This window comes from Papaver somniferum, chromosome 10 (assembly GCF_003573695.1).
Source record: "Papaver somniferum cultivar HN1 chromosome 10, ASM357369v1, whole genome shotgun sequence".
In the NCBI taxonomy this organism is placed as follows: domain Eukaryota; kingdom Viridiplantae; phylum Streptophyta; class Magnoliopsida; order Ranunculales; family Papaveraceae; genus Papaver; species Papaver somniferum.
Window position 1 is genome coordinate 152,510,748 of NC_039367.1, and position 72,089 is coordinate 152,582,836.

The window sequence follows — 72,089 nt, forward strand, 5'->3', positions numbered from 1 at the left end:
AATATCCTCATTTTTGGTAGGAATGTATACCTATGTAATAGTAACATATCCTCGAAGTATTAGCTTTAAATCCGTTACGGTTTGGTTTTAATTGGAAAAAATAACATCCAACGTGTGAGATACTGTGATAATAAAAGTGTGTGGGGACCCCTCCTCCCACTTAAAGAGTCTAAATCTGTTGGCACTTATTTATTTAAGGAGTGTGCAGTAACAAAACAACTCCATCTGCTGTTCTGAACAAAACGTTATCTAATATAAATAAAACTAGTTTCGGTTTTTGTTTTAGTTTGATTTAAATCAAATGGTAAGAGCATTTCTGATAAAATATGTAAGTATTTTTGTTTGTTTTTTATGGTCCATGGTTTTTTTGTTTTTTCTTTTTTGAAGGAACAAGGAGCAGATGCTCCCAATTTCATATATTGTTAAGAATTCTTATAACAATCAAGTGTATTTTAATTAAAATACATGAATAAATACAAATTCTTTGAATTTTAAAATACAACAGAAGTAATAAATTCATGTAGTTCGTAGAGGAAATCGCTGCTATTTGAGGGATGGTGTGAAGTTCCTGATTCCACCATTTGAATTGTTGTTCTTCATGGTGAACAAATTTATCTTCTTCTTTAAGATTTGATCCCCCTATAACAGAGGAGTAATATGCACTGTGTATCGAAAACACGATCACATCTGGTAGCCATGGATCTTCATGGTAATGTAGATCTACGTCAAGCCAATGTAATTCGTCCACGAAGATGTATTTAAAACGATTACAATAATTGTTAGAACCGCCTTGAAGGATATATGAAATTGTTATACAAACATATAAAGAGAAATCAAGATAGCTAGCATACATAAGCCATCTGATTGATCAGAAATATAAAAAAACCCTAAAAACTGTTGGAACAACAATTTGTTTTATTAAAAACTACAAAAACTAGGAAGACTAACCTTGATCTTCCAGGAAGATCCTAAAAATTATATCAAATCTGGGAAATCAAGAAGATCCAGTAATTCTTACTATCTGCGCAATTAGGGATAGTAAGAATTACCTTGTAGACCGAGTATAGAGTATACACGGAGGTAAATAAACTAAAATCGAAAAAATGAATCAAATACAGACTGAAACCCTAAAATCGATTTTTGAAGACCTAAAAATCCTAATAAAAATGATGAACAAACTGAATTGAAACTGATTTATCAATCACGCATTTATAAATCGAAACTGATTTATCAATCGATTCCATTTCTCTTTCTGCATCGGCTGAGCGGAAGAGAAGAGAGGCTGAGAGCAGAAGTGAGAAAAAAAGAGAACTGAAAAATTCGATTTGGTTTCATTAGGGTATACCAAAATCACGCATGGGAGGAAATATCCTCTAGTGTTACTCACTTTGGGTGGAAACATAAAAGTACGCGCGTGAGTGGCACGCACACAAACTCCAGATGTTACCACCCAAGTGTGACGAAGCGTGTGGTTGGCATGCCTATAAAAAATTTCGTAATGGCTGGTCTCTGTTACGAATTATTGAAAAATTCGTAACGGCTTCCGCATGTTACAACTTTTTCGTAACGACCATTTGTAACAGCCACAAAGCCGTTACGAATTTTTGTTACTGATCCGGGAATTTGGTTTAGTGTTTAGATTAATCAAAGCCATCTGGAACGGGAAATCGGTTTTCAAAATTTGATTATAAGTTGTCCTAGTTACATTCTTATCCTTACTGGTTTTGTACGCACAATGTCATTCTTATCCTTTTCCTCATTTTATTTTAATTATGTCGTGTCAGTACGATTTGTGTTGCCATACAGGGAATAAAACATGCACATAAGCGATTGATCTTGTCGTTGAAGAGCCTTACGAAGTTTTCCTTGATATTGATGGATGTCAAGATGGACCACGGAATGGTAGACTTCGAGCCTGTAAAGGGGTAACTAATTTATTACTCAGGGCATATGAGATTTCTGTCAAAAAAAAATAATCATAGCATATGAAACATAACGAAAACTGACACTTTGATTGATGAATTGTAGTTTAGTTCCATGCTATAAGGCCAGTATTCCTATATGTGATGTTTGGTTTTTGCATATCATTTTGTTTCTACTCTTATTGACTGCAATTGTTGTTATTGCTTCAATTTGATTTTGACTTGATTTGGTATTGTACAACTTCTCAATTCTGGCAAGAATTTGTTTCTAAATCGATTTTGGTAGTTGATTAACTTCCTCCAAAACTACACTCAGCTTGCTCGATTATATAATCAGAATTTGAAGGACCAAGCAATTGCAGGTCATGTTTTTGTCTTTATCGAACATTAACACATTGAATTTGAAGGACCAAGCAATTTTGTCTTATCGACCATTAACACATTGAACTTTACATTGAATTCTCAGGCCTCCATCAACTTGAACTTTACCACCAGGCGAACAATGTTTACTAAGTAAGTTTTTTGTTCAGATTTCTTTTGAGTTGATATGTTATCTGCAAAAACTAATTCTTGTTTTATTATAATAAATTGAATTGAGGTGCCAACATTTTTGTTTTGTCAATAAAATATGAGGCTTCCGTATCAAAAAGAACTAATCATGTCTTGTACTTTGCAAGATTGATTTTAATTTTCTTCCGCCATTGGTAGAGTGCTGGAATCAAAAAGGACTTCCCATTTACAATATGTAAACAACTGAAGGTTGGTATTCTTATGAACTACCTTTCCTACAATCTTTGAATCAACCAAACTATTGTACGGGTTTATGATAGTCATCTGTTAAATGCTTATGAGGAATTCATATATTGCAAGTTGATACGAATATATATGTATAGCTCTATATTGTGATAATCAACCTTATGTTTGTGATGATGGTAATGTGTTTATGAGATTCCTTCCGCATGAAGAATTGTGTCTTGTAATTGACCTAGAATGGTTTATTCAAGTGCAGAAATCTGCCGGAACAATCGCCGGTTTTTTTCCATCTGTAAATATTGTGCAACAGATATAAACGTTAGAAATCAATACGTTGCTTTGACTTGCTTCCATGAGAAATGGTACTAAAAACAAGATAACGTTGCAGAATTTTTAGTGGAACTATTTAACCGTTTGTCTAATCCGAAGAAACGTTGCTCAAATTAAAGATTTACGTTGTTTAATTTAATCCAATACATTGCTCAAATTTAGGAATACGTTGCTCAAATTATAAAGGGTTATTTAATTTTTGGTACTTAGGTTTTGTCCAGAGTTAGTGTTTGGTCTAACATTTGTCCATCTTTGCGTTTGGTACTTGGAATTGACGTTGATCCGCGTTGACTATCAACTTCTGTTTAGAGATTTTTTTTTTAAAAAAAAGTGGAATTGTTGGATGAGTTTACCGTCATACCCTTTACTTTTCCTAATATTTACATTACATTCGACGGATATATTAGATCCATTTAACCTAAGGTCTTGGTCAAATAATCCCAACTCTTTCTCTTCTTCTTCCGCCTCTACTGTCTCCACCGTAACCTCCCCCATCGGGTGATAATCTTTTTGCTAAAAACATTTCTTCCATTGATTAAAAAAAAAAAAAAATCTTCTCCATCACCGTCACCAGAAACATATCTTCTTCTCCATTTCAGTCAATTTTGCATCTCTTCTTTACCTAACCCTAAACTCACTCAACAATTATAGTTAGCAGAAGAAAGAAATTCCAATTATTTTTTTCTTTGTATATGAAAACGAAATTTTGTTTATGGTTGAGAGATTGGGAAGAAAACGGATGGGATTATTCAAAAAACGAAGGGATAGATTCGTTAGGTACTATGAAGTCTCCATTGATAAAACCAAGTTCTGATTGAAGATGATGTTGTATACGAAGAAACTTTTTAATCATCAATTGTGATTTTCATGCTGTTGACATGGATGATGATTTATGAATTTGGTTTCTTTCATAGGATCTGAACATAACTAGTAGGTAACGTTTTTGGACCTGATTGAAAATGATTTTTGGTTCTTGGGGTTTTAGATTAACGTTTTTATTTATATGATGCGTGTTTGGGGAACCGGATTTACAAGTGCTTCTGTGATTTTGAGAAGTAAAAGGAAACGTTGTCTGCTCCACTCATAAATACAAGTGCTTCGGATTAAAAGATGCAAGTGATTGATGGGGTTTTGTGACAAATTCGAGATGAAAATGATAAAGAGAAAGTGATAATGATGGTGGTCGCTGGTAGACGGTAGTGATGAAAAGACAAAAAAAAGTGGTGGTAGTAGTCAGAGGTGGAGCACGTCTCGTGAAGAACAAAGAAAATGTTTTTTACTTTTAGTCTAAAGTGAAGGGTACAATAGTAAATCGTTTAATAATTAGATTTTCTATATATTTTTAATAAATATGCTAAACAGAAGTTAGTCAACTTGGTCAACGTTAATTCCAAGTACCAAACGCAAAGCTCGACAAATGATAGACCAAACACTAATTTTGGACAAAATGCAAGTACCAAAAACCAAATAACCCAATTATAAAATAAAGCGCTGGTAAAAAAGTTGAGCAACGGTGCAAAACGTTGCTTTATTTAATTTGAGCAATGTATTCTGACGTTGCACAATAATATGTTGTGCCGTATTAGCAACGTACTATGGCGTTGCTTAAATTCAACGCGTCTATCCGTTCCAAAATAGTTATTTTGGTGTAGTGTGGTATTTGATTTCTTTTTCTCCTGATATCTAAAACGACGTCTCTTTCTTTTGACATTTGTATTGTGAAATTTCAAGAAATAGAATAAGAATTAAAAAAAATTTTAGTGGAAAAATTGTAGACAAGATTAAATTTGGTGTGAGTTGAGTGTTTGAAGGAATGTGTTATCTACAACGTTGAACAAACTAGCCATTTTCGGGATGTTGGGAGATAACCGTTGTAATTGGAAATTGGAAGACCGTCCAACCTGGAACTGTAGGTTCAATCTTCTCCGATAAACTCGTTTCCCCGCTTCAAGAAATAGAGATTTCCTATCCACTTGGATCATCAATTGTTCTCATTTGACAAGCCCCACCTCACTTGACTTGCTCTAAGGTTTAAAGATGCCATTCAAACGCCACTCAATGCCAGTGTAAAAAAATACTCTTACCATTTACAGAACACTTCCATTTTAACAACACAAAACTTTCCTCTCTCACAGGCGATTTCAGGCAACCTAACTCTCTTTTCCAGCGAGCTCTAACTGCTCAGATATGCTTTCTTGGAGCAAATCTGAGCAGTACCCCATTTTCCTTTCATTTTTTAGTTAATTAGTTTTTAGTTTTAGTTAGGGTTTAATGGTTTTTAGATTTAGTTTTAGGATTTATCCTCCCTTCCCGGCGGCAAGTTGTCTACCTTTTCATGACGCTTGTTTCTATTTTCTTAAAGGTTCTTTTGTCGACTTCAATGGTTGTTCTCTGTTGGATATTTTAGTTTTTAGGTACCTCAAAGATTACCGTCGGCCATCGAAAGTTACGTCGGAACCTTCATCATTCTGGTCAAGACTTAAATCAAATCACTCCTACTTTGAAGAATCTCTTTCTATAGAAGAAGATAATCAACAAAAATGATGGAGTATTGATCCGAAAACCGTTTCTCCATCGATTCAATCGGTTCTCTACTCATACATGTTTCTAGCCTTATTTAGATTTTCTTTAGAATTCTTGTTAGAATACTTGAAGTTGTATTGGTATTTCAATTTGGTTCTTAAAATTTGATGTACTTGAACTCTTTGTAACCTTAACTATGAATCATCAATAATGTAGTTAATCTCAGCCGAGATCTCGATGATTTTTTTTGTTCTCGCCTTTTGAAGAGACGAATCAAAGAATATCAGCGAGATGCCAATCGACTGTGAATTGGATGATCAGACTCACAGTCCTATATGGGCTATCAACAACAAAAAAAAATGTTTTTGGTACTCAGGTTTTGTCCAGTTTTTGAGTTTGATCTAACATTTGTCCAGCTTTGCGTTTGGTACTTGGATAAAATGTCGACTTTGGTTGATTGTGTCAAGTGATTACGTGTACCGAATTCCGTCCACTAAATGTTAATTACTAAAATATTTTGAACTTTATTAACAATGACCGGTCAAGTCCTTTAACCTATTTTACCCATCTAAAATTTTCACATCTAGGATTACAACTCATTTCTTATTACACCAGCAGATTTCTATCCAACAAGCTTTCCGTGTTTCAAATTTAGATTTTATATCTTTACTTCTTCCCAAATCAACACAACAGCGAAATTAAAAAACAGATTTTATAATATCTCTTGGATCTTTATAATAAACCTTAAACTATTTCTTCTTCTCCTTCATCTCCACTCCCCACCACCGGAAGAAAAAGATATTGAAACACTAGAATTAAAAGGAAGTTTAGAGTACTCATGTGATGAGGAAAGTTGGTATGAGACGAGTTTATACTTGACAAAAAAATGGATGGAGTTTGTAAAGATTTGGGTTTTGCTGTGGTGAAAAATCAGGAAAAAAGAATTGAAATCGTTGTGGAAGAACTTTGAGAAAATGATGCTGTTAATGTGTATTTGGTACTAAGTGGTTCACTGCTTTCGACCGGAAACAGGGAAGAAGAGAAATCTTGTTGTCGTTATTTCTGATGACGGACATGATTTCAAAGAATTTGGGATGTGAAGAAAGTAAACAAGGACATATCTGCCGATAATTTCGAGTGTTGTTAGCTAGACATAGTCATGTGAGTTTAGAATGTGATTTTGATTTGATTTAATAAATAAGGGTTTTGTTTGGTTTACGAAAATTGGAAATTCAATTGTTTGGTTTCTAAATTTCAATATACTCGATTCGATTGTTTTAATTGTTTTGTTAACTAATTGGTAATTGTTGGAATTAGGGTTCTTCAATTTGGGTTCGAGGAAGAACATAATCGTTTATACTGTAAATTGGACTACTACCGGTGCCTGTAAATTGCACTGCTAACGGAGACGTTGACGACGTTAGCTAATTTGGCCTATTTTATTTTGTCGAAAATTATTCCCTACGTCCCTATTATATAGGCGGAGTTTGTAAATTTTGTAGTTCCATTAGATAGGCGGAGTTCTAGTTTCAAGGTTGTTTTTTTCTCATATACCCCTATTTATGATGCTTGGTTATCATATAATTTACCGAGTAAAAAAAAAGGTTATCATACAATTTACTTTAACGTGAGGTGGGGAGATTTATAGATTTATTAATATATAATATTTGGGTTTTGTTAACTTGTATACCCGTATACATGTTAAGGTTCACTAAAACAACTATTTTTTGCATTGAAAACAAGATTTGTTTGTTTTATTGCATTGAAAACAATGGTTATTTACATTGGGAAAAAGATTTGTTATTTTTCATGCAAGAAAAACCAATTTCTAGCAGAATAAGACAAAAAAAACACAAGTTCTAATGAAATAAAATAACTCTTTATTAAACCTTAACATGTATATAGGTATACAAGTTAACAAAAGCCATAATGGTTTTATTCCTATATAGGCAGAATAATAAGACGAGGGTAAAAAGTAAGAGAAAATTTGTGAAAACCAAAAACTTCCTTATTCTATTAGATTTCTGCTTTTCTACCTATATAATACAAAAAATTGGTTAAAAATACCAAAATCAACAATTCTTGGGTGAAAAGGACATCTAGATTTTGATAATGTTTAAATTCACAAAAATGTAAAAATAGCCGGGATGTAAACAGTTTCATCTTAGCCATTTTCGAATACTTTTTCTTATTTTTAATTTACATCAGGATGCATCCAGTTTCATCCTTGCTATTTTTTAAGTTTAAGTCAGGATGAATCCAGTTTCATCCTTGCTATTTTTTTGGTGTCCATTTCACCCATACTAATTTTACTCGTCCATTTGAACCATGTTTTAAAAATATTTGGACAAATGACCCATTTTCCGTATATAATAGGGACGGAGGGAGTATTTAAACAAAAATCAAATTTTAACGTAGTCAACGTGGGTCAACATTTAAATCCAAGTACCAAACACCAACCTGGACAAATATTAGACCAAATTCAAAAATTATACAAAAAAAAACCCGAGTAACAAAAACAAAATAACCCAATATCGGCGAGACGAGATATGGGGGACAAAATCGTTTGACTCGGCCGAGGAGATTGCCTCAAACACCAGTCGATGCCAAATAAAAAAAAAGTACTAACATTTAAAGAACACTTCCATTTTAACTCTTTATTCCATTTATATAGCTGCCCTCGCAGATCAAGGCTTCAGCTCCTCCTCCTTCCTCCGTCGCCTCTCAATTCTAATTGGGGTTTTCACTAAGTTTATATTCTTCTCCACAGAGTTTCTTTCTTATTAAAGCCACAAACCCATAACTTTACTCTATCTCAGCAACCAAAATTCCCAATTTTTCAAACCCTAACATTTTCTTCTCTGTGTAAATCCATCTTCATTAATGAAGAATCTCAACAATTTCCCAGCAGAAATTCTACTTGAAATCATCACTCGTCTACCGACAGAATCAATTATAGATTCCAACATAGTTTGTAGATCATGGAGGGATCTTGTCTCTCATCATCCATCCTTCTATCAAATGTATTTATCTCATCTTAATCAATCAGCTGAATCTGGTAAGACCTCTTTTCTTGTCAAATCTAAGCATCAAGAACATCAGTATTTTGAGTATAATGATGAAACACTTGCTCATAGTCTCAGAAGGTTCAATTTCACACTTCCATTTACATCTGAGTATATCCTTATTGGATCGATTAATGGGTTAGTCTGTCTTTATAAAGCTGATCATACTTCCATAATTTGTAATCCCCTGACAAGAAAATATGTTATTCTTCCAAAATTTGAGAGGGGATGTGGTGAATCTGGTGATAAGTATATTCATTGTTCAACTGGATTTGGTTACCTTCCTTTAACAAATCAGTATAAGGTTGTTTTGTTGTACCAATCGAAGAGAGAACCTAGTTTTATAGAGGCTGCGGTATACACTCTTGGCAGTGGCAAAGGGTGGAGAACTATTGGGGAAGGGTGGAGAACTGTTGGGAAATTGGAATTGGCGTTTTCCATATGTTATGCTGAACCTGGTGTTTATGCAAACGTAGCTCTTCATTGGAAGGAAAATGATGGAAAAGGAAGGGTTTTAGTTTATGATTTGACCGAGGAAAGGTTTCGTGAACATCTTTCACCACCTTCTGTGCCACCAGATGGTAGGCGTGTTACTTATTTTATAGGGGAGTTAGGCGGGGTTTTATATTATTCCATCTATTACTTCAACGGAGACATACTACTTTGTGACATATGGCTACTGAGAGAGAAGAATGATATTCATGATTTGAAAGAGAAGGTGGAACATGAGCCATTGGGTTGGAGTGGAGCATTTACTCTTCCTGGAAAAGAACCATTAGCCGTTACCAAGAGTTGTGGTGTTTTATGTTACGATTACAGCTCTCTCAACATTTATGATGCAGCAGCTTCAACCTCGAAAAAGCTTGTGGACTTTGGTGCAGCAATTAGTCAAATATTCTCTCACAAGAACACCTTAGTTTCTTTGAAAGAATTAGGAGAAGGAGATATAAGAACAATGGAGTCAGCTGAAATTGAGGAGACAGACCCGTGATTTGTCGAGAAAGAAGCTAACTAGATGAGATCACTGGATACACTTATTAACTGGTAATCTTCTCTGAGCTTCTGAAGTAATATTCTTAGTCTGTTTTCATATAGATTTATGTGGGTTTCAACTTGAGATTGCATAAACCTTTTTACAATATCTTAATGAGTATTATACAAAGCTTACTCTTGGTCTATTTTTATGCGACCAACTGTATGATGTTTTTTGTTTTTTTTTTGTTTTCTTTAGCTATGCTGTATTGCTTTGTGAACGTGTAATTAGAGGATGTGATGCATACTTTGGTATTCTGTTCTGTTCCCATACATTGGAGTTGAATAAGTATATGGAAGCAAGACCATGGAAATTGAAGGTTTCGGATTTCCTCAGTAGTATGAGGAAGTTGAGCCTGATCTTACTTCTTAGCTCAATGAGTAATCTGGGACCCAAATTTGAACCCCCACATGTCCTGTTAATGTACAATCACCTTCATATCATAGATTTGGTAGTTTCGAATAGCGAGTTGAGTCTGTTAAAGTTTGTCATTATTCATCAACAAGTTTCGCAGGAACAATAGAGTCATGTAGGCAGAGTTCTGTGTTATGGTGGTCATGATTTATGTTTCAAAGTACGGTAAATACCTTAACACAACTACCACCAGGATGCAGGACAATGATTCTGTTGCCCACAAGGATTTTGCCATTTTCTTATAGTTGTAATTTTCCACACATCTCATGCCTAAATCCTCGATTGTATCAATTTATGTACTTTTTAATAACTCTAGGTCAGGTAAACTCCGATTAGCATCATTTCAATAGGATGTGTTTGTTTGCCATTTGATAAAATGAATTTTTCATTACGAACTTGTAGCTTAAGTTTTTACATCCAGTGATTTTATTTGCATCATCTTACAATTAGTGAGCAATGTAATTCTGATAAAAAACATACACCGGGAGAGTCGCGTTATACTCATATTTTACAATTATCACCGAGCACCATGTATGTTTCTTTACTTGATAAACTGAGAGAGCCATTGCAGTCGTTCCCCACAAGGAACCCGATCTTGTTACTTTACTGCACATGAAGGCCTCGACTCAAAAGGTCATATACTTGATTTTGCAAGATTCATGTCTCTTTTGCCTGTTGAGAAATTGCTGGAATGAGCATCTGCAGACTGCGGCCGTTAATTGGATAACTCACTGCAATGCAGTATCTAGGCGCTGTACCTCTAGATTAGGATTTTGGTTTTAGTTGATGAGGGTACTGATTATTGATAATACATTATCTTTCTTCATGATCAAATTAGAATTTCTTGCTCTATTTGTTGTAATAACTGAGTTCCATACTAACAGGTAATGCTAAATTGTTTTCCATAACATTCCTGGTCATAGCGTCTCATTCTGGAAAGAACTTGATTCATCAAAGTAGCTGTGGAAGAAGAGGCAGGAGCTGTAGGGTGAGGAAGCCAGTATTGCTGCTTTCTGGAATATACCTGCTGTTTGTATTGCGAGATTGCAGAAAGAGGATTTACTTTAACTGGTTATCATGTAACACACCTTACCACACAGTACATCTAAAGAATTTGCCGATCCTCAGTTGTATCAATTTTCTGTACTGTTAACTCTGGGTCAGTCGGATTCCAATTTGTATCATTTTGAAAGGATGTTTAGGTTACCATGTCGTAGCGTGAGTTATTAGTCGTCGCTAGTAGTGTTTGTCCTATTAATGGTAATTTGTGTTCCACTTTCTATTGTGCCTGCCGTTCATGTTTGCAAAATATCAAGAAAAGGTCCAATTCTCTTTTCTTTTTTTGTTTCTTGTTTTTAGTCGTAAAGCATGCTGAAACACAAGATTTGGATAATTCCTAGAACTTCGCCACAATTCCATTCTAGTTGTTCCAATTTGGATTCTTTATCGGCCTCCCTCCCTGAAATCTGTCATCCAGTAAAGCGGTCATGCTGTCATCTAGAAGTCGTTTTGAAGTAGCATAACCAAACCGATTTTTTGTTTTTTGACTTATTATATCCAAACACCCGACCACAAGTTGTCTTTTTAACTTTCGGAAGCGAAAGAAAATATCAAAAGTACATAATTTCATAATGATTTCCAGAAGCAAAAAAATAATTCTTTTGTTTAGCGCGCTTGGATACCAGAAGCAGAATTATTTTTGCTTCTCCAAAAACAAAAGTCAAAAGCAAAAATATTTTGGATACAAATATGTTTCTGACTTCTGCTTCTCCAGAAATCGAAGTCAGAAACGAAATTTAACTTTTCAACTCCTAAAAGCCGTTTTAAAATTTGACAGCCAAACTAGCTTATGACTTTTCGACTTTTAGAAGTCAAAAAAGCTACTTCCCAATGTTCCCATGTTCTATCCAAATGAGCTAAAAGGTCAACTTTTTTTCTTTTAAACAGTCGTTCTGAAATTTTATGCCCAAACTAATTTCTTACGTTTTGACTTCTAGAAGGGTATCCAAAAGCGCTATTAAAATGTTTTTGCTTATAACTTCTGTGCTTACTTGATTATGGAGAAGTGCTTCTGTTATCCAAACGTGACGATTTCTGCTAGAGTCCTAGTTCCTACTAGTCGGTTCTATATTGTCCTTAAAATGAAAAAAGTAAAGGGTCCCCAGGATTCCATTTCCGTTGGGAAGAGGGAACTGCTTTCATTCTTATCTTTACAGCTTTACTCAGTCCAGTCTAACGGGGTAAGTTGAATTGTTTCCTACAGCATTCCTGGTCATACCGACACATTCTGGAAAGAACTTGATATTTTTGGAGTAGCTGTGGAAGAAGAGGCAGGAGCTGAAGGTCAAGGATGCCGTCTTTCTGTAAAAATGTTTACACTTACTGCACTTAGTGCCGTGAATCTGTGATATGACATATCTCTATATAAAACGGTTCCATATCTCTATATAAAACGGAAGCAGGTGCTTGGTAATAGGTCTGTCAATATCCGTCCGATATCCGGAATCCGTTTTCGATTATTCGAGATTCTATAGAATTTTATCCGTTTTATCGGATATCGGATATTTCTTTCTTACCATATCGGAATCGGATTAGCCTATATCCATTTGTTTAGATATCCGATATGCTAAGGAGTAAGGACGTACTTGTAATTTTCTCCTACCCTAGTTATTTCACTCCACTAGACACTCGAAGTCATTTTTTTTTTCATTTTTTCTTCTCTTCTTAGTTTCTCAGTCGACAGTCAGCTCTCCTGCTCTCCACTCTCGTCGCTCTCGAGTCTCCACTCTGTTTCTGCCTCTCTAGATCAATCAATCACTCAGTTGTTTATCAATCACTCACCCGCTCAATCAGGTACTGATTCTCTTCTATTTTCTATGTTCGATTTTTGTGTTCGATTCATCGATTCATATGAAAATAGGGTTTCTGTCTTGCAATCAAAAATTAAGGTTTGATATGACTTACATGTATGGATGAAATTAAAGAAAGATTTGAGATGGGTTTAACTTAAATATTGATATAGTTTTAGGGTTTGATTGGATTGATCTATTTTTGAGATGGTTTTGTATTCAATGATTTTTCGACCAACGGGTTTTGTATTTGGTAATTCAACTGCCTCTATGACTATAACTACCTATTCTCGTCAATTTATGCTTGGACTACATAGGGTTTTTCTGTTCTGAAGCTATTTTTTTTTACAATTTCTTTGCTAGGGTTTGAATTTGGCATGTTGTGTTACTTCATGATACAGTAAATTTGGGTTTGATATGAAAATTGGTTGAACTGGAATACACAGGCTACACAACAAGCACTTGCGAAAATGTTAAAAAAACCAGCCAAGGGCAAGACAGTTGCAACCTCAAAGTCAACCCCTTTGCCTCAATCTCAATCAAATGCTGTCGTTTCTAGGTGTGGTTCACAATCAAAAAGTGTTCAAGCTTCAGAAATTGGTTCAACACCGGGTACTAGTGACACTAGGAGATTACCAGAACCAGAAGAGAACCTAGCTGATGATAACATGCCATGCTCTCATACAGATGATGAAGATGGATAAGGTGGTGAGGATCCACTGATAACTGCTCTGAAGAAAAAGCTTAGAGCAATAAGGTCACCAGTGTGGGATGAATTTGAAAGGGATTGTAAAGTAAGACACAACAAGAAAACACACGTGAGGGAAGCTGTTGTACTAGGTACATGCCATCATTGCAAGAAGGTAGTTGATGCTGATAGTGTCAGTGGTACTACAAGATTGCGTAATCATCTAAAGATTTTCCAAAAGAGACCACATAACAAGGATGGACAACAACAGATTTCTACTTCACTGAAAACAGCAGGTAACAAAGCTTTAAAATTAGCTAGTTGGCAGTATGATCCTGCAGTTTCTAGGGAATACATGGTTAAAATGATTGCTAAGAATGATTACCCTCTCAACATGGCTCAACATTTTTACTTTAGAATGTTTTGAAAGTCTTTGAACCCTGCTATTAAGATCATGAGTATAAACACAACCAGAAGTGACGTGTGATGAAGTTTTTTCATGAACAGAAACTAGAATTGCAAGTAGAATTGGATAATCTGACCTCTAGATATTGTCTTACAACTGATATGTGGACTGCTAAGCATACTAAAGATGGGTATTGTTGTGTAACATGCCACTACATATATGATGAATGGAATTTGGTTAAGAAAAATTTAACTTATATTTTAGTGCCAGCACCACACACAGGAGATGTTCTCACAGAATGTATCAAAACTTGCACTATTGAATGGAACATAGATAGGAAATTCCTTTCTTTAACTGCTGATAATGCTGCTGCTAATGGTGTGATGATGAGAAATTTTATTAAGTGGCTAAATAATAAGGATTGTCTAGTTCTTGATGGGGAATTGTTTCACATGAGGTGTGCCAACCACATTCTTCATTTGGTTGTCCTAGATGGTATGAAAGTTGCTGCTAAGTTTGTGCAATCAATTAGAGATTGTGTTAAGTATGTTAAAGCTTCACAAGCTAGGAAAGAGAGGTTTGAAACGGCACTGTCACAATGTAGGTTGTCTGGAAAGGCAGTTAGTCTTGACGTGGACACTCGATGGAACTCAGTTTTTCTTATGCTTAAAAATACAATTGAGTTGAAAAAAGGGTTTCAAAGATTTGTTGTCCTTGATCCTGAATTCGATTGTATACCAAGTGGAGACGAGTGGCAACAAGGGGTAGTTATTTTCAAGTGTTTAGAGGTGTTTAATGATGTTTCAACCAGGTTTGCAGTGATGAAGTATCCAACTGCAAATCTGTACTACAATGGGGTCTATGAAGTTAACAAGTGCATCAAACAATGGGAAGGCAGTGAGTATGCGTATATCAGAGAAATGGGGTTGAAGATGAGGGAGAAGTTCGATGTGTATTGGCTTGAAAGTAATTTGGTTATGGGCATCGGAGTTGTGTTAGATCCTAGATACAAAGCCAGATGGGTAGAGTTTCGTTATAAGAAGTTGTATGGAACTGGCTATGCAGTGGAGTATAACAAATTCAAAACAAAATTGACAGCTCTTTTTTATGAGTATGATTCACAAAACTCAAATGCCTATGAACACTATTTTGGCGCCCGCGGCTCTGTCTCTAGCTCAAGTATGATGGATTCAGACAATCCAGATGAAGCACATGATCCTGAATATGCTGAGTTTATGATCGAGAACATTGAATTTGAGGTGCAGAAGTCTGAGTTGGACAAGTATTTAGAAGAACCAATGCTTAGCAAAGGCTCACCAAAAGATGAGTATTTGTTTGAAATCTTAAGTTGGTGGAAGCTAAATGCACCTAAGTACCCAACTCTTGCAAAGCTGGCAAGAGATGTCTTGGCTATCCCAGTCACTAGTGTGGCATCCAAATCAATGTTCAGTGCAGGTGGTAGAGTGCTTACAACAAACAGAGCTTCATTAGATCCAGAGCTTGTTGAAGCATTGTTGTGCTTAAGTGATTGGTTGCCAGATTTCATCTGTGAAGGTAACATATTTTTTTTTTTTTTTTGCTTAAACTCAGTGCATAGATCCATCTGTAATCTGTTATTCTTCTTAGTTCCTATTGAAATGTGTTATGACTACATAAGAGAAAAGCATACCGGATGCTGGTTTTGACCCGTATATTTTGATTTAGAGAGCAATGAGCAGTACAAAACAAACTACCTACTTAGATGTTTTCTCTGAAATACTACTAATCTCTATTTATTGTTACTTGTTAGCACTTCAATTTGGATATAATCTATGTGTGTTTGTCTGGATGCAGATATGGAAAATTTGGAATTCAACGACGAATGAAGTCAAGACTCAAGAGGGTCAGAGGCTGGAGCCTGGAGAGGAGAGTGACAGATACTTATCTTACTTTCTATAGCATTTGCTTGTGTTTCTTTTCATGTATGCGTGTGTAAGAGACTTACTTAGAGACATAACTACTTAAGAGTAATGTTTTAAGACTTTTTGAAGACAATTTGGATGGTATGTATGAGAAATTTAACTTAAATATCACCTTTGCTGCTCTACATATGTTTTACAGACAATAGTTGTTTTTCTTGTCAGAATCGGATATTATCGGATAAATATCCGATATCCGATAGCTTAACCTATCGGAATCGATATCTGATTTTGATATCGTATAGGATATTATCGGATATCGAATATCCGATAGTGCTTAACCTGTCGGATATCAGAATTCTAAATATCCGACGGATATTCTTCCATTGACAGGCCTACCTGGTAATTTTCTGTGCTTTCTTCAAGAAATGTCTGCAATAATGTAATTATATTCTTTTTCACCTCCATCCAAATTTATGGATATTGTTTTAAAATACTCCAACCAAAAGTTCTCATTCTAAGAAGACTGGACGCTTGAATACAGAACCAGGCCTATTTTAGCCGAGTGCCAAGTGCTTGTCAAAAAGCCAAGTGCTTTACTGAAGGGAATAACTTGATATTTCAGCCCCAAGGCCACCAACCCCTACTATTAGGACTGTCAATAGATAAAAATCCGTCGGATATTGGCAATACCGATAAGGTTAAGGTTAAGGGTTGTCGGATATCCGGTATCCGATAATATCCGTCGGAATTCAAAAATTCAATATCGATAAGGTTAAGGATAAGCTATCGGATATCGGATATTATTCCGTTAATTTCCGTTATCTACTCATGATACAAAAAACTTTCAATAATTTCCGATAATTTCCGTTAATATTCAATAATTTCCGATAATTTCCGTTAATATTCGATAATTTCCGATATTTACTAAGGAGAGACGTAATCAAATGGCTAAATAGTAAACCTAAAGGGTATTAGGTATCGAAAATTTCCGAAAATTTTATGATATAGTTATACACTAACGGTATCGGATATTAACCTAACGGAAACTCCCTTAACCGATACCGTTATGTTAATAAACGGATATCCGTTATGTTAAGGTTATCGGATATCGGATAGCCATTATGTCGGATATTAACCTAACGGAATCCGGATGTTCGGAAACGGATACCGGATATCGAATATCCATTGACAGCCCTACCTACTATCCGTTTGACTACTACAGTGTGTCTAGTACTACTAACCATCATTCAGAAAATGATATTTCAGCCCCAATTATCTGGCACGGGTGCGTTTTTCCTAAATTCTTCTCTTTTTTTTTTGTGCAAAAGATCACATTTTATTTCTTAAGTTGTCTTACATAACTTCAACTGACAAATATATTTTTTTTTTTGAAAAGGAAGGATATATTAAAAAGGAAAAAGTTATTTATGGAGATATATACAGTGGCCAAAAGACCTTCCAACAAGATATGGAAACACAGAAATTACATATCCATTATATCCTCCCAATGACGAGGAATCTGGTTCATCGATTTTTTTTTTAAGATGTCCGAAGTAGAGCACCAGATACAGATCCAAAGCTTTACTGCATACACCAATTCCTCCTTGTTCTTTGCTCTTCCTCCATGAACTCGTCTATTCCTTTAGATCCATAATTCCCAGCAGATGGCGAATGGCATTAGTTGTCAGACTATCTTTTTCCTCTGTGAAACCCTCTCCATCCTCCAAGACTGCATTAATACCTTAAAGTCATACGGCATTACCTAATTTATATTAAGCGCAGAGATGAAGACCTCCCATAAATGTGTAGCCCAGTTGCAATGAATGAAAAGATGCTTTATGTTCTCTATTGAAGAATTACAAAACAAGCACTGATTCAAAAGGATATCAACTCCTCTGCTCTGCAACATGCGAACATGGTGCAATGAATCCCCCCAAAAAAAAAAGAATTGGTGGCACAAACTTCTTGTTCAAGATATAACAACCATCCCAATCTGGATCAACTTCAGTTAAAGTTTTATGAATACCTTTTTCCGTGCAATCACCCTCTAAACCATCCTCCTCTCCATGAACCAGATTCACATTATGAATATCAAATTTAATCTCTAGATTTATTCTCTCCGCAGGATTTAAATCTTGAAAATTGAAAATTACATCCACCATACTTCATTGCTGCCACAATCTCAAACTTCTGCCTGCTCAACTTATAAAGTCTTGGATATATATCTTTAAGAGCCTTCTTCTTAGCCAAACAGTCATGCCAAAAACGAATAGAGTTTCCATCTTTAACCTGAACAGAAACAACACTAAAGAAAACATCATTAACTTTTTGAATGTCGAACCTTAGGCTTCTACCAACAGAGTCTTTAACCTGCAATGGAACTAAATAGTTCACATCTGCTTTACTTTTTTTGCAAAAAATACGCCTCCACAACACAATCTTCTCTTTGCAGTACCTCCCGTTCCATTTAGCCAATAAATCCTTATTTAAAAACCTTAAACTTCTTATACCCAAGCCTCCTTTTTTCTTAGGTCTACAAATCATCTTCCATGAAATCCAGCTCATCTTTTTCTTCTCATTATCTTCTCCCCAAAGAAATTTCCTCATAATGGTGTTAAATATCTTCTCCACTGAATCTGGGAGATAATTAATGCAGGGACATGAAGTAAACTGCTAGATTTTCAAGTGTGCTTCTGATCAAAACTATTCTACCGGCTTTATTCAGGTATTTTCTTTTCCAAGGTGCCAACTTCTTTTGCATTCTTTGAATTACAATTTCCTAAATCACAGTACTTCTCCTTCCTGCTCCAATAGGCATTCATAAATAATTTACCGGGAGTGATTCAATTTTGCAACCCAATTCAAACACCATCTCACTAACCAAATCATCCGCTCATATACTACTCATACAGATTTTCTCTAAATTTAGCTTTAACCCTGTTAGAACTTCAAACATCATCAAAATAACGAGAAGTCTTTTTACCTCCTCCACCGAGGCATTCAAAAGAATTATAGTGTCATCAGCGAATTGTAAGTTCGAAATCTCAGTTCCACCCTCCACAACTTGAAAACCACTGATTCTGTCTTGTGCCACGGCTACATTAATTCACATAGAGAGAACCTCTACAACCAGGAGAAACAGAAATGGTGACAATGGGTCACCTTGCCTAATGCCCTTAGAAGGAGTAATCCTGTTTGTTGCTTCCCCATTCACTAGAATCGAAAATTTTGCGCCTGTAACACACCACCTCATCCACTAGATCCACTTCTCTCCAAAGCCATTCTTGTTCAAGATAGAAAAAAGGGCCAACTGACGTTGTCAAAAGCCTTGTGCATATCTATTTTACACATAATGCCTGGTTTCTTTTGTCTCAATCTACTGTCAATACATTCATTGGAAATTAAAATACCATTCAAAATATGCTTATCTTTAACAAAATCCCCCTGCGAGTTTGAGATCAAACCTGGCATCGCCACTTTAAGCCTTTCATCTACAAGCTTGGAAAATATCTTGTAGAAACTGCTTATTAGACTTAACGGATGAAAGTCTTTGACAGTTGATGAATCCTCCTTATTTGGAATGATCTTCAAGAAGGACATATTGAATCTCCAATCCAGCTTCCCTTTGCAGTAGAATTCATTAATAACAACCATGACATCCTTCTCAAAATACTCCAACAAGCTTTATAAAACTCCAAGTTGTACCCATCAGGTCCTGGATCTTTGTTTGCACCACAAATCTTGATTGCATTCACTACTTCATCCTCCTCAAAAGGTCTTTCTACCCAACATTGTTGAGTAGTATCAACTGTTCTGAAATTCATATAATCAAAAGAGGGAGAAATATCAGAATTACCAGTAAACAGGCTAGAGTAGTATTGATGAATCTCCATTTTTATTATCTTCTGGTTAAATAAATCCAAACCATCCACTTCCATCTTGGTGATGCAGTTCTTTTGCCTCTTTCCGTTGGCAATTTTGTGAAAATATTGAGTGTTTTTATCACCATCTTTAAAGCCCTTGACTTTAGCTCTTTGAAACGCCATCCTGGCCCTAGTAATCTTTACATTATTTAGCGAAGTTAATAATGTTGTTCTTTCTTCAAGTTGAGTTTGTGTTAATGCAACATTCTCTTCAGCCAAATTCAAAGATTTAATCTTCTCAGTCAACTCATCCTCCTTCCTTCTTACTCTCCCAAAAGTAATTCTACTCCAAGGCTTTATAAAGTACTACAAGTTTTGTAACTTTCTAAAGAGTACATATTCCGGGGTACCAACAAAATCCATAGCATTCCACCAGGTTTCCACCAATTTAATAAAATCAGGATGCTTAAGCCAGTGATTCTCAATTTTGAATCTTGAGTTACTCCTAACACTAGAAGTTAACTCCAGAAGTAAAGCGTTATGATCAGAAATCGTTCTTACCAGAGCAGTTTGAGTAGCATTGCTGAAATTTGCGTCAAAAGAAATACAAGCATGACATCTGTCTAATCTGCATAATAACAGATCTTCATGTTTGTTACTCCATGTATAGGATCCTCCATTTAGAGGCAAGTCTATTAATTCCTGCTCAACAATAAATTTATTCAGAAAATTCATATTCCTTATATCACCACCAGGTTTGTTTCTCTATGAGTCATTTCTAACTGAGTTTACATCTCCAACAAAAAACCAGGCTTCCGCAAACCAAGTTCTCACCTCCACCAAATCATTCCAGAAAATTTCTCTCATGTTAAAATCACAAGGAGATTATGCGTTAGTCAATATGAATTTAAAACCATCACTTCTAACCTTAAAGAGACATGAAATGAAGTTAACACCCATTCTCTTATCCAGCAGCTCTAGTTTAGAATTGTCCCAAATTGTAAGCAAACATCCACTGTTACCTGCAGCTCCCTGAGAAGGTATATACTCCATCCCAAAATCAGCATCAAACCACAATTGTCTTATAAACCAAGAAAACATAACAGTCATCTTAGTTTCCCGGAGAGAACAAATTAAACACTTATATACTGTAATTAAGTCTTGGACAACCACCTATTTATCATAAGCATTCAAACCCCTTATATTCGACTGACCAATTGATTGATCATCGCTGAAACTTTGTTAAACATTTATAGGATGTTATAGCCATAGTCAAAAGATGATCTGTCAGTTCTAGATGTATTAGCAATTACATGCGGAATATTATTTGCAGATATTTTTAACATAGTTCATACTAAAACAAGAAACAAAAGAAAGCATATGCCTTATTTCTTCTACAATCCCTTGATTCGTCCATTGAACTGAAGGGGTGGCATGCTTGATAGAGTTAATTACATTTAAGCAGTCACTTTCAAAAGTTACTTTCTGCAAGCTTTTATCTTTGGCCCATAATATAACATCTTTCATGGCCAAACATTAAGCTTGTTCAGGATCTATTCCTCCATTGAAGTATCTGCTTCTGATGCCCCAGCATTGACCTAAAGGATCACGGATAATCAAACCAATTCCAAAGTTAGATGTATTCCTAAAGAATCACGGATAATGAAGCATCTAAGTTTATTTTTAGTTCATCTGCAAGTGGAGGAGACCAAAATTGATGAAGTTTCTCTTGTGACAAAGAGCTTTCTTCAGAGCATTGGTTCAGCATGCTCTTAATTGAATGAATTGTAAATGAAACACTTTGGTTTTTATTTTCAAAGACTTTTAGACATCTATTTTTCAGAGAATGTAGGCAATTATCATGACAGTTAAAACCCAATGACTGCAGTTGTGAATATTTGAAGTACCAGGCATGGTAAACCAGCTTGCAATCCAATCTGTAACTTCTGTATGTTGATCTTGTATGGTAGCCACATTCACATTCATAGCTAACCAAACTGAGCTGGAATGATCACAACCAATAAGCAGGTGTTGCAGTGTTTCTTTAACTTGAAGGCATCTACGGAAACTGGTTTCAATCTCACTTTTATATTTATTTAGCTTAACCCTAGTAGGCACAATTCTCTTGAGGAATTTCCAAATAAACAATTTTACTTTGTGAGGTACTTTCGTTTTCCATAGTTGCTTCCAAATGGAATTTTGATTTGCATCATTCCTTTGATGAGTGAAACTAGATTGTGTTATTAAAACATTATAAGTTGACTTGACTGAGAATTCACCTAACCTACTTGGTTTGCAAATCAGTTTGTCAGTTCCACACTGAACTAGAGATGCATTTTAGAATTAGGTCTGTTGTTTCTGCTGGAAATAAGTCCTGCACAATTTGGGTATTCCATCTTCTTAGATGTTGTAGCATGAGATCATAAAGATGAACTATTCTAGCTGGCTCGCGAAAAGTATCATTTGGAATTGGTGGAGAATCTAATCCTCGCAACCATTTATCATACCATACCAAAACTTTTGTTCCACATCTTACATCCCATCTATGGAATTTCCTCACATATTGGAGACCTATTTCTTGCCCCTTCCAGATCCAAGAGGAGTTGTTATGAGATTCTTGAAGATGAAGGAAGTGACAATATGGAGAATACTTAGCTTTCATCATTTGAGTCCAAGGTTTGTCTTCCTCTATGCATAATCTCTAAGCTAATTTTGTAATTAAAGCATTATCATATTGTTCTAAATTCCCAAAAGCTAACCCTCCCTGAGCTTTAGAAGAGCAAAAATAGTTCCAGGATATCAGATTTGAGCCCTTGTTGTTCTTGTGACTCCACCAAAATCTTCTTTGAATTAAATCAAGTTTGTTTATGATGTTTTTTGGGAGCCTGAAATTACTCATATAATGAGCAGAGATTGAATTAAGGACTGATTTGACTAATATTATTATAACAACTTGATTAAGAATTTTAGAGCACCAACCTTGAAGCTTGTTTTCACAGGAGTCTTGGATAGAGCTGAAGGAGACGGATTTAGCTTTACCTAGAAGAATGGGAAGGCCCAAGTACTTATCTAGAAGTACAAAGTTGTTTGACTCCCAACATCTCTCTAATGAAAAGATCATGAAAGATGAGGATTTCGAAAATTTTATCAGTTGACCAGAGAGTTAGATGAAGTCTTGAAGAGAGGGATAAATATCTCATCCATGTTATTTTAGTATCTAAGTTAAAATCATCTAGAAAGGGGTAGATATTTCATCCCCAACCCGTTGACTACCGTTTAGAGAAAAATTACTTCTTTTCTTCTTCGCAACCATCAGATCCTTCCAACATCTATTTGATATCTTTTGCCTATTTGAATCAAAAAATCAAGATTTAAAGGGAGCAGATCACTTGGTTTGTTGCAAGAATATTTATTAATGTTCAAACAGATCTTAGGGAAGTTCCTATGGAATGAACAAATCAAAGATTTGTTCATTTTGATCCCATTATGGACTCAACAAACTTGAAAAACGGATGGACAAACCAATAAATTTGATGGTTTGTTGAGTGCGGTTGTAGATTACATGCGCGCTTGATGAACAAACTGGTGGTTTTCCTACAAACACCAGTGGCTCTAATGAACACACCAGCATGTGACCCAAAACCTGGCGGTTTTTCAACAAACGCCAGCGTCTCTAGTAGATCGTCCAGCGTGTGACTCAAAACCGCCAACGGATAAATCTGGATGACTGAATAATCTTATCATCCAACAGCTAGAATTTTGAGTTCTATAAATACTCCTCATTTAAACTCCAAATTCACACATTTATACCTCTAGTCTTGTTAGAGCATAGCTCGGTTGAACCCACCAAGCGTTGGTATGTCAAGTTTGGTTGTCATATTTTAGTGAACCAAAACTCATTTAAGAGTCGCTTGATTAAATGTACTAGAGTCAACTTCATATAGGTTAGCTTGAAAGTATTAGGATTTGAGACATTACAAGTATTGCGAAGACTTGAAGAAGTGAAGAAGTAAGGAGCTACAACCACAACATCATCCTTCCACTTGAGGTTAGTGATATTTGACTTGAACTGTTTCATTCCCTAAGTATCTTTCAAGTCGTGCATATTAAAAACAAAACTGCGAAGAATGAATACTCTAGATAGACATAGTATTAATGAATACAATACGAGTTTTATTGCTTAACCATTAAACTTTGTATGTAAGACATCGACATAATCGTTTGAATGATATTGTGATTATGTATGGGTGTGAGATGAGGATTTCATCCTAGGAAACAATGTTTTTACATGTGTTTTAAGGAAGTAAGTTCATGAACTTTGTTTGTGAATCGAAAAGGAAATTGCCAGGCGTTATTGGGATTGTTCTTCATTGCATATCTTATGAACGACCAATATGTGTGATTAGTATGATGTAAAAAATACTGTCACTTTGTTTTCATGTTGTGAATCTCAACTTTATGGCAAGTTTGTTTTCCTTAGTTGAGCTGTATTGCTTTGTCAATGTCCAATTTGTTGATTGCTTGATCTAATTACAAGTGGATAATGTGATGCATACTTTAGTAACTTGATTCTTTTTTTTTTGTACGTTGGAGTTGAATAATTGTGTGGTAGAAAAAAAGTGGAAACTGAATATGAGGTAGTATATTTTGTTCTTACTTCTTAGCATAATATCTAGATCATTGGGGATTCAAGTTTGCACCTCCTCATGGTATGTAAAGGTACAATCACTGTAATGTTATAGAATTGGAAGTCCGAATAGAATACATCTCTAATGTTTGCCATCATTCATCAGTAAATTTCATAAGAACAACGTAGTCAAGTAGGCAGCGTTACGTGTGATACGGATAATGATCTATGTCTCAACTCTGTTATTAACTACAATCAAGCTAATTATTTGTCTTCAGATAATGCTACTTTTCCATATGTATTGGAAAGGTAAATACTGCCTAGTTACCTTACACGGTAATGCTACCAGGATGCAGAACAATGATTCTGTTGGCAGCGAAGATTTTTCCACCTTCTTCCGGATGAGTGAATTTTCTTGTAATAGTAGTTATTCACACATTTCATGGCTACATCATCAGTTGTATCAATTTCCTGTATTTTGGTAACTCTGGGTCAGTTAGATACCAATTCACATCATCTCGATTGGTGTTTTTGTTTTCCATATCTTAGCGTCTATTCTTTCTGTTTACCATATCTAAGCTTCTGAAGTATATCGATTTATGTGGGTTTCAACTTGTGATTGCATAAACCTTTTCACAATATCTTAATGAGTAAATTGTTGCTTGCTTTGCTTTTGTTAAGCTGCATTGCTTTGTGAATGTGTTAATGTTTGCTTGATTTGTAAATATGTAAGTTGTCGTTACTTGATCTAATTGCAATTGCAGGATTTGATGCATACTTTGGTAATTTGTTCTGTTCGTATACATTGGAGTTGAATAATTTGGGATCCTATATTTGAACCTCCACATATCATGTTAGGGTACAATCATTTTCAAATCATAGAATTGGCAGTTTGAATAGGGAACGGCACTAAAGTTTTTCATTATTCGTCAATAAGTTTCTTAGGAACAATAGATTCAAGTAGGCAAAGTTCTGTGTGATAGTGATCATGATTTATGTTTCAAGCTACCTTATCACAACTACAACCAGGATGCAGGGCAATGATTCTGTTGGAAAGAAGGATTTTTCCATCTGCTTACGGATGGAAGAGTTTTGCGACATTCTCAATTACATACTTTATCAATTTCTATAATTCTTAGTAGCTCTTGGTCAGCTAGATTCCAATTCACATCATTTCGATAGGATGTGTTTGTTTACCATTTGATAAAAAGAAATTTTCAGTACGAATACATCCAGTGATTTTATTTGCATCATCATACAACTAGTAAGCAGTGTAACTCTGATAAAAAATATACAATGGGAGAGTCGTTTTACTCCTATTTTACAATTATGACCGGACACCGTGTTTCTTTACTTGATGAATTGGGAGAGCCATTGCAATCTTTCCCCAAGAGGCGCCAAGATTCATGTCTGTAATGTTTCAGCCGAACACTTGATGAGGCGCCAAGATTCATGTCTGTAATGTTTCAGGATCTACCTTGTGTTTAGCTGCAGTCACACCACAGATGCCTGAATATTATCCAAGATTGACGTGCTCGTTTTTCTCTCAGAAGGGTCATGAACTATCAAGATGTTACAAGTACAAATATCAAATGAGGCACGCCAACAAACTTCGACGAAGAGCAAATCAATTAGCAAGGAAGCTTAAACTTGCTCAGAAGACCGCTGAGGTATGTAGGATTTTATCTTCGTGTAAGAAGAAAAGAAGGAACTTAAACTTTCGTATTGCGATGAGCGTACCCAATCTATTTTATTAATCTTCCCAGATTTCCAAATACAAAACAAGACCATTTGAGAAGAAAGCATGGTCAAGTCGTTTTGATAAACAAAAGTCAGAGGATTCCTCTCAAGAGGAAAATGGTGGACAAATTGTTGTTCACCACAGCAAAAATTAATTGTGTTGATTGGTAAATCTTGTCTCATGTGCCTGATTAAAAGAGACAAGGTTGTGAACGCACATTCTTTAGGAAAAGTTTTCTTTCTTAGGTATGTTCTTTTTTCTGTCTATCAAATAAAAGAAAGGGTTATTATCGACAATTCTACTCTTTATAGGGTTTAGAGTTGAACGTCCACGAACCTGTGTAAAGGTTTCGAATCCTACATTCCTTTTTCCTCTTTGATATTCTTTATATCTCAAGACTGCTTGTTGAGATTGTGAATTCCATTCACAAAAACCAGTTGGTCATAACTGTTCTCAAAGCATCATGTCTTTAGATGGAAAATATGTCAACATGATTGTTAAGCCATCAATCAAGGAAAAAGAGAAATCTCCAGTAACTTCGTCCTTGAAAGAAATGAGGAATACAAGAAAGCCAAGGGTTGTCCCTTCTAACTCTCAGAAGTTTTCCGATGTTCTTGATGAGTTGAAGGAAGTAAAGGAGATTCGTGAAATAAAGGCTTGCGTTTTAAGATCTTTGGAAATTCAGAAAGCCCTGGTTCGACATCACCAGCCAAGACGGTTTGTTGATATTAACTCCTTTCTCCATGAACCTTATGTACCAATGGCTATTGAAGACAAGGAGTTCAGGAATGATAAAGAATTTCTCAAAGACATTGTTGCCTAGTATGTCTTCTTTTTGGCTTAGTTGGAAGAATAACTAGTGCTTCGAATAGAAATGATTGTGATTACACATAGCTATTATTTTCATCTTCATCTTTTTAGGTTTTTTTGGTTTAAATTCTAAAACTATTTGAAGGATGATGTTTTGCAGTATTTAATCTTTATGATTTGTTATATTGCAATTTGTTATGGGATATTGGTGTTTACGTCCGCGAACTATGTTGTCCCATATTTTGTCAAAAGTAAAGTTGTTTGTGATCGGTATTCGTTTATTGATTAAAGAATGAATGGAATTTTTACAAATACAAAAGTTAAGCCTATATTATCAATCTTTTATGGAAGATAGGTTAAAATCTTTTGTGTATAAGGATTATGTCTATTAATTATTGTTATGCATATAATGATTGAAGATAAAATGAATCCTTGTGTATTTCACAGTATTGATCTTCACTGATCCATATTTTATGTAATACTGTGAGGCTCCGTAATGTGTCTTATGTTGAGCACGATACAACCAAGTTGATTAATTTTTGATTAGCTTTGTCGGTTGTTCCATAAGGTACTTTATGTTGAGCATTTTGAACTGAATTAATCATCATGTTTGGTTATTTAGTTATTACTCCATAAGTTTCTCTTGTGTTGAGTATATGAACGATTAAGCCAATCACTCTCGTATGGTTAATGATAAGCACGTATTTGCTACATTTTATACCCATATTTATATTAGTTAGGACTCGATATTTTGGCTAATGACACTATTTTAGTGCTTTTGTAGAAAGTACAACCAAATTGGACCATCTCAAAGATAAACGACTAAGTTGGGAATTACAACAGTGTTTGCGACTAAAAGAACCAATGCTGCATTCATGGCACCTAAGGCAGTGTGATTTAGCTACAAGGAAGTCATGGGAACTACCTATTATTTTCGCACCCACTCAGGTATCTTACGGCATTAAGTTTATGGCACCACTCAGGGCAAGAAGACAAAACAAGGAAGCAAACAGCTCACTTTGTTAAGCTGGTGAATTCCCTTAATTGTCAAAGTAGTGGGTCAAATAGCAGTTCAGGTTGAGCTGGTGGTAGGCAGTCGAAGGAAGGGTTAATCAGGCAGTGCAGCAACAACGTTGGTGATGGGTCAGGCTTAATAGGTTCGTTGCAGGCAGCAGTCAGTTGGAGTCGTGAGCTAATGAGTGAAATGCAATCTGAAGTTAGATGGTTGGGCAATAGAAAACGCATCAGTGGGAGTTTTGTAAGGATACCGTTGGTTTGAAGTTGTTGATGATGACGGATTCGTAAATGATGGAGTCTCGGCATTTGGTTGATGAACTTACACATTAATATGCAATGGATTTTGGGGGCTTGATTATCAATGCAGTTGCTCGGTGAAGGATAGCCGGTGAGAAGACGAAATGGAAGAGAGTTAGGGCCGTGTTGTGGTTAAATTCGAAAGTCAGGCAGTAGAGAGTTGGTGGCCGAGATGAAGAAGAATGATGCCGTGGTTATCTTGTGCCGAGACTGGAAGTTCATGAGATTGTGCAGGCATCAATGATTTTTGGAGATGGAATGGTTTCGCTGGCAGTGGCAGTTGGTGATGCAGTAGGTGATGTACGGCCAAGGATTAACACAATGGAGTTAGGGAGAGATATTTGTTGGATGGTCTTGAACGGACTGTTGCCGCAGATGCAGTGCAGGCAGGTGCTCAGTTCTTTGAAGGCGTGTTTGCTGAGATGGGTTTGAATGAGGTCTCGTTGGCTGACCATTCGAAATAACAAGTCCGAGCAGCAACATCAGGGGCGTCATCTTTATTTTCTCAAGAAGCTGCCGTCATCACCATCCTTTATGAGTTGTTTATGAGTTGAGAAACTTGTAGCTGACGAGAGAACAACAAGACAAGGGAGCTGTGCTTAGAGTTGTGTTTGTGACCTGAGTTTTGAGAAGAATTGAATTGAGCTGGCGTTGATGATGGATGAACACAAATACAGATGGACAAAATGCGAAGTGTGATTGAAGAAGAATGGTGTTGACTGTTTGTTGTGGGTGGTTTGATTATGTTGTGAAGGAGAATCAGTTGGCTGTCGTGTCTCGGTCGTTTGAGGCAGTGCTGGTATCGAATGGTGGAACAGAGTTCTTTTGGAAGGAGGCAACAGAGGCTGCTGAAGCGGCAACAGAGAGAGCCAAGGAGAGGAGGTTGCGGCAACAAGCCAAAACCAGGAAGGAGGCGTGGCGGAGAGCCGTGAACAGGAACTAGGGTTTGAGAAGTTTCATTGCCCATTTTCAATTATTTTGGTTTAGCTAATTTTGATTTCAATTGGTTTATGGTTTTTGGAGAAATCCATGACTAGCTAATCCATATTAGGGTTTAGATAGAAGCCAATTTAGTTTTATAAACTCTACGATGATATTTCTAATAATGATTTATTTATTAGTGACTTCTCTTCATATAGCTTGGTGTTTTATCGTTCATGTGATTTTCTAGATTATTTATGCTTTTGAATTGATATTTCGTGCTTCGGTTAAATCCCTAGACGAGGTATGCAAGGATAGATAGGTAATGCTTTAGGATCGCTACATACGAAGCGAAGGAAGTTAAAGTGGAGAAACTATATTTTAAAATTTAATATAACATCTTCCGGGACAGGAGATTGATTTCGAAATTTGTCTTGAGTGATAAATAGAGATTAGTAGAGTTTTATATGATTGAATTGGTGGAAATCGAAAACCCTAACAACCCTTTCTCATTTTTATTACGTCTTTGTTATTCATTATTTCATTTTGTCCGAATTTCTGAAAACTCTCAAAAACAACATATTACGATTACTTAGTTTTTGGTATTAGTTGGTAGAGTATTTCACACTCCTCGTGGGAACGACCTGTACTTGCCATTGTTCTACTAGTTAGACACTGTGCACTTGCATTATTTTATTGTGGGTTTTCGAACCTACCAGTTAACTTAGTCGTAGCTCCTTAAGTTTACTTATGTTGAGCACAATCAATTAAATTGATCATTTTTTGTATTTAATTTGATTATGTATTCCGATTAAATTAATCATGGGTTTACTTATGATTAATTTGATTGAGTTTTTGGATATAAAAATCATTCACATGGAATTGGTGTCCAAAAAAAATCCTTCTTTTCTCTTGAAATTAAGGTCGCTCGTTGTTGTTCTTTCAGGAATGACATCAAATGGGGGAGAATTCTTTTGAAATTGTGCTTCATGGTCATATCTCGAGCGGTGCGGCCGTGGAATTTTAGAGGGGTTATCTTGTATCTTTAAACTCCTTGATGAATGTTATTATCTTCGGCTATATGATTTCATCTAAACAAGATGATGTGTGTTTTTTCTTTTTAGTCATGAAATGTCTCTTAAGGAAATTTCATTATGATCCCGTTCTTGTACCTTTGCCAATTATATTGACAAAACGGGGGAGAATTAATATGTAGTTCACACTACAAATACGTATGGTTTTCGGATAATTGTGTAAGGGGGAGTAGTTTCCATGTGAGATGGAATATTGACTAAGGGGGAGTGATACATATCACCATAGTATTACTGTTGAAGTTGTGACACAATTGAACTTTGACGCTGTGTAATAATACTATGACATTGTATAACAATGATCGAGAATTATGTTTTCTCATTGTTATAGCTACGGATCTTCAACAACGGTGATGCTAAACTTACAACCTTTGGGATCATTGGAGTACTTGTAAGTGACGAAGATTTTGAGGAATGTTGAAGATTAGACATGTGGAATAGGAGCTAATAAAGTTTCATTTTTTTTTTTATTCCATATGTATTGATAGTTTTGTCACTAAAATTGACAAAGGGGGGAGATTGTTAGAGCATTGCTCGGTTGAATTCGCATGCGTTGCTATCTCAAGCATGTTTGTCAATGTTAGTGATCAAAACTATAAGTCTTGATTTCTAGTCTACTATAGTTAAGTCTCGGACTAGGATACTAAGTGTAGTTGAGCTCAAGGACTCCATGGCGATTCATCATACAAGACGAAGAACTGCTCAAGGAACCGGTGGAACTTCTCGACAAAAAGGTATGTGGAGACTTGAACTTATCTATCACTCAAAAGTCTATTTATTCTATCTCATACTCTTTGAGACAAAAAGTCGTATGTTATATATAGACTGTGATTATAAACATTTGGTATTTCAAGCCGAGTATACCTCGCTTATCCATATCTCGAAATATGTCTTGGTAAGATTTTCGCTTCGACCAAGTTTATCTTTATCTAGTGACGGAAGTCATGATATGTTTCAATCACTTTGAAAATTTCTTTGACGAGAAATGGTGTAACAACTGTATATATAACGTCCTCTAAGAATGTTTCAATGATTGGAATGACAGTTTAGATTACATAACCAATGGTGAACATAAACATTGTTGTGGAAGCACATTTATGTATAAGTCTTATTCCTTGAACCAAAGTTTTCGAACTTTTTTGATCAAGAGAACCGGAAGAATGGCAAGTGCCAAGTCCGCGAACTCAGTCCGCGAAATGCCGAAGTTCTCAAACCCGAGAATTTCTGCTGGAGTTGACAAACTATTTGCGTGAAGCTAAGACCACGAACTCAGTCCGCGAACCTAGTCTGCGAACTTGAGAAGGTTATATATATCTAAAGATGATTTCTGAACTTAAACTTAAAAAGACTAAGGAATGTTATTTCCAAATCGTGGCTATAAAAGTTCATGAACCGATTCAAGTGAATCAAATCATCTTTGCTTCAATTATGTCTTGTGTAGTTACACAAGATTTCCTTGCAATTGAAAAACTCTCTAACTAGTTCATTTGAGTCATTTGAACTAGTTATGGTGAAGAAGAACATGGTTGATATGAAATGCGCATATGGTTAACCTTTTGGTTAACTATTGTTCAACCAAAAACGTACATGTTTGGGTACGGTTAACAAACCTAGAAGAGTGCATTTCATTTGTGTATAACAAGCTAAGTTTTTGATCTAACGATTGAGAAATATTATCTTGAATCTAAATCAGGTTTTCATCTAACGGTGGATATTGATTGCTTTGTTACCAAGGCAAAACCCTGATTTGAAAGACTATATAAGTAGACATCTAACAACTCTGCAAAACTAATCCCCACACCTTACGTGTGATACTAGTTTGCATGCTACAGTCGGTTCTCCTTTAACCTTTGGTTTTCTTCTTCTAAAACCAGGTTAAATGACTTAATGACTTCATTGGGATTGTGAAGCCATACCGATACTACTTTTATCGTAGTTGTGTGATCTGATCTTACATGTTCTATCGTACGAGTATAATCATATTGATTGGCTTGAGATTGATATCTCCGATAGGCAAGATATAAAAAGTAATCACAAAAACCTTCGTTTGTGATTCCGCAACATCTTGTTTCGCTACCATACGATTAAGATTGTTGTGAGGTGATTGATAACTCTAGGATGTTCTTCGGGAATATAAGACCGGGTTATCAATTGGTTCCGGTTCACCTTGATTATTATCAAAAGACGGAACAAAACCTTTTAGGGTTTATCTGTGGGAGACAGATTGATCCTTCGATAGAGTTGTCTGTGTGAGAAAGACTTTGGGTCGTAGCAACTCTTAGTTGTGGGTGAGATCAACTAAGGGAATCAAGTGCGCAGTATCCTGCTGGGATCAGAGGCGTAGGGAGTAAAACTGTACCTTGGATCAGTGGTATACTGATTTGGGTTCAACTATAGTCCAGTCCGAAGTTAGCTTGGAGTAGGCTAGTGTCTGTATCGGCTTAATACAGTGTGTATTCAATCTGGACTAGGTCCCGGGGTTTTTCTGCATTTGCGGTTTCCTCATTAAAATTTTTTCCGGTGTCTGTGTTATTTCAATTTCCGCATTATATTGTTTTATCTTTATAATTGAAATAATACAGGTTGTGTGTTTAGATCATCAATTGATATAATCCAACCTTTTGTCGATTGTCATTGATTGATCCTTGGACATTGGTCTTTGGTACTGTCCAAGTTATTCCTTGTGTTTGATTTAAGACTCGCTGATTTCTATTAGATTGAGTGAATCAAAACAAGAGAGAGATATTAACTCCTTGAGATACTTTTACCTAGATTGAGTCTGACTGCCTAGTTGATTCTCTAGAAAGTGTTTCGGAATTAGTCCAGACAGATTGCTAAGCGAAATATTGGGTGGTGTTGTTAGACCCCCGCTTTTTCAAGCATGATAGAGTTACCGTATCTGCATCCTGTGAGAGGTTCTTTGGAGAGACTAATACAATGTTATTCCCATTCGGTGAGATGGCGATAACTCCCCATGATGCTCATCAAATTCTAGGCCTCGAGGTTGAAGGAAAAGCAGTCAGTGAGGGCTTCGATAATAAGTTTTCTTTTAAGGATATTTACAAATTGAGCCAGAAATTGTTCGGTTGGAATCAGATTGAGACGGAGTCTATGCTTTTGAAGAAGGATGGTCTTCTAAGAAGGAAGTTTAATCTGAAGCAGTTGAGGGACACATTATGTGACACCAAGAAAATCTTTGATAAGGAAGGAAGGGTGAACCCGGTGCGAATCAATGCTACCGCGTCAGCTTATTGGCTATACATCCTGGGCAAATATATCTTCCCCAACAGTTCCGGAAGCTTGGTCGACGCCAGTTATATACAACTATTGGATACCTTAGATAAGATGTGTGAGTATTTTTGGGGTACTGCGGTAGTCGCCTTCTTGAACAATGAGTTGACAAGGGTTCTAGGGCACAAGTTAACGGAAACATATGTCTCTTCCAGTTAATTTTATTGTCCAAATCATATATATTTGCAAAATTCTCGTAAGATAAGATTCTTACTAAACTTTTTTTTTTTTTTTGCATAAATTTGGATATATGAGCACTTCATTTCTTTACTGAAAGCCAACTCCTATATCAAAGTGGATGCGAATGTTGCGGTTGATAAGCCAAGAGCGCAAAGGTACAAGTTTAAGGGTACTCAGGATAAGGAAATGCCGCAACATCTTATCAAAATCCGAATCTCCATCGACAAATTGACTGCGGATGAGGTAAAATTTGATCCTTATCGAGATGCTAGAAATCAAAGTTTAATCCAAAGGAGAGATGATGTTGTATTATACTACGGCCCCTTATTGTGCACCCATGGATATTTAATGCACGATCCACATCGGGTAATGCGACAATTGGGTTACGTCCAAGAAGAACCCCATTTCGATGCTGAGGCGTCCTTTACAGTGCGAAGGGAGGACTGCACCACGTCCCAAAAATTTATTAACGTCGCTTACGTTCCAGCTCCAGTTAAAGAACATTGGGACGGAAGATGTGACCGTAAAGTCGATACGAGTCTTTTGGATGAGGTGACAGAAGGTCATGAAGCTCATGAGAGATACATGTCGTGGTACTTGGGTTGGGCTCGTCCTACTATGATTAGGGAAATAACTTCCGAAGAATTGGCTCGTAAGAGGAAGATGGCAGCGAAAGACCCAACAACAAGTCTTAAGTTCTTTGTAAGTATTTTAGAGTTACTCTTACTATTTTAAGATTACATATCGAATCATTCTGTTAATTGTTTGTTGTTTAATTGATAATATAAGGACCATTTAAAGAGCTTTGTGAAGGTGTTGTGTTGCGCGAAAGACAGAGGAGAGCCTTTGTCGATTGAAGAGCAAAGCAAACACATTGACTATGCTTGCAATATTGACAATGAGGATGCCTATGAATTGTTCAAGCAAGCTGATGCTGAAGTAAAGAGGGAAGAAAAATCCATGAGGGAAGCTGGCAGGTCCGAAAAGTGTATAGAAATTGATGCAATGGAAACGGGCCTACAGTAATACCGCAAGTGCACGGTCGTCAGTTGTAGCTCGTGCAAGTACGGGTCGATCCACAGAGATCGGGTGTGTTTCGGAAGTGTTTTAGCTAAATGGGTTCCTAGATTTGCTTTGGGCTTAGAAACCCTTTGGAAGTGTTGGGCTTAATGTACTATTGGGTTTGTTCTCAATAAAAGGAACTGAGCTTGGGCTCAGTATGTTCTTTGAAGTGCAAATGGGCTTAGGACTTAAACTTAAGCTTTTGATTAAGCCCACAGTGGAATTGGATTGGGTCTTAACCTTAACCTAAACTGGGCTTTGAGCCTTAGTGAAATGGGCCTTAGTGAACTAAACCTTGGGCTTTTGTTTCAGTCAAGAATCTGGGCCTTTGGGTTCAGTTGGCTTGGTTTAGCTAGGCCTTTGGGCTTCACTAGATTGAATTTGGGTTCAGTTGAACTTTGGACTTGGGCTGAACTGTGGACTTGGCTTGGCAGGCAGCAGCAGTAGTAGTGGTTTGATGCAGGAACTGCAGCTTTGGCAGCAGCCTTGGCAGGAGAAATATCAAATAAGGCAGCAACAGGCAAAGAAGTGGCAAAACAGCACAAGGCCAAGAAGAGGGAAAAACAGTGCAGCAGCACAAGTGCTGCAGCAGCAGTTGCAGCAATAGAAGAAATGCAGCAGGGAAAGCAAGTAAGCAGTGAAAATGCAAAACAGAAATGCAAGTAGTAATGCAGCAGTGCAGGTAAAGCAAATGAGAAGTGAAAGTAAAACAAATGAAAGAAAACAAGAAAGCAAAGTTAAACAGTAGAAGATGGAATTGTGGATGAGAATGAAGGTTGATGGCAAACTAGGGCATTGATTCCACCTCTTAACCTAGACTAAGTCGGATATTCCAATTGCAACCAAATTATCCTCCCAAGGTACTAGCTATCTGATTAGAGCATAACTAGTCTGAGGTTTGGACCATAATCAATTAACATGGGCTGCTGCACTTTCAATCACAGGGGTATCCTAACTACAATGTATGCCTGACATACAATGTGAGAGCAAAGTGATGAGAGGCCAAAATTGTAGTCTCCTACACAGTGGCATTAAGGTTTCATCTTCACCCTAGTGGTGAATTAGAACATGCTAACACCTAGAACTAAACAGGAACAATTACAAATGAACAGGAGCATTAAACTAACAACACATCAACAATTACACAACATCAAACACAACACAGTGAACAAGAAGAAAAATATGCAAATGATGAAAACTGACAATGAAATTAAAATCAAACCTAACCCAATTAGGGGGAAACTTGGCTAGTCCAAGAACAAGTTTTTCATTCTACAGCACCTCCCTTTTATACCCAAATTAACAAATTAGGGTTTCAACACATTTTCCCCAAAAATATCACTACACAGTACAATTAGGGTTTAACTTATTACCCAAAATTTAGCTTCCAATCTCCAAAATTTGCTCGACCCATGCTTCTTGATGTCCCTCTGATGCTCTTCCTGCTCCTATTGTCCCCTAATTTCTAGCTATTTTACTCACCCCAAAACCTAGGGTTTCAGAGGTTGTGAGATGAAGAAAATAGCTAGGCTAGGGTGTTGTCGGGTGTTGGAGATGGTGGTGGCAGTGATGGAACTGGTGGTGGTGAGGGAATGGTTGCGGCAGAGGAGACAGAGGAGGAGGTGGTGTTGCAGAGCTCTGCAATTTTTTTGGGAAGAAGGGGAAGAAGAGCTCGGGAGAAGAATGGGAGAAGGGTCTGTTTGTTTGGGGTGGATGGGTTCGGTGCTAGGGTGTGAAGCGGCTGCATCGAGTTCGATATTTGCGAAGCTTAGATGTTGGATCATTAGATCTGAGTGGAATCGAACGGATAGATGGAAGGGTGTGTGAAGCGACCGTCGGATTCTGAGGTGCAACGAAGTTAACGGTACCAGATGGAGTTAGGTGCTGTAGTGTAAGTCGGAGATATCAAACTTTGATGCACAGAAAGGGAGCGACCGTTGGATTCAACTACCATCTAATCTGAAGGCTTGGAATTTCAGCGCTGTGGTGCTTGGCAGAGACTTCCGATTTTGATGCTCTATGAAGGAGCGACCGTCGGATGCTTCTGAGAACTGATCTGATGGCTGAGAACGGAGGCGCTTTTGTGTGTAGAAAATGAGGTTGTGCGCACCATTCTTCGTGGCTTCCTTGCGTAATTTCTCCCGGCTTTTCACTACTTTTCTGCTCTTTTCGCTCCGCGACTCATCCGAACTTTATTTATTACCTAAAAATGCAAAATTAATTAATAAAAATATTTATTCTTGAAAACAATGAAAATACAGAATATGGGATAAAATGTAGAATTAATGCGCAAAAGATGAGTTAAATGCCAACAAAAAGGGATAAATATATACAATATTTGGCACTCATCAAATACCCCCAAACCTGAATTTTACTTGTCCTCAAGTAAAAACAAACTAAGGAAATCCTACTTATACCACTGTCGCTGGTCTCTCGAATGCATTTAGCGTATGCACTAAGCCTTTTAAACCACTAAGTGTCCCTAGTGGACGAGTTGAAGTCTCGTGAAGGTTTACCAGAGGTGTGCCTACAAAACCTAAGGACAAAATATGAGCTCAGATTCCATCAAATGTGACATGTGCAAAACAGTTTAAGCTCACAGCAAAATGGAGATGTCAATCTAGCTATCGAAGGCACAATCCTAGCACTGATAACAAAAAAAGACATGTGATAAGAGTGTAAAGTGTATCTACACATGTGTAAAGAAAGATCTGAAGTTATGACTACTAATCACCAAGAGATAGTTTCTCAGGCTAAGAACTGAGGTCGAAATCTAGCTAGCTGTCCGGACTTTACGAGAATTGTGAATGAGTTGGAGGTATTTCACAATTACTCGCGTTGTACATCAATGGCATACACCCTCCTTGCTTATTACAAAAAAAACAACAAAAGATGACTCTTTACATGACTCTTATTTACATTGACTATTCTCTTTTTATTTTTGCAACAAGAGAGGATGGAATTGATAAATACTTGATTTTTTTGGTATTTTTCTGATATTTTTTTCTCTGAATATATACATCGATTTTTTTTTTTTTTTTAATTCAATGAAACACTTTTGATACAAATACAAAAAGAAACAAAAGATTACATGACACTTTGCAAGAGGTAGCCCTTTTTGATGCACCCAGTTAAATTCGATGGTTGTCTTTCTTAATGTAACCTCCACCTTCTATCCCAACCAACCAAAGAACAAGCTAGTCAAGTTTCGTTCAGTATTCTAAAGTGATTGGCAATCGTAACTTCCTATCCAACACCTTGAAGATCGAGGCCATACATGTATTGGTAGATCGTGCGCGTGCAAATTTCTTATCACTATGTGAATTGTGCTAGAATCAGGGTGCCTAAATATCTAGACTAAGACTCCTAATAAAAATACATATTTGCACAAGAGTCAACATTTCAAGGTAAATGAGCTCCATTTTTTATGATTTTTCATTTTTTAATTTTTTTGGAATTTTTCAATTTTTTTCAAAAAGATGGAGTTTTGTTTTCAATTATGGCATATTATCAAAGTATCTACTTTTCACCCCCAAACCTAAACTAAACATTGTCCTCAATGTTTCAAAATATGGAAAGAATTAAAATGCAACATATGGAAAGGGACATGCTGAGTAGAGTAAAAGGAGAGAGAATACCCGATTTCGGCGAAAGCAGAATTAAAACTCCGTTATCCAAGGCAAAACTCCAACATATTCGGAGTCACAATGGATGAGCACAAAATATATACAAAAGGAAATTTAACTAACACATTATCTACAAGAAAATTTGGTTTTTAATGGGCTTGGACTTTTTGGGAAAAATTTGGTTTTGTCGGGAGACATTTGGCTTTGATGGGAAAAAGAAAAATTTTGGTTTTTTAGGGAAACATTTGGAAAACTTTGGTTTTTATGGGAGAAATTTTTGGTTTTTGAAATTGGGAGCAAGCCCACTGTTGGTCCTCTAATGGAATGGGAGGAAGGCTGCGGCCCACGAAACACTAAGTTTTAATTTTGAAAGTTTAATTTGGCCTAGTTGGTTAAGGCCCGACGTTTGTTTTAAAACTTTGGTTTCGAGGTCCACTCTTGAGTGGAAACAAGCCCACAATCGGTTACAAGCTCAGCTGGGTTTAAACCCAGAGTCCAAAATACAAGTCCAATGAAAGAATTTAAACAAGCCCACACAAAATAAATACAAGCCCACAAATTAAACAACAAGCCCAAAAATAATTAATTACAAACCCAAAATAGAAAAATAAAAAGCCCAAAAAATTGGGTTAATTATTACAAGCCCACAATTAAAGAAATTTGGAAGCCCACAGGTTGGGTTCTCTCAATGGAATGGGTTTAGGCTTACCTTTTTAGCACAGCCCAGCTGCTCTGATATTGTTGCAAAAACCCAGTTGGGTTTTGGTTCTTTTCCTTAGTGGCGTCCCAGCAGAGGAAAAACAGGTTCAGAATCAGCAGGTCCAATAGCAAATGAAATGAAGCAGATGCAGATGCAAATGCTATGAAATGAAATGCAAAATAGCTAAGAAAAACACAGATAAAACACAGCACCAATCCCCGGCAGCGGCGCCAAAAACTTGGCAGGTCCGGAAAGGCGTATAAATTTGGTGCAATGGAAACGGGCCTACAGTAATACCGCAAGTGCACGGTCGTCAGTTGTAGCTCGTGCAAGTACGGGTCGATCCACAGAGATCGGGTGTGTTTCGGAAGTGTTTTAGCTAAATGGGTTCCTAGATTTGCTTTGGGCTTAGAAGCCCTTTGGAAGTGTTGGGCTTAATGTACTATTGGGTTTGTTCTCAATAAAAGGAACTGAGCTTGGGCTCAGTATGTTCTTTGAAGTGCAAATGGGCTTAGGACTTAAACTTAAGCTTTTGATTAAGCCCACAGTGGAATTGGATTGGGTCTTAACCTTAACCTAAACTGGGCTTTGAGCCTTAGTGAAATGGGCCTTAGTGAACTAAACCTTGGGCTTTTGTTTCAGTCAAGAATCTGGGCCTTTGGGTTCAGTTGGCTTGGTTTAGCTAGGCCTTTGGGCTTCACTAGATTGAATTTGGGTTCAGTTGAACTTTGGACTTGGGCTGAACTGTGGACTTGGCTTGGCAGGCAGCAGCAGTAGTAGTGGTTTGATGCAGGAACTGCAGCTTTGGCAGCAGCCTTGGCAGGAGAAATATCAAATAAGGCAGCAACAGTGCAGCAGATGAAAGTGCACAGCAAGGCAAGTGCACTACAAGAAAAGAAGTAGCAGCACAAGCAGCAGGAGAAGCAGCAGACAGTACTGCAGGTCTGCACAGCAGCTGCACAAGCAGTGCAAGTAGCAGCAGCAGTCTGCAAGGCCAAGAGAAAAAGCAGTACTGCAGCAGCAGCACAAGGATGAGGCAGCAAGAATAACAAGTAACAGCAGCACAAGGCCAAGAGAAAAAGAAAAGGGAGCAATTAACAGGAAGAGAAATAGCAGCAGGGGAAACAAACAATGAAAATGCAAACAGAAAATGCAGGAAAACCAAACAAATGAAAGAAAACAATACTAACAGTTGAAGATGGATGGCAAACTAGGGCATTGATTCCACCTCTTAACCTAGACTAAGTTGGATATTCCAATTGCAACCAAAATGTCCTCCCAAGGTACTAGTTATCTGATTAAAGCATAACTAGTCTGAGGTTTGGACCATAAGCAATTCACATGGGTTGCTGCACTTTCAGTCACAGGGGGATCCTAACTACACTATATGCATGACATACAATGTGAGAGCAATGTGATGAGAGGCCAGAATTGTAGTCTCCTACACAGTGGCATTAAGGTTTCATCTTCACCCTAGTGGTGAATTAGAACATGCTAGCAGGACATGAAATCACACAGCAATTAAGCATTAAACTACAGTGAATTTATCAAACTAAGAGCATTAAACTAACAAACATCAAACAATTGCACACTACAACATCATACACAGCACAGTGAACAAGTAGAAAAAATATGCAGATGATTAAAATTGAAAATGAAATTAAAATCAAACCTAACCCAATTAGGGGGAAACTTGGCTAGCCCAAGAACAGTTTTTACATCCCTAACACTTCCCTTTTATAGTTTACAAAAAATCCCCAAATTTAAGAAACCCTAAATTGAAATTAGGGTTTTTTCAATTTTCAAAATTACTCACCAAATTTCCTTGTTTGTTGTTCCTTGTCCTTCTTGTCGATGACCCATGCTCTCTTCTGCTCCTCTGCTACGAATTCAGTTCCCATCAACCTAGTTCTCTCATGTCAGAACCCTAACAGTGGGTAGGGTTAATGAAATGGGTGAAATAGGATGATGGGTTTTGTTGTCGGTTGATGGAGATGGTGGTGTTGTCGGGTGTTTGTGGTTGTGGTGGAGCTCGAGGTCTGGTGGAGTTGCAGAGGGTTGCAGGAGATGGTGGTTCTGCAACTGATTTTGGGAGAAGGGGAGGGTGGTCGACTGATTTGGGAAGAGGGGGGCGTTTGGTAGAGGTGTAGGGTGTTTGGTACTGTAGTGTTGAGCGGTTTCAGCGAGGGATGATGTTTCGCGATCTGGTCCGTAGGATGTGACGATGGTAGGTGGATCGGACGGTGATGCGGAGGCAAGCGAGGAGCGACCGTCGGATGAAGGGATACAACGAAGTTAACGGCTCTAGATGGGGTTAGGTGTTGTAGTGTAAGGCGGGGATATCAAACTTTGATGAACAGCAAGGGATCAACCGTTGGATTCAGCTACCATCTAATCTGAAGGCTTGGAATTTCAGCGCTGTGGTGCTTGGCAGAGACATCAGATTTTGATGCTCAGCAAGGAGCGACCGTCGGATGCTTCTGAGAAATGATCTGATGGCTGAGGTCGGAGGCGCTTTTGTGTGTAGAAAATGAGGTTGTGCGCACCATTCTTCGCGGCTTCCTTGCGTAATTTCTCCCGGCTTTTCACTACTTTTCTGCTCTTTTCGCTCCGCGACTCATCCGAACTTTATTTATTACCTAAAAATGCAAAATTAATTAATAAAAATATTTATTCTTGAAAACAATGAAAATACAGAATATGGGATAAAATGTAGAATTAACGCACAAAAGATGAGTTAAATGCCAAGAATAATATATAGAAATATGCACTTTTTAGCACTCATCAAATACCCCCAAACCTGAATTTTACTTGTCCTCAAGTAAAACAAAACTAAGGAAATCCTACCTATACCACTGTCGCTGGTCTCTCGAATGCATTTAGCGTATGCACTAAGCCTTTTAAACCACTAAGTGTCCCTAGTGGACGAGTTGAAGTCTCGTGAAGGTTTACCAGAGGTGTGCCTACAAAACCTAAGGACAAAGTATGAGCTCAGATTCCATCAAACGTGACATGTGCAAAACAGTTAAGCTCACAGCAAAATGGAGATGTCAATCTAGCTATCGAAGGCACAATCCTAGCACTGATAACAAATAAGGACATGTGATAAGAGTGTAAAGTGTATCTACACATGTGTAAAGAAAGATCTGAAGTTATGACTACTAATCACCAAGAGATAGTTTCTCAGGCTAAGAACTGAGGTCGAAATCTAGCTAGCTGTCCGGACTTTACGAGAATTGTGAATGAGTTGGAGGTATTTCACAATTGCTCGCGTTGTACATCAATGGCATACACCCTCCTTGCTTATTACAACGAAACACAAAAGAACTCTTTACATGACTCTTATTTACATTGACAAATCTCTTTTTATTTTTGGAACAAGAGATGATGGAATTGATAAATACTTGATTTTTTTTTTTTTTTTTTTTTTTTTTTTTTTTTTTTTTTTTTTTTTTTTTTTTTTTTTTTTTTTTTTTTTTTTTTTTTTTTTTTTTTTTTTTTTTTTTTTTTTTTTTTTTTTTTTTTTTTTTTTTTTTAGAACAAGGAAACACTTTTGATACAAATACAACAGGAAATAAAAATTACATGACACTTTGCAAGAGGTAGCCCTTTTTGATGCACCCAGTTAAATTCGATGGTTGTCTTTCTTAATGTAACCTCCACCTTCTATCCCAACCAACCAAAGAACAAGCTAGTCAAGTTTCGTTCAGTATTCTAAAGTGATTGGCAATCGTAACTTCCTATCAAACACCTTGAAGATCGAGGCCATACATGTATTGGTAGATCGTGCGCGTGCAAATTTCTTATCACTATGTGAATTGTGCTAGAATCAGGGTGCCTAAATATCTAGACTAAGACTCCTAAAAAAAATACATATTTGCACAAGAGTCAACATTTCAAGGTAAATGAGCTCCATTTTTATGTTTTTTTCAATTTTTTATTTTTTAATTTTTTTGAATTTTTTCGATTTTTTCAAAAGAAGAAGGAGTTCGTTTTCAATTATAGCATATTATCATGGTATCCATTCCATACCCCCAAACCTAAACTAAACATTGTCCTCAATGTTTCAAAAGATAACAAAATTATAATGCAACATATGAAGAGGAACATGCTAAGTAGAGTAAAAGGAGAGAGAATACCCGATTCGTCGAAAACACGAACCGAACTCCATTATTCACCGGCTAGAATCCAACATTTTCAACTTAGCTTATATTGGATTAGCAAAAATATATACAAAAGGAAATTTAACTAACACATTATCTACAAGAAAATTTGGTTTTAAAAATAGGGAGCAAAGTAGAAATTTGGTTTTTTTTTTTTTTTTTTTTTTTTTAAGAAAATAAAATTTGGTTTTTGAAATGGGAGCACGCCCACTGTGCAAGCCTCTAATGGAATGGAATGAAGGCTGCGGCCTACGAAAATCCAAGTTTTAATTTTGAAAGTTCAATTTGGCCCAGTTGGTTAAGGCCCGACGTTTGTTTTAAAACTTTGGTTTCGCGGTCCACTTTTCAAGTCCACAATCGGTTACAAGCTCAGCTGGGTTTAAACCCAGAGTCCAAAATACAAGTCCAATGAAAGAATTTAAACAAGCCCACACAAAATAAATACAAGCCCACAAATTAAACAAACAAGCCCACAAATAAATTATTACAAACCCAAAATAGAAAAATAAAAAGCCCAAAAAATTGGGTTAATTATTACAAGCCCACAATTAAAGAAATTTGGAAGCCCACAGGTTGGGTTCTCTCAATGAATGGGTTTAGGCTTACCTTTTTAGCACAGCCCAGCTGCTCTGATATTGTTGCAAAAACCCAGTTGGGTTTTGGTTCTTTTCCTTAGTGGCGTCCCAGCAGAGGAAAAACAGGTTCAGAATCAGCAGGTCCAATAGCAAATGAAATGAAGCAGATGCAGATGCAAATGCTATGAAATGAAATGCAAAATAGCTAAGAAAAACACAGATAAAACACAGCACCAATCCCCGGCAACGGCGCCAAAAACTTGGCAGGTCCGGAAGGGTGTATTAAATGAAGCAATGGAAACGGGCCTACAGTAATACCGCAAGTGCACGGTCGTCGGTTGTAGCTCGTGCAAGTACGGGTCGATCCACAGAGATCGGGTGTGTTTCGGAAGTGTTTTAGCTAATTGGGTTCCTAGATTTGCTTTGGGCTTAGAAGCCCTTTGGAAGTGTTGGGCTTAATGTACTATTGGGTTTGAATGCCCTTTGAATGGATTGGGCTTAGTGGGTTTGTTAAAGATAAAATGAACTGAGTTTGGGCTCAGTTATCTTTGAAGTGCAAATGGGCTTTGGGCCTTTGATTGAGCTTTGGGCTCAATTTCACCTTAACAGTGAAATGGTCTTTCACAGTAATTGGGCTTTGGTTATGGTCTTCTGATGAGCCCAATTTGTGCTCTGGGCTTTTGGTTTTAGAAACTGGGCTTGAGCTTTGAAAGTTGGGCTTTGTTTCAGTGAACTGATTTGAGCTTTGGGCTCAACAGTTCAACTGTGAATTGGGCTTAGGACCTTGGACTCAGTTGGCCTTGGAAGGCAGCAGCAGCTGCAGAAAGGCAGCAGCAGCAGAAGAAGCTGCAGCAGCAACAGAAATGGATTGGCAGCAGCAGGAGCAAGTGCTGCACAGCAGCTACAGGGGAAAGAAGCAATGCAGGGCAAAGAAAGAAGACAGCAGTAAGGGAAGCAACAAGAAAAGCAACAGAGTTGCAGGGAAGTGAAGCAGCAACCCTGTAGTGCAGCAGCAGAAGTGCAACAGTAGGGGGAGCAGAAATGCAGTAGAAGAAAATGTAGAAAAGCAACAGAGTTGCAAGGCCTGGAAGAAACAATCAAGGCAAAAACAAAACAAAGCATGAACAAAGCCAACAGTTGATGATGAAATTATGGATGACAGGGAGCTAGGGGTTGAATTCACTCTAATGTTTACTGTGTATTCTCCTATAGGAAGTTAAACACAACTATGGTATAATTTCCAAAGCACTAATTGTCTTTCTACAGCACAACTAGTCAAGAGATTACGAATTCAGCTTGAGTTGCAGCTTATCAGCAGCTCATGATCCTAACTACAAAGTATACATGGCATACATTGTGAAAGTGAGGTGATGATGAGCTAAGTTCAGGTTTTACCTAAACTTGTTTAGCTTTCTAGAGCAATGTGGTCAATATACTGCACATTAAAACAATAAAGCATCATCAAGTCCCTAGCAGGGTGATTTAGAACATGATAAGCAGCATAACAGTGAGCTAGGGGTGGCACTAACAAGACATTTGCACATTAACAGGCATAATTACACATGAACAGGAGCACTGAACTAACAATACATCAAAACAATTACACAACATGGCAACAAATGCATATTACAACATCATACACAGTACAATAACAAGAAGGAACATATGCAGATGATTAACAGTGCAGCAAAAATTAACATCAAACCTAACCCAATTAGGGGGAAACTTGGCTAGTCCAAGAACAGTTTTTACATCCCTAACACTTCCCTTTTATAGTTTACAAAAAATCCCCAAATTTAAGAAACCCTAAATTGAAATTAGGGTTTTTTCAATTTTCAAAATTACTCACCAAATTTCCTTGTTTGTTGTTCCTTGTCCTTCTTGTCGATGACCCATGCTCTCTTCTGCTCCTCTGCTACGAATTCAGTTCCCATCAACCTAGTTCTCTCATGTCAGAACCCTAACAGTGGGTAGGGTTAATGAAATGGGTGAAATAGGATGATGGGTTTTGTTGTCGGTTGATGGAGATGGTGGGGTTGTCGGGTGTTTGTGGTTGTGGTGGAGCTCGAGGTCTGGTGGAGTTGCAGAGGGTTGCAGGAGATGGTGGTTCTGCAACTGATTTTGGGAGAAGGGGAGGGTGGTCGACTGATTTGGGAAGAGGGGGGCGTTTGGTAGAGGTGTAGGGTGTTTGGTACTGTAGTGTTGAGCGGTTTCAGCGAGGGATGATGTTTCGCGATCTGGTCCGTAGGATGTGACGATGGTAGGTGGATCGGACGGTGATGCGGAGGCAAGCGAGGAGCGACCGTCGGATGAAGGGATACAACGAAGTTAACGGCTCTAGATGGGGTTAGGTGTTGTAGTGTAAGGCGGGGATATCAAACTTTGATGAACAGCAAGGGAGCAACCGTTGGATTCAGCTACCATCTAATCTGAAGGCTTGGAATTTCAGAGCTGTGGTGCTTGGCAGAGACATCAGATTTTGATGCTCAGCAAGGAGCGACCGTCGGATGCTTCTGAGAAATGATCTGATGGCTGAGGTCGGAGGCGCTTTTGTGTGTAGAAAATGAGGTTGTGCGCACCATTCTTCGCGGCTTCCTTGCGTAATTTCTCCCGGCTTTTCACTACTTTTCTGCTCTTTTCGCTCCGCGACTCATCCGAACTTTATTTATTACCTAAAAATGCAAAATTAATTAATAAAAATATTTATTCTTGAAAACAATGAAAATACAGAATATGGGATAAAATGTAGAATTAACGCACAAAAGATGAGTTAAATGCCAAGAATAATATATAGAAATATGCACTTTTTAGCACTCATCAGAAGCACAAGCCAAGATGAATGCTAACAAAAAGAGGGCTCGTAGTGATCGTGGTGGTGAAGGTAGTAGTAGTGGTGGTGCTCCTAAACGGGTCGTAGTCGTGGTCGTGGTGGTCAATGAATGCATTCCTAGTTTATTTCTTTATGTTGTGGTGGACAAATGTTAAGGTTAATGGTTGGACAAATGTTTTTTTTAAGGTTTATGGGACATGTTTTCGTATTTTGGACAAAAATTCTTGGATTTCTAGTTGTTGAATGAACGGTTTGTTTAGCTACGTAAAGTTTCAATACTTATGACGGCATGTTTTTTTTAAGTTACAGCGCCGACCATACCAGGGCCGGCAAGGTTGTGAACTGTCTGACTGCCGACCCTGACAGAAGAAATTATTTGCATACCAGGGTCGGCAGGGTAATCAGATCAATTCCTATCTGGTTGTTATGCAGCCGGCTGGGTATTATGTTATCGACCCTGTCGGCTATGTATTGCAGAAAATACCTTCTCCTGATGCCTAAAATCAACATAAGGTCGGCATGGTTATAAATTATGTTCCTTGCCGACCACATCATAACCGGCACGCTAGTGACCAAATACCGGTCCGATGGTTAAACAGAAAATTGCATGAACTCCTGATTCCTAAAAGTCATAAGGTCGGCATGGTAAGAAAATTTCTACCTTGCCGAATTTATGATAGCCGGCATGCTATTGACCAAATACATTTCCGACGGTTACATAAAAGAAAATGTTCTCCTGATGCCTAAAATCAGCATAAGGTCGGCATGGTAATAAAATTCCGACCCCGCCGGCCAGACTTAGTCGGCATTCTTGGGAAACAGAAACCTCGCCAGCGAATTCAAAATTCAAATTTTTGAAAGTACAATTGCATTGATTGCCTTGTACTTATGCAATATAACAACCAAATTTGGGCACCATCCTATAAGTACATTACTTCTCTCTACAAAACAACACACAACTATTTGCATATACTCTCCAAAGCTCATATCATCATACACTCCATCTAACTCACCCAATAGCTCTCTACATACAACAATGGCTTCACTTGATTCTAATGAATATTTGGCAATCACCAAAGCTTAGTACGCGGAAACTCGAGTTAGACATGATTCCTCCGTAAGGGTGGATGCCGTAACCTTTTGCGCTAGGGTACACAACAAATTTAGGCAAGAGTTTGGGAATCATAATGGAAGAAGTGTTCAACAAGTCCATGATAGGCACTTAGTCATCGAAAATGTGACACTCGCTTTTTTAGCTCCCCAACCCCAGATTTTCAACGCTACCAACTTCAACTTGTCCATTGAACAATTTGTAAGTGTTTTTGTGGTTTATTTTACGTGATCCATGTTGTTTGATCTTCCTACTAAACACCACTAACAAATTAAGTTTGTGTTTTGTTTTTGTAGCATGAAGCCGTGAAAGCGCGCTACTTGAAGGAAAAGGGGGAAGCATTCGCATTCGATGCAAGCTATGAATTCATGGTCTCCAAAATCCCGGAGTATGCCTCGGACTTCATGCATCCCGGAGATGAATGGGACTCTTCCAACGAAGATTGAAGGTTTTAGTGTTGGTTTTTTGGGTAGATCTCTATGTAAACCTCACGAGACTATAACTCGTCCACTAGGGTCGCCTAGGGGTTCAAAGGCTTGATGCACAAGCTAAGTGCATTCGCTTTTCCGTCGACAAGGATTTAGGTTTTATGTTTCAATCAATGTAGTAACCAAAATTGCATGAATAAAGTGAATTACATCTTCCCATATTTTGTTTTCTGTTTGGTATAAGTACAGGTCGGCAAGGTCAGAAATCCTTAGCATGCCGACAATAGGTCAACCGGCAGTGTTATAAATTATGTGCATGCCGACTAAATGATAGCCGGCATTGTAGAAAATATTTACATGCCGACCATAAAATTGCTGGCCCAAGATAGTCGGCGTAATCTTCATTCAAAGACCATTCCGACCTAAAAAGGGTTGGCATTTTCTTCATCCGCGCACCATGCCGGCTGTACTTGGTCGGCATCTTATTAAAACGTTGACCATGCCGGCGAACATAGCCGGCACCTTAGTCAAACATCGACCTTGCCGACCTTTCACATTTTCAAAACCAATTTTTTTGATCGAAATCGAACTCATAAGACGGATTAAAGGTTTAATCTACTGAATTCATAATTTCAAAATTTTAATCTAAACTTAATTAATTAGCCTAATCAGAATTTTTAGTGTTAATTAAATAAGGTCATATTATCCATTTAGAAAATATAAGGTTAAGGAGTGGCTTCTTTTACTTCAAAATGACCTAACTTTTGTATTATTAGGTATACCCTAATCAAGCCAGGATTATCTGTGTGCTTTCTCATAATCTGTGTATTTGATATATCGAGTGATCTACTGGAATCTGCTAACTATACTGCACAATTTGCACATAAAGGCCTCAATTTTAAAAGTTTAGAATTCAAGTTAACTATCCTTGGGTTATAGTATAGATTGCCCGAGCCTTCTGATACGATGTAGATTCCCCCACGCCTCTTCTGATCCTTCACTAAATGCAGTCCTTCTTTTTAGACTTGACCGTCTGATTCGATTAGACCACTCCTTACACGCGTCATTCATGTAACGTTGTAGCAGGCGTCTCGATTCAGACGAAATCACCTTTTTAGAATATGAATCAGGGCTCTCATCTCATCACCTTATCATGAGATCATCCCTTGAGATGTTGACATGTGGCCATCGGGTAATTTACCCTCACATAGGTGGTACTGGCCGTTGTGGTTGAAAATTGGTTACAAAATAGATTTGGTCATGCACATGCAGCAAGTTATAATGAGCTAATGGGATTAAAAATTTTGAGATTAAAATGGAAGGATGTGCTGGAATAGATGACATGCCAACATGTCATTGGATAGAAGGAAAATAATATTATTTTATGTCGTCATTTCATGCGGCTTTTGAAAGAAGGAATTAGAGGCCGGTTGAGGTTCTTTTTTGGGAGGAGGCCCGCCTGGAGTTAGAGGCGTGCGGCTACAGCCGTAAACAAAGAAGACTAGGGTTTGGAGTTTCTTCTTCTCCGAATCCGTTTTTGCTTAGGTCGTTTGATTTGAAGATTTTATGGCTTTTGAGAAAGCCATGTCTATCTAGAACCATGTCAAGGTTTAGGTAGAAACCAATTTTATTGTGTAAACTCTACATTTATATACTTAATAATGATTTGATTGATTAGTAGTTTTTCTTCGTATAACTTGGTGTTTAATTGCTCATGTGATTTTCTTGATTATCTATGCTTTTCAATTGATATGGCGTGCTTGGGTTAAGTTCTTTGACATAATATGCTTTAGGATTGATAGGTAATGCTTTGGAATCACTACCCATGAAGCGAAAAAAATTACAGCGGAGAAACAGTATTTGGAAATGCATGGAATATATTTTTAAAGATTAGTAGAATTTGCATAATTAATCGGTGGAAACCGAAAATCCTAATAACTCATTCCCATTTTGTTCATTTTTAGAATTATTATTATTATTTCGTATTGGTCTGAGTTTCTAAAATATTTAATTTGTTTATTTAGTTTTTGGTATTAGTTAGTAAAAGTTTTTCACACTCCTCGTGGGAACGACCTGTACTTGCCATTATCTACTAGTTAGACATTGTGCACTTACAGTAATTTATTATAGGTTTTTCATCCTACCACACACCCAAATGATAATCATAATAATTCTAAGACATGTTTAGGAGAATGAAATAGAAACTCTTCTTTTATTAAATATGTGATGATGATACAAGTATAGAAACTCAGAAGAACCCCTAATTTACTTTCCCTCTACATGACCTCACTGATTACAAATTATCCAACCCCCTTTACAATGATCTAAGGTCGCTACTTATAGGCAAACTGAATAGTGGAGTACAACTCATTTTACTTCGCTAAAAATCACACAATTCATATGACTCTACTTTATACTTCGCCCAAGCCATTTTCAATAAAGTTTTCCCACCTCTTTCGCCGATAACTTCGGTAACTTGTCGGTACAGTTGTCTCAATTTCTTGTTCAACAATTCATCTTCATCTGAGACTATCTTTCGCTTCGTAATGTCTTCTCCGCTGATCTTTTATTTACTCAATTGTCTTAATTTCGCTTATCAGTTATCTCGAAATATCTTCTCCTATCATGTATTTCGCATATCCATATTTACGGGGAAAAAATCTATACTTCGCAGATCCAATATTCATAAAAGTAACTCTGACGACTGATTTGACTTATCACTGATATTCATCCCCGGGTTTAGTTAAGAGATCTTTTGGTGAGATTTATTTGTCCATTTCCTGCCTTTTCGTTCGACCACATGGCGAGTAAGTTTTTGGTACCTACAAATCGCATAGACCTCGTAATCTTTACAATGTTCTCCATTTTATTTTCTTTTTCTTTACATTTTTAGTCATAAAACAGTCTATTCACTGGAATGAGCCCAACTTTGTCGAATGAAAATTGACAAAAAAGACTAATAAAGACTACCCCATACACAAATCAATGAAAAAGAAAAACCACACGTAATTAGTTGTATCTTGCATTGCTAGTGCTGGCGTGCCAAACGTACACTTAGCTTCGTGCTCCACGATTCCTCGGAAGTAACGGCCCTCATAAAAACATTTCCCTTGGGAACTGGTTTCCTTCTCTTCGACTTTACTCTCCCGAGTCTCTTTCCACAACAAAAATTCTCATTTCTTAAAAACCTAAAAATCAAGTGTATTTCTTCTCTCTGTTGAATTCCGTCTTGTTGAATGGGGAATTTAAATATTCTCCCAACAGAAATCATACTAGAATATTAACTAGGTTACCTATTGAATCTATATTATATATTAGACTGCAAATTGGTTTGGAAACCCTGGAAATATCTGATTTCTCATCATCCATCGTTCTATCGAATGTATTTAACTCATCTTAATCGCTCTGCTGATACCGGTAAGTTGGGTTTTCTTGTCTTCACTCAAGAATTATCAACTTCATTATTTTGAGTATGATGAGAATCATATAAATCGTATTAGAAGGATTAATTTATCCCTTCCATTTATGTATCCTTTTTATATGGTTATTGGATCAATCAATGGTTTAATCTGTCTTTTTGGAGGAAATCAAAATACTACTTGTATTTGTAACCCCGTGACCAGAGAATATGTTGTGCTTCCAAAATTCGCTAGAGATTCTGAAGATCAGTATACTCATTGGTCATGCGGATTTGGTTACCTTCCTACAACTAATGAATATAAAGCTGTTGTGTTGAATACGTCAGACAGAGAAATTGATTTTATAGAGGTTGCGGTATACACTCTTGGCAGTTGCAATGGGTGGAAAGCTGTTGAGAGGCTGAATACTAGATTGGCCAAGGTTTATGTTTATCCTGGACGTGGTGTCTTTGTGAATGGATCTCTGCATTGGAGGGATAAACAAGAAGGAAAGGTTGTGGCCTTTGATTTGACTGAGGAGAAATTCAGTGAATATCCTCCACCACATCCCTGTCTATCAATCAGGGGGTGGCCGGATTTTACTATTGGGGAGTTGGGCGGGGTTTTATATTATGCTGTCGAACACAAACGTCAGGCCACAAGGTTCACAAGTTCTGACATATGGCTACTGAAAAGGAAGAATGATATTCCGGAAATGAAAGAGCCTTTGGGTTGGAGTGGTGGTGTTTTGTGTTTTGATCATAGGTCTCTCCACATTTACAACGCAATATCTACATTATCAAGAAAGCTTGTGGATTTTGCTCATCTGAGTTTTTATAATCGATTATTCCCTCACAAAATCACCTTAATATCCTTGAAAGAATTAGAGAAAATGATATACAAGTAATGCAGTCAGCTGACATTAAGGAAACAGAAATCCATGATTTGCCGACAAAGCGTCTAGCAAGATGAGATCCCTGGATACACTTATTTACTGGTAATCTTCTCTTAGCTTTATATGGTTTTCAACTTGATATTACATTTAACATGATTATCATCTAAAGCTTACTGTCAGTCTATTGTTATGTTATCAATCTCAGCTTTATGGCAGTGTTTTTCTTCCATATTTAAGCTATATTGCTCTGTCGATATCCAATTTGTTGCCTCCTTGATCTTATTGCAGTTGGATAATCTGATGCATGCTTTAATAACTTGTTATTTTTTCTTATACATTGAAGTCGAATAAATGTGTGGTAGCATAATCATGGAAAGTGAGTATGAGGTCGTCTATTTTGTTAGCACTTCTTGGCATAATCGTTAGATTATTTGGGGATCCAAATTCACACCTCAACATGGTATGTTAAGGTACAATCACTTCAATAATCATAATTGGAAGTCTGAACTGCAAACTACTGCCATCATTTGTCAGTCAATTTCATAAGAACAACAGAGTCAAGTAGGCAGGGTTCTGACTGATATGAAAAATGATCCACGTTTCGACTTTGTCTTTAACTATAACCCAGCTAATTGAATTCTTCAAATAATGCTAATTTTTCTTCTGCATTTGAAAGACCAATATTGGCTAGGTATGTTACAAGGTACTACTACCAGGATGCAGGACAATGATTCTGTTGGCAACGAAGATTTTTCCACCTTCTTACTGATGGATAAATTTTCTTGTAATTGTAGTTATCCACACATTTCATGGATTACATCCTCAGTTGCATCAATTTCCAATGGTTTAATAACTCTGGATTACATAGATACCAGTTCAAATCATTTCGAAATGATGTTTTTGTGTACCACATCGTAGTGTCTATTCATTCTGGAGTTGAAGTCGTATCTCTTGACTTATATTTACTTGCAAATTGTCTTCCTTATAGTTCGTGTTTGTTGATAACTTTAAAACTTTCTCTTTGATTTTAGATTAAATTTTTCTTTTTGGACATGAATGTTCCAATTTGTATTCAGAAGAACATTCAGTAAAAAGATTTAACTAGTGAATACTCTGTCACAACTAGATATATAAGAAAAGTGTACTTTGAGAATCGTACTACTATTTTTCAAATATGTCTTCATACCATGTTTTTTTACTTGATATACTGAGAAACCATTGCAATCCTCCCCATAGGTTGATCCAAGAACAATACTGCGCATGAAGATCTCTAGATGTCATGTATTTGAGTTCTCAAGATTCACATTTTCGTTGCCTGTTATGAAATTGGTGAGATCAAAAATCCTGGCGCAACTCATTTTTTGAGGCCGCAGTTTTTATTCCAACACAAGGGATGGGACAGTTTCTATAGCATTATTTGGGAGGAGACTCTCTAGTTCCCTTTTCAAATCTGCGAACCTCTCCTGGCCTGATGCATTAACAAGAGGTATTGAATGTTAAAACACAAATTTGAATTGGGAAAGAATGAAACTATACAGAGCCAAAATATAAAGTGTAACATATCAATTGCGGCAGTATATACTTCTACAGCATATTTTGTCACCCCAAAAACTTCAGAAATGGTAATAGATCACTCTCTAGGTGTTCGACTTAGAAATCAGTTCCATTATTAGACTCTTGCAGAATGGAATCCAACTGAGTGAACAACCATCTCATTCACAAGGATATCCGTGGTGGTCACTATCTTATTCTGACAAATAATCAAGGAGGACTTTTCCTAAATGCTGGTTGACATTTCATACCAAACACTTGATTGTGAATATTCCTAGCTGTAACCGAATGCTTCTGCGCAGGATTCCATTTGCTTGTGCGATTGTAAGGTGTTGGAGTCATATTTTTGAAGTATTAGTAAATTAGAATACTCTCGTTTTACTTGTTAAACTTGTCAAGTAAATGTAGACATCAGCTTTTATCTTTGAGTTAATGTGTGACTGGTGCTTGTTCGTTTGGTCCATTATCTCACAACATTCTCTCATTTTAACACTTGGCTCCCTGAAATAACTATATTATCAAATTAAATGTGATATGATATGAGCATATACTACCTTAGAATTGCTTTTGCTTCTTTTTGCAATGGTTATCGGATGTTTTTTTTGAAGTGCATGGATAGCTCTTGCCACTATTTGTTGGTACCCATTTGGCCATTTGCTTCTATTAGGAAAGGAATGAGCATATGCAGACTACATGCATAAATTGGATAATTCACTATACTGCGGTATTTAGGCACTTTTTCTGTGGATAAATGTCTCCAGTTTAGTTGCCGAGGCTTCTGATTATTGATAAAACACTCTCTTTCTTTTTGACTAAATTCAAATTTCTTGCTTCATTTGTAATCAGTGAGTTGCATACTTGCGGGGCAACATATAATTGTTTTCTACAGCATTCCGACTCATTCTGGAAGAAAAGGCAAGGAGCTGAAGATTGAGAAATTAAGCCGGTACTATTTGCTGTTTTCTGGAATGTTTCTGCGGAGATTGCAGGAAGAGGATTTACTTCGACTGGTTATCATGTCTAATAAACACGACTTGCCAATCTTCAGCAAATTTTCACTTTATTGTGCTATAATTTTTTATTGGTCATGGTTAGCAAAAGCTGAATTTTTCTGGCATTTTCTTTTGATGAAAACAAATTGACGATAACATCAGCAGCTATACATTATCTGTCATACAGCATTTGTCTCGTTTGGTATTATAGTGGCAATACTTGCAATCCGGCAGTAACTCGTTAAGTTCAGAACTAAAGAATGATAAGAGCCCCACTGAACCTTGTTTGTTTTGTCTGACTCGATATCTGACTCCTGTCGGATGCCAAATCGTTTGTCTTTTCATTTTAATGATGTCTGACTCGGCTCATACATCTCACTGGGTCTATTTGACTCGGGTAACATCTTGTACCTGACCCACTGCCACTGTACACATATCCGACTGGATTCAAAAGTTTTCGCACACTATCTCTACCATTCCAGATGAGTTAGGTATCAGATCTGACCAGTCAGATCCAGAGTTGAGTCAGACTTACTAGACAAAAACTCTCAATCTGTTGGGTGAAATTAGTAAGTATTTGGGCTGATACTAAAAAGACAAGAGACAAGCCCATAGTCTTTTAACACTCCCAAGTCTCAACCAGCAACTAGAAGTCCCAGTTCTTCAAACCCTAAGATTTTCTTCTTCTCTGCGTAAATCAGCCTTCTTCAATTCCATCGTTCTCTCGATTGCATCTATCCCATCATCTCAATCGATCCACTGATTCTGCTGGTAAGTTGAGCTTTCTTGTCTTAGCTAAGAATCGGAAACAGATCTACTACTTTGAGTTGACCGAGACAACACCAACTCAATTGAGTACTAAAAGGTTCAATTTCACCCCTCCATTTGCATCTTCTTGTTATAAGGTTATTGGTTCCTCTAATGGTTTAGTCTGTCGATATGGATACGCAGATCGTAGTGCCTCTATTTGTAACCCGGTACCAGAGATTATGTTATGCTTCCAAAAATTAAGATAGATTATGATGACGATCGTCAGTATATTAATTGGTCTAGCGGATTTGGTTACCTTCCTTTAACTAATGAGTATAAAGTTGTTGAATTTTATAAATTAAGGAGCGAACCTAGAGTTACACTAGTTGCAGTGTACACTCTTGGCAGTGGCAATGGGTGGAGAAATGTTGGGAAGTTGGATACTAGAATTTCCAGAGTTCATGGCCGAATTGGTGTCTTTGTGGATGGAGCCCTGCATTGGAAGGATAAACAAGGAGAAAAGGTTTTGGCTTTTGATTTGACAGAGGAGAAGTTTAGTGAAAATCTTTCAACACCTCCTTCGCCACCAGATTGGATGTGGACTGATAGTATTATAGGGATGTTGGGTCCAATTAGTCATAAAAGCCGTATCACTGAAAGAATTAGTGGTATATTTCCTCACAAGAACACCTTGGTATCACTGAAAGAATTAGGAGAAGAAGATATAAACATAATGGAGTCAGCTGAAACTGAAGAGACATAAAAGCCGTCACTTGCTGAAAAAGCAGTTACCAAGTTGAGATCCCTGGATACAGTTATTAACCGGTAAGCTTCGCTGAACTTCTGAAGTAATATTCAAGGCATTGTACATGATCTGTGGGTTTTAACTTGAGGTTGCATAAAACTTTTGCCATTATATTATTTTAACCTGAGATTATATTATATGATTTAAACCTTATTTTTAGTTTCTTTTTGTGTCACCAATTTCAACTTTATGCCAACTTTTTGTTTGTTTAGTCAACCTACATTGCTTTGTTATTGTTAAATTTGTTGTCCACTTGGTCCAATTGTCATTCGAGGATTGGATGCATACAGTAGTAAATGGTTTCATTCTTATTCATTGGAGTCTAATAAGTATATGGAAGCAAGACCCTATCCCAGTATTATATGCGATTCCATTTTGTTCCTACTTCTTAGCATAATTGATAGATAATTTCGGGCCATGTTTGGAGCTCCACATGTTATGTGAACGTACAATCACTGTCGTAGACAGAATTGGAAGCTTGAATAGGATAGAACATTATTCATCCATAATTTCGTAAGTAAGAAGATTTCTATGTTATTGCAATCATGATTTACATGTCAACTCTGTAGTCAATTATAACTAAGCTAATTGTTTGTCTTAAAATAATGCTTATCTTTGAAAACCCAAATTTCAATTGGGAGAGAACGAAACAATACAAAACCAAAAGTATAAATTGCAACATATGAATTGTGATAGTGTATTCTTCTACAGTATATTTGTCACACTAAAAACTTCAGAAGTGGTAAAAGATTACTAGATTTATAGACACGATACGTCCTCCATTTCAGGTAACAAATGAACTTCTGTTAGTGCAGGACCGCAGGTTCATTAGTTACGTCTTATCAATACCTGTAAAACATTTTGGGATTTTTTGTTGAAATAATTGTGAACATTAATCTCACTGAGACCTTAAGCGATGTTCTTACACTTTTGGTGAACCATCGGAATACATAACACTATCTGGCAATGTTTCATACTCAACATGAAAGCCTATACTTCTTAGGTCAGGGCATGAAAGCCTCCAATTCATCATCCAGATGAAACTAGAGCAGTACTTGGTAATTATATACCGAAGATGCTTATTCAAATTCATCAGAATTTTGTTAGAACAATAGAGTCAAGCATGTAAATTTCTATACGGCTTCGTAGTAAACTACAACCAAACATTGGAAAGCTCGATTCTGTCTAGGTAGTAGACTAGTAGGTACTTTACACAGTACCACTACCAGGATGCAGGACAATGACTATTGGCAGTGAAGATTTTGCCACTTCTTACAGATGGTGAATTTTCTTATAAATGTAGTTATCCATACATTTCATACCTGCATCCTCAGTTGTATCAATTTTTGTACTGTTTAATAACTCTATATCCGTTAGATCCCAGTTCACATAATTTCAAAAGGATGCGAGTTACCATATATCTTGTAGTGTCTATCCTCCTAGAGTTTAAGTCGTGCCTCTTTACTTGCTAATTCCTACTGCTTGTATAACTTTAGTTATCCACATATTGCATGCCTACATTCTCAATTGTTTGTTTTAATCTGGGTCAGTTAGATTCCAATTTGCATCAATGTGAAAGGATGTGTTTGCTTACCATGTTGTAGCGGCTATCCTTTCTAGAGTTTAAGTTGTGTCTTAATTTCTATACTTGCAAATTGGCGGCTTGCACCTTCTTTTGTGCCTGACGTTCTAATTGTGTTTGCAAATTATCATGAAAAGGTCCATTTCCGGTCCGTGTTTTTGAGAAATGTGAACTTTCCCTCCAGTTTTAGATTTAGTATTTCTTTTGCCACTTGAAGCTTCTGTTTGAATTGTGTATGCACATAATCTGTGTGCTCTGTCAGTAAAACTTTGTGGATGAATATAGGCTATTTTGGAAATTCTTGATTTCCCATGACAAATGTGTAACTAAAAGATGTAGCTTTTTGTTTTTATTTCACCAATCATTACTCTATTGCAGCTACATTATATGTAGCAAAAAGAGTGAAAAATATAATGTGAGAACCGCAGTATTTTATAGACACGACTAGAAGTATATTTTTCTATTATTTGATATATTGAGTGATCCACTGCACTACTGTCCCCATATCCTGACCGGCTGACAACACTGCACATGAACACCTCAGGAGGTCATTTCTTTGCTTGTTGTGAAATTGTATCCCACTGCAAATCCTTCTCAGAAGCTGCAAATCCTTTTGTTTTTTGAAGTGCTTGGATAGCTCTTGCCACTATTCTTTGGTAAATTGGATAATTTGCTACATTGTGGTATTTAAGCACTTTAGCTCTGGATAAATGTTTCCATTTTAGTTGATGAGGCTTCTGATCTTGATCCATTCTGAATTTCTATTTGCTTGTGCGACTGGATGGTGGATTTTAGGAATATTAGTATTCGAATACTCTCACTTTACTGGTTAAAGTTGTCAAACTAATGCAGACATCAGCTTCTATCTTTGAGATAATGTTTGATAGTTGATTTTTCATTTGGTCCATTGTCTCACAACATTCTCTCATTTTGAGGCTCTCTGAAACAACTATATTATCAAATAAAATGTGATATGATATGCTTGTATAGCTCTCTCCACTATTCTTTGGTGCTCGTATTTCTTGCTTCATTCGCAATCAGTGAGTTGCATACTAACTGGGTATCAAATAATTGTCTTCTACAGCATTCTGACTCATTCTGGAAGAAGAGGAGGGAACTGAAATTTGAGGAAGCCCATATTGCTGCTTTGTGGAATGTTTCTGCCAAGATTGTACGAAGAGTAATTATTTTAACTGGTTATCATGTCTGATAAACTCACCTTACCCCCACAGTACTTGGAAACAATTTGCCCATATCCAGTGAATTCAGTTTTTTTACTGTATAAATTTGTGGTTATAAGTCATAACAGAATACTTCGTATATACACTTGCTCAAGTAACACAAGTTACATAACTAAATATTGATTCAGAAACTTATTTTGTGTTTTACTTCCAAGAAACTGAAAGCTTGTTTGTTGTGGCGGAGCCAGCCATTCAGGTAGAGGGGGGCTAAAAAAAAATTCTATAAATATAATGAAGTTTAGTGGGCTAAATACTAAATAATGGTGGACTAAATCCTAAATATATGATAAAACTAAGGGTCAAAATGTGATTATTTTGATTTGGGTGCTAGAGCCAGGGTTAGTCAACCCTTGGCTCCGCCCCTTTGTTAGGGTCTGACTATTGATCTGAATCTGACTCGACATCTGGTTCAGATGTCGGATCATGCCTGACTCTAGTTCTTCCTTGGATATATCTTACTCGGGGTTATTTGAGTCAGGGATATGAATTGGTCATGCGGATTTAGTTACCTTCTTTAACTAATGAGTATAAAGTTGTTGAATTTTATGAATTAAGGGGAGAACCTAGAGTTATATAAGTTGCAGTATACACTCTTGGCAGTGGGAATGGGTGGAGAAATCTTGGGAAGTTGGGTACTAATATTTCCAGAGTAAATGGCGGATGTGGTGTATTTGTGAATGGAGCCCTGCATTGGCGGGTTACACAAGGAAGAAAGGTTTTGGCCTTGTAATTGACAGTGGAGAAGTTTAGTGAAAATCTTTCAACACCTCCTTCATCACCAGATTGTGCGTGGGCTGATACTATTATAGGGAAGTTGGGTCCAATTAGTCGTATACCTCACAAGAACACCTTGATGTCAGTGAAAGAATTAGGAGAAGAAGATATAAAAGTAATGGCCGTCATTTGCTGAAAAAGCAGTTACCAAGTTGAGATCCCTGGATACAGCTATTAACCGGTAATCTTCGTTCGCTGAACTTCTGAAGTGATATTCATGCCGTCGTATACGTTCATCTACATTTTAACTTGAGATTGCATAAACCTTTTGCCATTATATTATATAAAGCTTATACTGTTAGTCTCTTTTTGTGTCACTAGTTTCAACTTTATGCCAATTGTTTGTTTGTTTTAGTTAAGCTATATTGCTTTGTTATTGTTAAATTTGTTGCCCACTTGATCGAATTGGCATTCGAGAATCTGATGCATACAGTAGTGTGTGGAAGCAAAATCTTGGAAAGTTAGAGCTTTCTCTTTCCCAGTAGTATGTGGGATTGCATTTTGTTTCTACTTCTTAGCATAATTAAAGAAGATAATGTATTCTTCTACAGCATATTTGTCACACCAAAAACTTCAGAAGTGGTAACTGATTGCTCTTATTGTCATACTTGATTGCAACTTTGATTAAAAATCATTTCCCTCTCATTGTTGAACCGGAATTTATAGGCATTAGTTTCATTATTAGAGCTTTGCAGTGTGGAATCCAACTTTTTCGTTAACGAAGATATCCATGGTGGTCACTATCATATAATTAGGACTTCCTAAATGCTTCTTGACAATTCAGACCAAATTTGATTGTAAACATTTTCCTTTGCTTGTGAGTTTGTTTGGTGCTGGAGTTGGATTTTAGGAGTTCATTAGTGTACTAGAATACTCTCGCTCTACTTATTAAACTTGTCAAATTAGGTTTTACCTTTGAGTTATACGTGTGATTGTTAAATAGGTTGCATCTCCACATGAATCAGCTAGATACCAATTCACATCATTTTGGAATGGTGTTTTTGTTTTTTCTTTAAGTCGTGTCTCTTGACTTATTTATTTGCAAATTGTATTTGTGTTTTTTGATAACCTTGAACATTTCTCTTTGATTTTAGATTCATTTTTTCTTTGTCAACCTGAAGGTTTCAATGTGTACTCGAAAGAATATACAGGCAAAAGATTTTACTAATGAATACCCTGTCACAACTAAGATATAAAAGAAAAGTATACTTTGAGATTAGTACTACTATTTTACAAATATGACTGAATAGTGAATACCATGTTTTATTACTTGATATATACTGGCAGAGCCATTGCAATTCTTCCCCATACTAACACAATAATGCATATCAAGACCTCAACCGGTCGTATATTTGAGTTTGCAACATTAACATTTCCTTTGCCTGGTGTGACATTGGTGAGACAAAAATCCTGGCGCAACTCATTTTCTGAGGCCGTCTGAGGTACAATTCTTTTATGATTATAGAATTGGAAGCCTGATTAGGAAACAACACTATAGTTTGTAATCATTCATCAGCAAATTTCGTAAGAACAATTGAGTCAAGTAGGTAGAGTTCTTTGTGATACCAATAATAATCTTCGTTTCAACTCTGTCGTTAACCACAACCAAGCTAATTGTTTATCTTCAAATAATGCTACTTTTCCATCTGCATTACAATGGTCAATTCTGCTAGGTACCTTTACACAGTGCTATTACCGCACATAAGGTTTACATAAGAACACATAAGGTTTACATAAGAACAGTAGAGTCAAATAGGCAGAGTTCTATACAATGGCGATCATGATTTACGTTTCAAGGCACCTTAATGCACAACTAATAGCAGGATTCAGGACAATGATTTTTCCGTCTGCTTACGGATGGATGAGTTTTCTTATAATTGTAGTTAGTTATCCATATTTCATGCATACATTCAGTTGTATCAATTTTCCTACTGTTTAGGGGGTCAGTTAGACTCCAATTTGCATTATTTTTAGAAGATGTGTTTGTCTACCATATTGCAGCGTCTTATCCTTTCTAGAGTCTAAGTTATATCTCGTACCGAATTTTCTTACAGATTATCCTGCTCTTTCCAATTTTCCCGTCCTAACTAGTAACTTGCAAATTGTCATGGAAAGGCATCCAATTCCATTTTGTGCTTCTGAGAACTTTAAGAGTTTCCCTTTGATTTTTGGATTTAAATTTTCTTTTTCAACCTGAAGGTTCCAATTCGGAAGAACATAATTTGTGTGTTTATTATAGATTTATCTTTGCGGATCAAAATGAAATATTTTTGAGAAATTATAGTGTCTGATTTTTTTTTATTTAACTAATCAGTACCCTGTCATAACAAAGATTTGATTAAAAGAAATATCAGAAGTAATTTCAAGCTTAAGTTGTTACATCCAGTGATTTTGCACCGTAATACAGTAAGTTGGCAATGTAACTAGGAGTCTAGGATAGATCATCCATTGCAATCCTTCCCCATTACCCAATCTACTTACTATACTGCACATAATGGCCTCGAGTCGAGGGGTTGTATATTTGAGTTTACAAGATTCGTGACTCTTTTACCTGTTGTTCAATTGGATAATTCACTATACTGTTGCTGTATTTGGTCACTTAATGTTAGGGTTCTAGACCTTTAACACCGGAAAATAATCTTAGCACAAGGAATAGAACCGGATAAACTCTTTGATTGGGGTTAGCCACCAGCTTTTGAGAAGAAACTTTAATTAACTGAGTTTGTTATTTTGATTGATGCTTTAATACAACTCAAGTTACGTATTTATACTCCACCGAGACTTGGAATTTACGTAAGAGAAATTAAATTTAAGAGTTTTGTCAAAACAGGGAAACTAGCTAAAAATAAGTAAACCAATTAAGAGAACTAAAGCAAACTAATTAAGGAAATCAAGGTAGAAGGTGTAGGTGTCGTAACATCCCACCCTGCTGGAAAAAATAGCTTGTCCTCAAGCTTTAAACTTTGGAAAACGAGCGAGAATATCATCTGCATCTTCCTTCTTCTTTGGGATGACCTTTCCATTGAACTAGCCACTTAGTTCCAGCATTATTGTTTTTCTTGTACATTTGTCGCTGTAAAACAGAGTCTGGTTCCCATTTCTCATAATCGATTATGCTTGGTAAAGTTTGTTCAACATCGGCAGAAAGGCCAAGTTTCAACTTAAGCTGAGAAACATGAAAAATTGGATGTATACGACTTGTAGTAGGTAATTCCAATTTATACGCAACTTCACCAATCTTCTCAATGACGCGATAAGGCCCATAAAACTTAGGAGAAATTTTAGAAAAAGACTGAGCAGCAACTGATGATTGTCTGTATGGCTGAAGACGTAAAAACACCCAATCATTAATCTCAAATTTTCTTTCAGTGCAATTTGCGTCAGCATTGTTCTTCATTCGTGTTTGGGATGCTTCAATATGAAACTTTAAGATCTTTAATGTATGATCTCGAGCTCGTAAATTGACATCAACATCATTCACATCTGTAGAACCAGGAAGATAACTAGCAATTGTTGGAGGAATTCTGCTATAAACAGCTTGATAAGGTGTCATGTAAATAGCTGAGTGAGGACCGGTGTTGTACCACCATTCTTCCCATGGCATCCATTTAACCCATTCAGTTGGCTTCATTCCTGCAAAACATCGAAGATAGCATTCTAGAGTCTTATTGGTCACCTCTGTTTGTCCATCTGATTGTGGATAGTATGCAGTACTGCGACAAATTTTGGTATTCTGCATGGCAAAAAATGCTTCCCAAAAATTGCTGATAAAAATTGGGTCTCTATCACTTATGGTACTCTTTGGCATACCATGAAGTCTGAAAAATTCGCGCACAAACACTTCAGCAACAGAACTTGCAATATATGGATGAGAAAGAGGTATAAAATGAGCGTACTTGGATAGTCTGTCAACAATGACTAAAATAGAATTTCTTCGACTAGAGATTGGAAAACCATCAATGAAATCTAAAGAAATATCCGTCCAAATGTCAGCTGGGATTGGAAGAGGATTCAAAAGCCCTGGAGGAGATAAGGCTTCAGACTTATTATGCTGGCAAGTATCACAACGAGAAACAAATACTTTCACTGAGTATTTCATGCCTCTCCAATAAATTTTTTGCTGTAGGCGCTTGTAAGTCCTTAAATAACCAGAGTGACCTCCAATAGGGTTTGAATGAAATTCTTCCATTATTTTTGTGCACCAAGTAAAATTTGAAGGTACAACTATACGACCTTTAAAACGTAAAATACCATCAGTGTAGGAGAAATGTACCTTAGAAGGCATATGTTGCTGCACTTGTTGGATAATGATTCCCAAATCAGCATCATCATGGCATTCTTTACTAATCTCATTAACTCTAGAGAAGACAGGTGTAGAAATATGGAAATTAGAGACAACATTTCTTGATAGGACATCAGCTGCAACATTTTCTTTGCCACGACGAAAAGAAATTTCATAATCGTAGCCCAATAACTTAGATAACCACTTTTGTTGCTCCATGGAAGAAAGTTTCTGATCAAGGAAAAATTTGATACTGCGATGATCAGTAAAAATCTTAGAGTGTCTGCCAAGTAAGTAAGGTCGCCATTTTTGAACTGCAGAGACAATGACCAACATCTCTTTATCATAAATAGAGAGATTAAGATTCTTCCCAGAAAGTGATTTACTATAGAATTCAATCAGACGTTGTTGCTGAGTTAAGACAGCGCCAATGCCATTACCAGAAGCATCGCATTCCAAGGTAAACTCTTTTGTGAAATCAGGCAGCTGTAGAACTGGAGTGGTAGTGAGAGCTTTCTGCAATAAACGGAACGCAGTATTTGCCTTATCGGACCATACAAAAGAAGCTTTTTTGAGCAGTTGTGTTAATGGATCATTAATCTTCCCATAATATTTGACAAAATTTCGATAATACCCAGCTAAGACAAGAAAACCGCATAATTCCTTTATTGTAGAAAGAATTTCCATGAAAGTACGCATTGAATCTTGTCATTCTCCACTGAAACACCTTTAGCAGAAATTACATGACCAAGATAACCCACTGTTGGTTGAGCGAAAGTGCACTTGGATTCTTTGACAAATAAAGAATTAGCTCTTAGTATATCAAACACAATAGATAAGTGTTCAGTATGCTCCTTCATATTCTTGCTGAAAACTAGTATATCATCAAAGAAGACAAGAACAAATCTTCGCAAATGTGGTCTGAAAATATGATTCATCAAACTCTGAATTGTAGTAGGATCATTTGATAATCCAAAAGGCATAACTAAGAACTCAAAATGACCATCATGTGTTCTAAACGCAGTTTTTAAAACATCAGCTCCATGAAGTCGAATTTGATAATACCCTGATCGCAAATCTAATTTTGTAAAAACAGTTGCTCCAAATAACTCATCCAGCAATTCATCTACCATTGGAATAGGAAAACGATCTTTGATAGAGACTTTTTTTAGAGCTCGATAATCTACACACATGCGCCAAGAACCATCCTTTTTACGTACCATAAGTATAGGAGAAGAGTAAGGACTGGATCTTGGCCGTATAAATCCAGCCTGTTGTAGTTATTGAACTATCTTCTCTATTTCATACTTATGAAAATGAGGATATCTATAAGGTCTCACATTGACAGGGGCAGTACCAGGTAAAAATGGGATTTTATGATCATGAACCCGTTCTGGTAGAAGAAATGTAGGAGTTTTGAAAATGTAAGCAAACTTGGAAATTAATGTAGATATTTCAGGTGGCAGATCTGAGTCAGGTGGAAGATCTGTAGAAGTATGTATTGCCGATAATTGAATGAAAACTGCATGAGTTTCTGTGCATAACAAACGCTGCATTGAATCTGCTTCCATAACCATGACAGAAGGGTTGTTATCCCCAATTAATGAAATAGTTGCGCCATTAATGTGAAACTGCATGGTCAACTTTGCGAAATCCCATTTTATTTGTCCTAAAGTTCGTAACCATTGAACTCTTAATACTACATCGCATCCACTAATATCAAGTAGATAAAAATCTGTTGTAAAATCCTGCTTCTGAAGACAAATGGGAACATTAAGACAAACTCATCGAGTAACTAATTTACCACCATCTCCAACCGTAACAATAAGTGGTAAAGTGTTGGACTGGATTGAATAACCACATTTCTTGGTCAAAGAAAGATGACGAAAATTGTGTGTTGAACCTGAATCAATTAGCACAGTAATAGGTTGAGCTCTTGTAAAACCAGGAATCATCATTGTTCTAGGAAAGGGAGATCCCATCAAGGAATTCAAAGAAATCTGAGGCTCGGATTCAGATATCTCAATGTTATCAGAAATAGTAGTTTCTTCAGTTTCTGCAGCTGATAAATCGGGTTCCACTTCATTAATGTCCAGTAGAGTTAATCTTGGATTTTCACAGATATGATTTGGTATGAATAATTTATCACAATTAAAACAAATACCTTGAGATCGTCGTTCTCGTTGTTCAGCTGGAGATAATCGTCTAGCACTAGGAGGCAAAGAAGATTTATTGTATGGGTAGGTTGCATTGTGGCTGCAGGTCTGAATTTAGGAGGACGATAAGGTTTTCGTGTAGCAGCCTTATTGACAGCTGCATAAGCTTCTTCTTGATGGACTTCTTTAGTAAAAGCCTCAGCTATAGTTGGTGGTGACAAAAGCTTAACCGTAGGACCAATGCGAGGTTTTAATGAACGAATAAAGCAACTAATCAAATAATCCTCTGGAAAATCAACAAAATTTAATAATCTTTCAAATTCAGGGATATGTTCACGTACTGACCCTTTCTGTTTGATTGTGCTAATGGCTAGCCAAGGATCAATAAATTTGGCAGGGGAAAATCTAGCACGAACATGAGAACATAATTCTTCCCATGTAACTATCGTAATTTGGTTTGTTTCCAACGATACCATACATTAACATCACCTTTCAAACTAGCAGCAACAATGGTAATCATGAGAGCATCATCAGCTGTATGAACCGAGAAGTATTTATCAACGTTGAAAATCCATCCATCAGGATCCTCTCCATCAAAGTAAGGAAACTTGAGGTTAATGACACTAGGTCTGGCAGGCGGAGGTGGAGGTGGAGGATTTGTACCACGATTGTTACCATCACCATTAGTAGTAGGCTGAGGAATATATTCAGGAAAAACTTTCTTCAATGAATTGGTTAGCTCTGTGGATAGGTTTTGAGAGAGCTGAGTAGATAAAGCTTTGGATATACTTGTCGACAGAGTTGTGGACAAAGTAGTTAAAGCTGTGGTAATAATGGTAGCAACGGTATCTGCGAGAACTTTATTATTCGCAAGTGTCTCTTGCTTACGAGCAACGCGTTCTTCTTCTCTCAATTGACGTTTTTCAACAGCCTTGGTTTTTTTCTGCTCGGCTTCTTCCAGTTGTTGTTTAGTCAAACCAGTTATTAGTGTATCAAGGGTTTTAGATATATCAGAGATACCTTCACTTACGCTTTTCATATTCTCTGTATAGTTTTGACCCATTGTAAAAATTTTTTTTTATAAAATTTAGGGTTTGATCAAAACCTGCTCTGATCCAGGTGTTGGGGTTCTAGACCTTAACACTGGAAAATAATCTTGGCACAAGGAATAGAATCGGATAAACCCTTTGATTGGGGTTTAGCCACCAGCTTTTGAGAAGAAACTTTAATTAACTGAGTTTGTTATTTTGATTGATGCTTTAATACAACTCAAGTTACGTATTTATACTCCACCAAGACTTGGAGTTTAGTAAGAGAAACTAAATTTAAGAGTTTTATCAAAATAGGGAAACTAGCTAAAAATAAGTTAACCAATTAAGAGAACTAAAGCAAACTAATTAAGGAAATCAAGGTAGAAGGTGTTGGTGTCTTAACACTTAACCTCTGGATTAATGTTTCCATTTTAGTTGACGAGGCTTCTGATTTGTTCAAATTCGAATTTCTTGCTCTATTCGTATTAAGCAAGTTAAATACTAACGGGTCATCGTATAGTTGCATTCAGGCTCATTCTGGAATAAGAAGAGGCATGAGTTGAAGGTTCAGGAAGCCGATATTGCTGTTTTTGGAATGTTTCTGCCAAGATTGCAAGAAGAGGATTTACTTTTATTGCTGTATCATATAGTTGCATTCAGGATCATTCTGGAATAAGAAGAGGCAGAAGTTGAAGGTTGAAGAAGCCGGTATTGCTACTTTCTGGAATGTTTCTGCCGAGATTGCAAGAAGAGGATTTACTTTTATTATGTCTGATTAACACACCTTACCACACAGTGCTTTAAAATATTTTACCTAGTTAGCAATATACTTTGGAGGATTATTTTATTTATTTTGTTAATGATGGAATCATTTGTTGTTGCTCTAAACAGATTGAAGTATTCCACTTGTAGTTAAGTACCAATCCTGCAGTAATTCTTTCTTACATATTCTTTGCAAAAGAATGATCTAGTGACTATATTTTATTATTTTATTTTTACTTGTGAATGGAATCTGTCTCCCAAGGCCGAGTCAGGATCCACAAGGGACCACCCCAGTAGTTACGTACCTTTGAGGCCTATTCATATGCACATGATTGATCACTTTTACACCCATCATGTTTTTTATTATTTTAACTTCAAATGCATTACAATCCACACCAGAATTTCTAAATCTCTCTAGAATTTTTTAATCATACACATTTTTCATACTTTTCATCACTCTTTATATTAGTTAAAAAAACATGGCTGAAAATATGAACATGACTGAGTTTATAGAGTACCAACATGCTGCCGAAAATCAAAGAGTTTCTAATCAAGCTAATGTGCAAAGTCGAATAAGAAGGTGATTACCAAAATTTACTATTGCAGAAGATGGATGTATATTTAGCAATTATGTTTTTATTTACTAAGACTCTCTTCATTGTAGATACATTCTAAAACCAAACATATTGAGAAAGGATATTTGAGAAATTTCAATAACAAATTAACAATCGTGATGTGCATGGGTTATGTCATCGCTTCAGTGTAATACGTAAGGAAATTATTAAGTATGTTTCTTTAGTAATGCAAGCGGGTCGGGACGGTGAAACCATGGTGGACATTGAACAAAGGTGTCGGGTGGAGTACCACGGTATCAACAGGAATTACCTCCAATATGGAAATTGCTTTGAGATTTTAGAAGTGTTTCCCAAATATAATCTGACGTTTATGTTTCATCTTAATTGTCAACTTAAGTCTAAGTATTAACTTTTAGTATTTGTCTTACTTTATTAGTTAAAGTTAAAATGTAACTCTAATTAAAATGTAAGATCGAATTAAAAATAGAATATACTCCGAGTTAATCATTAATAGTCATGTTACAAGACATAAAACTATACCATCATTAGCGCTACACCATCTCCTAAAGTTCTAATCCTACAATAGTCTCTTTCCTCTGAGTTTTGTTTTGCAACTCGGGTTCTTTGAGAGTTTGAGAATCCCAAATGATCTACCGTTAACAAACCTCTATTCAAACTTCCAGAAGACTATCTCAATTTTAATAATTTCCGAATTACCTTATTTAATATAAGAGTTTTTATTTAATCAGAAAGAAAACAACTTGCTCCAGATCTGGTTTCTAAAGTTTGATCAGGAACAAAAGATGCCTATGTGTTTGACTTGGAAAATCTGAAAGAGAAAGATTTTCGTTCTAGAATCATTATGGAATTTGCTTCTCCAATTGAAGCTTTGTTGCAGAGTTATGCTTGTGTTCAATATCAGCAGCAACTTCTGGTAAATCCTCTCTACACCTTGCAGGAGGAATTAATGGTGAAAACTACGGAACGAGTCTTATCTCAGGTTTCAAGCAATAACCGTTTGGCTCATGGGAATTACGCCTTTGGTATGTCCCACTCTACCATCTGTTACACCTCCACCAGTGTATATATAATTCAATTCAATCAAACCCTCCAGAAATCCGAATCATGAGTTGTAAAAAATAACAAGAGAAACAACCACAAAGAACAAAACAACATTTATATCATCGTGGGTGTGTCAAAAATGGATAACCTTAATTACAACTCAAAAATCACATCCCTTATCAGAGACTAAACCCACAAATCCGGACAAAAACAAATTAACCAGAGGAAGCCACAAAAAAGAAGATCCAAAGGGGATCTCAGTGAGTTGGCTGAATCCGGTTCATTTTTGTTCTATGACTACATTATCAATGCATAACTATGATTTTGAACTCTTAGGAATCTACGAAGCATCTACTAATCGCAACATGTTAGAGCATTGCTCGGTTGAACCCACCAAGCGTTGGTATGTCAAGTTTGGTTTCCATGTTTAAGTATCAAAACTCAATTAAAGTCGCTTGATTAAGAATACTAGAGTCAATTTCACTTAGGTTAGACTAGAATGTTTAGGAATGTTGAGACATACAAGTATTACTATGAAGACTTGAAGAACGTGAAGGGGTATCGACTACAATGAAGACATTATCCTTCCACTTGAGGTTAGTGATACTGACTTGACTTTTTTCCATTCATATCGTTACTTTCAAGTCATTTAAGATTGAAAACATAACATGCGAGGTTATATTTAATACTCTACTATTATACTTGGTCATATATTATGATCAAAGTGTCAAGGAAGAATATTTAATTACGAAGTATAAATTTTATCTTTTGAACTTTGTAAATACGACATCGACATATTCTATGTAACTTGTTGCTTGATTGTATATTGGATATAGGTATGATTTCATCCTAGGAAACTATATTTCATTACATATGTTGAACAAATATGTGAAACTTGTTTTGTAATGGAAAAGACATCAGTAGGTGTTTTGCTCCGGTATTCAATGAAGATCTATTGGAGGACCAATTCGAACCTAAGGTGGGAATTCTGGTATAATCGATTTTATATAATATTAAGGGTTTGGAAGAACGATCCCTACCTACTTTGGATACATGGTAGAACTGATCCTAGCTTTTGTTGAGAGTCTTGGTAGAACCAATCCCTACATATATTGGGAGTCTTAGTAGAACCGATCCTAGATTTTGTTGGAAGTCATGGCGGAACCGATCCCTACCTATATTTGGAGACTTCGTAGAACCGATCTTAACCTATGTTAAGAGTCATGGTAGAACCGGTCCCAAGAGCAAAAACGATTTTAAAAATTCACAAATTACTTACGGTTTTGTGTAAGTTTAGAATTAGGGTTTGCTGAATATAAATGTTCTAGATGTCGCGATATAATTTAAACATGTACATAATTCTTATCTCTAATTGTTCAAAGATATTCCTTGATACTCACAGCGTGTTCGTTTCAAGGAATTGAATTCCTTGGAATCCAATTCCTAGGGAATGCACCCAATTCCTTGAACCGAACGGTGTAATTGAACTTTATGGAATCAAGAATTTTAATTCATAGGAATCCAATTCCCTCCAAAATGATAGCTTTCCATTGCAATGGTCCAATAGTGCAATGGAATTGAATTCCGGGGTTAAAACAAAGGTAATGGAATTACCTCAATCGAACATGAATTTTTCGGATTTGAATCGAATTCCTTAGAATCCAATTCCAAGAATTGGATTACCCCATAATTGAATTCCTAGCTTTCCAATTCTCCCAACCGAACGAGGTGTGAAGGTGATCCCAAACCGAAATATTGAGAATCTTTTAAAAAAGATTTTGAAATCATATGTTTTTTATTTTCCAGCAGTTAAATCATATCTTTTGAAAAGCTATATTAGTTATGTGCTAAATTAACATTATATATTTTCTAAAGAGAGATTTCAGGATTACATGTTGGATATTAATTGGAAATATGAAAACCGGAATTAGGTACATATTGGATATCTTGAGAATATTTCAGTTTTGGAAATTTTCTTGTTGTTCAAACAACCATGGTCTATAAATAGTTGAGTTT

General features: G+C 36.7%; 3 protein-coding genes across 5 annotated transcripts; 2 read left to right on the forward strand and 1 right to left on the reverse strand.

Moving 5' to 3' along the window:
* Positions 1-8,171: 8,171 nt before the first annotated feature.
* Positions 8,172-11,320, forward strand: LOC113317882 (putative F-box protein At1g32420). 2 transcript variants are annotated; one of them, XM_026566002.1, is made up of 2 exons: positions 8,172-9,637; positions 10,925-11,320. In XM_026566002.1, exon 1 carries the CDS (start codon positions 8,412-8,414, stop codon positions 9,582-9,584), a length of 1,173 nt encoding a protein of 390 aa, XP_026421787.1. In that variant the 5' UTR covers positions 8,172-8,411; the 3' UTR covers positions 9,585-9,637; positions 10,925-11,320. The 2 variants fall into 2 exon arrangements, with proteins under 2 accessions (XP_026421787.1, XP_026421788.1); XM_026566003.1 differs by having other exon boundaries at positions 10,964-11,320.
* An 8,151-nt stretch (positions 11,321-19,471) lies between these two features.
* LOC113316559 lies at positions 19,472-20,857 on the reverse strand. Its single transcript, XM_026564718.1, has 3 exons — positions 20,675-20,857; positions 20,309-20,449; positions 19,472-20,113 (listed from the first exon to the last, which is right to left on the reverse strand). Exons 1-3 carry the CDS (start codon positions 20,855-20,857, stop codon positions 19,472-19,474), a joined length of 966 nt encoding a protein of 321 aa, XP_026420503.1.
* Positions 20,858-51,369: 30,512 nt separating this feature from the next.
* Positions 51,370-55,268, forward strand: LOC113317885 (F-box/kelch-repeat protein At3g23880-like). Of its 2 annotated transcripts, none has more exons than XM_026566007.1 (2): positions 51,370-52,612; positions 54,908-55,268. In XM_026566007.1, the coding sequence occupies exon 1, from the start codon at positions 51,743-51,745 to the stop codon at positions 52,520-52,522; it is 780 nt and encodes a 259-aa protein (XP_026421792.1). In that variant the 5' UTR covers positions 51,370-51,742; the 3' UTR covers positions 52,523-52,612; positions 54,908-55,268. The 2 variants fall into 2 exon arrangements, with proteins under 2 accessions (XP_026421792.1, XP_026421793.1); XM_026566008.1 differs by lacking the exon at positions 54,908-55,268 and adding an exon at positions 53,305-53,415.
* Positions 55,269-72,089: the final 16,821 nt, after the last annotated feature.

Excerpts from the sequence above, each read along its gene's own strand:
- LOC113317882 (XM_026566002.1), top strand. The coding sequence starts at position 8,412 with ATGAAGAATCTCAACAATTTCCCAGCAGAAATTCTACTTGAAATCATC.
- LOC113316559 (XM_026564718.1), bottom strand. The coding sequence starts at position 20,857 with ATGACTGTTATGTTTTCTTGGTTTATAAGACAATTGTGGTTTGATGCT. Across the intron at positions 20,450-20,674 it reads TCATTTCATGTCTCTTTAAG|GAATTAATAGACTTGCCTCT; the intron begins GTTAGAAGTGAT and ends ATTGTTGAGCAG. Across the intron at positions 20,114-20,308 it reads ATGCTACTCAAACTGCTCTG|TACTTTATAAAGCCTTGGAG; the intron begins GTAAGAACGATT and ends CAAAACTTGTAG.
- LOC113317885 (XM_026566007.1), top strand. The coding sequence starts at position 51,743 with ATGTATCCTTTTTATATGGTTATTGGATCAATCAATGGTTTAATCTGT.